Here is a 69,457-nt window from a genome sequence, read left to right as displayed (position 1 = left end):
CAGTGCACAGAGGGAGCTGGAAGGTCACCATAGGATCTGCCCTTTCCCCAAGGATTCCAAGGCAGGGTAGGGGCTCTGAGCAGTATCAGCATCAAGGCTTTGGCTGCAATCGGGGTGTTAGCACTGAAGGCAGCTCCAGCTCCCTTCATAAAGGAGGAGCTCTCTGTCTTTCACTGGCAGTTCCTGACTTCCCCATTGCCTACCTCCAAGGGCCTCCCCTCGTCCCAGGAATGCAGATCTCACATTTCTCTTCTGTCCTTCTGCAACCCACTCAGTTTAGGACTATCAAGTCCAGCAGAGATCATCTTGTCTAATCTCCTCACTGAACAAAGAGGGAAAATGAGGCACAGAGAGGGCCAGGGACCTATTCAAGGTTACCCAGCATGACATCCACAACAGAGCTGAGGCTGGAAACTGGAAACTGGACCCAGATGTGGGCCTCTGCTCTGTCTCAGGAGTCCCTTGTAAACACTCAGAGTGACTTCTTCAAGGACAACCAAAATGCCCTTGATCACAGAGGGAGGAGGGATCTTGAGCCCTGCTGAGTGGTAGGAGACACAAGCCAAGTAGCCTCTGGACTTTCTCCATTCCAAACTCAGTGGGCCTCTCTGCCATGTAGTAGATTCCACAGCCCAGCCCCCATGTCCAGGTCAAGGCCACAGGGCCACTAACACATGGAGTGTCCTTTAAGACCACTGAGCTCAACTCATCTTGTACAGAAGAGGAAACTGGGGCCCAGAAAGGGCAAAGGACAGAACCCAAGCCACACAATGACTCCAATGCAGAACCAGGGCAAGAAATTGACTCACCTTGGCTCCCACTCTGGGTTCTATGGCAGATGCTTTCCGTTGCCTCCCCGATAGTCCTCACCCCGTTGCCTCCCTCTCCACTACTCCATCCCCACTCTCTTCAGATGGTAGGTGGAGATCCCTTGTTCTTAAGGAGGATAAGTTCCTCCCCCAGACTAGGGGGATGGATTATGATTGGTCTAAACTGGTCATAGCAATTTTGCTTCCTTTGGACAGTGATAAATTGGGGAGGGGGGCATTTGATGCAGTTTTGGCCATTGAGATGTAAGAGAGAATCTATTGGGGGGCTGTCCATCCCAAATAAAAAGACAATGCCTCACCAGGAGAAAGCATTTCTCCGGATTCCTTTTTCCTGCATTGGATATAGATGTCTAGAAGCACAACAACCATCTTGGGACCATAAGGCAATAAGCATGAAGACAAAAGTCAGCATGCTTAAAGATGGTCGAGACGAAAGAGGGAAGGAAACTTTGACCCTGCTTACAATATCACTGAGCCTAAGACTGGCAACCTCAAATTTTCTGGTAAGGGGAGGAAATAAACCCCTCTCACTTGAAGGAACTCGCATAGGGCTTTCTGTTACTTTCATGGAGAAGAATGCCTGAGAAAGACCCTTTTCACAGATTCTCTTTTTTTTTTTTTATAATTTTTATTTATTTATTTTTTCTCCCCAAAGCCCCAGTAGATAGTTGTATGTCATAGCTGCACATCCTTCTAGTTGCTGCATGTGGCACGCAGCCTCAGCATGGCCGGAGAAGCGGTGCGTCGGTGCGCGCCCGGGATCTGAACCTGGGCCACCAGCAGTGGAGCGCGCGCACTTAACCGCTAAGCCATGGGGCCGGCCCTTCACAGATTCTCTTAACTGCCCTTTGAGATGGCTAGGCTAGGTTCTAGCGTGCCCATTTTATAGACAGGGAAACTGAGCTACAGAGCCTATGTGGTTTAAATGTTTTCCCTCTAGTCCTCACAAACTCTAGAGCTGGTGGAAGAGCAGGCATTTTCTTTAAGGTAGAAATACACTCTCTAAACAGGCACTGTCCCAGCACATTGCATGGGCCTGTGATTGTAGGAACATCAAATGGTCCTGAAGGTGGCCATGGTTTGGGAAGCCCTGGCAGCTGCCCCACTGGTTCTTCTGGGGCTTTGTCCTGGGAGAAGTGCTGCGGCTGGTGGTGGACGAGGAGGAAGCATGGTGGGTCTCAGTTATGCAACAGAAAGTGCCTCCATTCTAAGTAGAAAGAGAAATCCGCTGTTGGAGACATCTAGTGAAATCAAAGCTATCTTTACTCCATCTATGGAAAGTTGTGCCTGAATTCTACCAACTTTAGATGCACCCTGAAGCCCATTATTAAAGCCAAGCCAAGCTACAGAGCACCAGAGCCTCATTCACCTCTGGGTCTCTGAAGAACAGGGTGCCACGTCCAGGGCCCCCTGCAGTGGAGCCAGTGTCCAGCTTGGAGGTGCAGATGCCCTCTCAACCCCTCACCCTAGCAGGAGATTTGTCTGCTGTAAAGGAAGGACACGCAGCTCCTAGGAGCCAGGAGGCGCTCCTGGAAGTAGGGTCCCCTATCCATGAGCTTCTCAGCTTGCAGAGCCCATCCCCACACAGGATTTGATCCACACAACAACACTGTGTATTCAGGAATTAATTCTCCTGCAGTAACAAACCAACCCCACAATGTCAGTGGTTTCACATCATAATAAAAGTTTATTTCTTGCTCTCATCACAGACTAATGTGGGTGTTCCTGGTTGACAGGTGGACTTCCGTGTGGTGGCTAAGGACCCCAGGCTCCTTGTACACTGTGGCTTCACCCTCCGGTGGGGCTCTAGACCTCCAAAAGATGGACAAAGAGCAAATGGACAAAGCACCACTGTTTCTTAAGGACACACCTCATTTGAGCTCAAGTTCCATTCATCAGGACTGGTCATATGGCCCCACCCAGGTGCAAGGGAGGGTGGGAATGGTTGTTTCCAGCTGTGCAGCCATTTTGCAATAGCTCAACTTTAGGGCAGACGAAGCATGATTTGGGGGGATAGCCAACCGTCACTGTGACACCCTGTCAGATGGGTGTTATCCTCAGGAACCTGAGGCTCAGTGCAGGCAGGTGACTTGCTCAAGGTTTAGTAGTTAGATCCATGATTACAAACTAGCTGTCCCCCCTCCCAGCTCCTTGCCCCATGCCACCTTGACCAGCCAGCTCATTGATTTGAATTTTAGGCAGAGTCTTAGGCCTGGTGCTTTATTTTACAAAGCAGTTTTAACTTAAAAACTTCAATTCATCCTCAAAATGTCCTGACAAAGGAGGGGGGAAACAAGTGATCCCCATTTCACAGATAAAGAAACTGAGTAAGACCAGCTCTGAAGAGAAGTTAGAAGCCCAAGGTCACAGGCACTGCAGACCTTCCAAGCAATAGATTACAGATGTTTCTCTTCCTCAGGTATCCATGAAAAGAATCAGTCTGTGCGTCTTATGTGGCGATTAAAAGTGAAGCCTACATTCTAGAGCCTGTCTGTCATGTGCATGGCTTAGGTGTGTTAAAAGATAAACTGAGGCATATTTAAGTTTTCAGAAGTTTATTTGAGCAAGTATCGATTAGGGTTGGGCAGCACCAAACTGGCAGTGGTCAGGAGTGCTCTGCTGACAGGAACTCGGGGCAAGGCTTTTCTAGGGCAAGGAGATTATTTGATTAGCTATAGCTGAAGAGGTTACTTATTTGGGAAAGCCTAGTGGGCTGTTTGTGATTGGTTGTTCTTAAATTTCAATTTCTCAGATACAAGTGCATTGACTCTGGCTTAGGTTTCAGTTTGCTGACATAGGCTACCAAGACATCAGAGCCACCTCAGTCTAATGGCCTCCTTGTTTACTTTAACAGGTGGTATTTGAACTTCCCCTTCTTAATTGGTGGTCTCCAAATGCATATCTCCAGCATCATTCCCTCCCCAATCTGTGTGACCCCAGAAGTGTCCTCTCCCCATTCAGTGTGACACCATGAGTATGGACACCACTGTGTGTGATGCCAGAGGTGTCCCCATCCCAGTGTGTGACTCCACGATTATCCAAACTCCAATCTGTGTGACCACAGTTGTGTCCAAATACCAGTATGTGTGACCTCAGGAGTGCCCACCCCCCAAACTGTGTCACACCAGCAGTGTCCACACCCCAGTCTGTGTGATCATGAGTGTTCAAATCCCCAAGTGAGTCACCCCAGGAGTGTTGACTCCCCAATCTATGACCCCACATGTGTCCAATCCCCAATGTGTGTGACCCCAGGGCCACCCACACTGTAGTTTGTGACCTTGGCAGTGTCCACACCCAAGTCTATACTGAGGAGTGTCCACACCTCAATCTCTGACCCCAGGGGTGCCAACTCATCATTTCTTTGACCACAAGAATGTCCAAATCCCTTTCACTGAGATCACAGGAGTGTGCACAACACAGTCTATGTGACCACAGGACTGTTCCCACCTCAGTCACTATGACCCCAGGAGTGCCTCCTCCTCTGTGTAACACCATGGATTTCACACCTCAGTCTGTGTGACACAAAGAGTGTCCAGTCCACAACATGTGTGATTTCAGGAGTGTCCACTCCCTATGGTGTGTAACTTCAAGAGTGTTCCAAACTCCTTCTGTGTGACCCCGGGAATGTTTACTATCCAGTATGTGTGAGCCTTGGAGTATTCACACCTCTGTCTGAGTGACCTCACGTCTGTCCACACTCCAGCTTGAGTGACTCCAGGAGTGTCCAAACTCCCATCTTTGTGACCCCATGTCTGTCGACACCCACTCTGTGTGACCTCACAGTTGCCCACACTTTACGCTGTCTGAGCCCAGGAGTGCCCACATCCCAGTCTGAGACCCCAAGAGACCCCAAGAGGCTCCACACTCCAATCCGTGTGAACTCAGGGGTGTCTACACTCCAGGCTGACTCCTGGGATGTCCACACTCCAGTATGTCTGACCTTATGAATGTCCACTCCCTAATGTGAGCCCAGAAGTATCCACATACAAATTTGTTTGACCCCAGGACTGCCTACACCTGTCTGACTATGAAAGTGTTGACATACTAGTCTATCTGACCCAGAGGTGTCTACACTCCGCTCTGTGTGACCCCAAGAGTGTGCAGTCTCGAGTGTGTGTGATTCCAAGAGTGTCCATTCCACAGTGTGTGTGACTTCTGGAATTCCCAGACCCCCATTTGAGTAATCCAAGGCTGTCTACACCCCAGTGTGTACTACCTCATGGGTGTATACCTCTGTCTATGTGGCCCCAGGAGTGTTCACACCCCACTCTGTGTGACTCCAGGATTATTCACACCCCTGTCTCTGCTACCCCAAGGACGTCCACACATCAGTCTGTGTGGCCTCAGGAATGTCCACACAACAATTGCACAATGGTATGTTCCGAGACAGTACTAGATTCCTCAGTGCCAGCGCTCCCACACACCCTCTGTGGGTGTGACCTGGGTGGGGCTGTTCATGCCTAATTCAGTGGATCATTTTGTCCCTCGCTCCCTCCAACACCATTAAGTGGTTTCTTCTATTCCTATTTCCCCTCACTCTCCCCAGTGGACCATTCAGTTTCCATATTCCTCTCCCCAACCACACATACACACACATGCACGCACAGACACACACACATCCATGTCCCCAAACAGACCAACCCAGCCCCAGCCCCTGCAGATCTTGTAGAGAGCAAAGGCCAAGGCAGCCTGCCTCCTGATACAGACCCCGCCCCGCAGAGAGTAGCAAAGAGGAAGCCAGGAAACGCACCACTGATGGGAGTAAAACCTTCCAGGACCTTGTGAAACATCTAAATAAAAATTGGACACCCTTCTCCTCCCCCACTAGAGTGCCAGCTCCACATGGGCAGGGACACTTGTCTGCCTTGTTCTCTGATGTCTCCCCAGCACCTAGAATAGTGTTGGGTACACAGAACACGTTCATTAGGTGTTTGTTGAATGTATGAACTCTGACTCAGCAATTCTACCACTAACTTGAACACTCAGACACACGTACAGAGCTGTGTGCACAAGGCTGCTAGGAGAAATCAACTGGAAAAACCTTGTAAATGTCCATTTATAGCCAATGACTGTTGCAGAGTGAAATGAATGGTGGTGCTTCACGTTACACCACAGAGCCCCCGCCAGGTGTGATACAGAATGAGTGGGACCTGTGTGTACCTGTGGGGATTGGGGGTGCCTTCCACAAGACATGCTGTTGACAAGGAAAAGCAGGTAGGAGCTGGTTATGGTGACCGTATGAGTGTGTGTGTGTGTGTGTGTGTGTCTGGAAGGAAACACCAGAAACTGACCTCAGTGGTCATTTTTGGAGAGTGGAGGTAGGGATGACCTGTGTAGTCCATATACTTGATGTACTGTTGGAACCTTTTATACAAACCTATATTCATGTATTATTTATGTAACTCTTCATAAAGGAAAATCATATACTAAAAACAACATACATAGCACAAAGCATTTGTGTGTGTGAGGGAGTTATCTGGGGTGTGTCTAGGTACAAGAATCTGAAACTCACATGCCCCATGGGCCAGTTAGGTAACCCACAAGAGAGAGGGGTCTCAGCTCAAGGTAAGGCGAACAGCAACGAGGCTGATGAATGTTCCCTGACTCTCAGCAGTGGAGGGTGAGGGTGGGGTGAAGGATGGGTGGGGATGGGGAAGACCCCAGAGCTCACATCCCAAAAGAATTCAGACAGATTGTACCCTGGGAGACAGAACACTTAACAGCTTAGAGATCTTGGCTCGGAAACACACCCATAATAAATCAGAGTGGTTATACTCTAACTCAGATAGCTCCCAACTTCACACCCTGGGCAGACACCCAAACAGATCAGAGATCTCACAGTCTGGAGATACACCCCTAAATAGATCAGAGGCCTCACACTCTAGAATAAAGTTCCCCCTAATACTTTGGGATGGGTGGTTTTCCTGTGTACTTACAAAGTAATCCCTTACACATATACACCTTGTTACGGATTGAATGTTTATGTCCCCCTCCCCAAATCCCCATGCTGAAGCCCTAACCTGGAAGACGGGGCCTTTGGGAGGTGATTAGGGCTCAATGAGGTCATGAGAGTGGGGTCCTCATGATGGAATTAGTGCCCTGACAAGAAGAGACCAGAAAGCTTGCTCTTTCTCTCCACCATGTGAGGACATGGTGAGAAGGTGGCTGTCTGTGAGCCAGGAAGAGAGCCATCACAAGAACCCGACCAATGTGGCACCCTGATCTTGGACTTCTGGCCTCCAGAAGTGTGAGAAAATAAATTTCTGTTATTTAAGCCATGCTGTCTACAGTACTTTATTATGGTGGTCCAAGCTGGCTAAGACACACCTTAAGCTTTTACTTTTAAGGCCCAGAATTTTATGTCAGAGTCCTTATACTTGCACCACCGACCTCTGTCACCACCAGCAGTCCTCGTCCATGGCCCTCCCATTCCTGCCCCTTGATCTCCAGGCACTGAGCCAGAGGGTTGTCTGGAGGCCCCAGGGCAAGGATACTAGTCTGCCATGCTGTGCCGTCTGACCTCCAGGCTGCCAGCCAGGATGTGGGGCAGGACTTCAGAGAAGCAGGTAAACGGGGTGGCCCCTGGGGGCCTGGGGCACGGGTATTAGCACCAAGGCTGGGGATCGCCCAGCCGGGGCCTGGTAACCTGTTTCCCTTCTGTGCAGGCTATCCTAGTGTGCTGACATCCATTTTGCTGTCCTTCTCTCTCTATCTTCCTCTTTCAAAGACAAGCAGAGGGCAGCAGAGGGACACGGAAAATCCCTGTGCTAACACACGGTCAGCTGTCAACATGTCTGCAGGAGTAGGCCTGGGCTGAGGGCTGGCTGCTCTGCTCCCTCACGGTGGCTCAGGGGAGCCAGTTCAGCCAGGGACATCAGGATGAGGCCGTGTGGGGAGAGGCCAGGAAACAAAGTGCTGACCTGGAGGTTTGCCAGGAGAATTCCAGGGGCCCCTGGCACCTTGAAGAGGACTTTGTAGAAAGATAGAAGCCTTCCCTGTGAAGGAGGCAGGAGGGAGGGCATTGTGTTTTGGGTACTCTATTATATATATAGGGTAGGAATAAAATGGATTATATTTTATATAGTGCTTAGAACAGGGCTTGGCACACAGTAAGCCTTATATGATTACTATGTCTTGATCATCTTTTTGTAAACCAGCCTCCCTAACCTTGCCTCCACAACCCTGCACGATCTAGCCCTTGCCTTCCTCTCCTGCTCATGCCTCACTCACTGCTGGATTCTAAGTCACACTGGCCTTCTTCCTGTTCCTTAAGAAAGCCAGCCCTGCTCACCCTTGAATTTGCAAGGCCGGAGCTCCCCATCTGCAAAACAGGATCTGGGGAGTGAATCTGAGCTAGCAGGGCATTGGAAAATGGGAGGAATAGGCTGAGTTCGTTTCCAACAAACTATCAAAATTGGGGGATGCAAGTAAAGCAGTGCTTAGGGGAAATCTATAGCTCTAAAGGCATAGATCAGAAAAGCTGCAAGTCCATGACCCGAGCTTCCATATCAAGAAGCTGGAAAAGAAACAGCAAATTGAACCCTAAGAAAGCAGAAGGAAGGAAATTATAAAGATAAGAGCAGAAACTGGTGAAAGAGAGCAAACATACATTGGAGAAAATCGACAATGTCAAAAATTGGTTCTTTGAGCAGATTAATAAAATATTAATTTCCTCTCAAGCAATTAAGAGAAAAATATACATTGCCAATACCAGGAATGAAAAGGTGGTGCTATTACAGATCCTACAGATGTTAAAAGGTTAATAAGATTTTTTTAACAAACGACTTTATTTTCAATGGAGCCCAAATGTCAGTCATTTTCTCATTCTACTGCTTCTGTGTCCCTGTGGATCCTCTGTATCCATGAGGACAGCAGAACTCAGCAATTTTGCTAATGCCTCCTCCACTCATGAAAACAGAACAGCACAGTATTTTTTTTTTAACTGGGGCTCAGGGAAATCAGTTGTTTAAAATATAATGGCTTGAATGGAATTGGACACAGTGGAATGGAACAGAATAAAATAGCATAGGGTGGAATGGAACGCAATGGAACAGAAAGGAATGGAATGGAATGGAATAGAACAGAATAGAATAGAAGTTAGACTTTGTGGCAGGCACTGGGCCTAATTTTGTAGTAGATATCCACTAATCGAACAATTGTTGAACATCTGCTAGTTGTCTGGGATACAGTGGGGAACAAAACAGAGAGAAATCTCTACCCTTATAAAGCTTATATTCTAGTAAGGGAGACAGATATTAGCATGTGCATAAGGCCCTGAGGCTAAAGGTACGAGGATGGCCCTTATGAGGAATAGGCAAAAGGACAATGTGGCTTGGAGTTCAAGACCAATGGATGAGGCTGTAGAGACTGGAGGTCATGGTAGGGAGTCTGGATTTTAATAGGATGACCACAACATCATCATCATCATCATTAACTCTTATAGCACTTACTATGTGTCAGGCATTGTTCTAAGCCCTTAAAAATACAACTCTTTTTAAAACAATGTTCACAATAGTCCTATAAGATATGTATAAAATCATGCCCACTTTACAGAAGGGGAAACCAAGGCACAGAGAGATTAATTAAATGTCAGTCTGGCTCCAGAGTCTGTTCTTTTAACCACTCTGCTACTTACAGTGCCAGATAACAGGCACCTTATAATCCTGTGGCAGATGTAATGTAAATATACAAATTACTATAGAATGCAAATCAAGAGAAAGATCTGGTGGGAAGTGTGCTGAGGGCAGGAAGTGAGGGGGGGATGTGCCCTCCCACTGGGTGTCAAGGTGGATCCGTAAACATACATGCCCAGAAACATTTATTTCATCTCTTTCCTCTGCAGAGTGGGAAAGGAGGGAACTGGGTTAAATTGGCAAAGGAAGGCTTGTACTCATAGGGTTGAGACTCCTCTGTGTCTTGTCATTTCTTGCAAAAGAGATGAATTCCAGCTTAGGGAGGACAAAAGAGGGTTTGGTTTCGGTCTCCACTCCCCTTATCTTCACCTCTATCCCTCTGGAAGGAGAAATAGAACAAGACAGCAGTGGAGAGTGGTCATGGAAGGCATATGGACTCTTGTGAATCCACACATGGGCAATAAGACTCTACTGAAGATTCCTCCCAGAATTTTCCCTTTGAAATTGGGGTGAGGAGGAAGTATGGTCATTGAGGAGGCGAGGGGAGGTGATGAGAAGGAAACACAGGAAACATGGGTGTGACCAATGGCAATGTGATCTCTTCTAACTTTTTTTTCTTTTTTAGTCATGGAGGGACAACAGTCAGATGCCTTCCTCATGTCTTATCCATAGACTTGACCACATCGTGATGACAGTAAAGAGCATCAAAGATACAACTATGTTTTATTCCAAGATCCTGGGCATGGAGGTCATGACTTTCAAGGTAATCACTTCCCCAGATGCCAAACTGCAGGTGGAATAAAATTTGATTATAATCCTTTAAAAAATAACCTAACTCCAAAAAAAAAAAAAAAAAAAAAAAGGAAAAAAAACACACAGGAAATCTGTGAGAAAAATTAAAAGGATCAATGGAGGGGTTTCCAAACTCTGAATTTCAGAGAGAGAATGGAGAAAATGGAAGGGAGGAAATTACCATAGAAATAATGCAAGAGAACTTTCTAGTTTTTATATAGAAAGTGTTGACTCAGTATCTAGAACATTGATACTTAGATATGTTCTTATGAAATTATAAAACATCAAAGTGAAAACAAAGATCCTAAGAGCTTTCTGAGAAGTTAAAAAGAAAAGAAATGTAGTTCAACTACAAAGGGAAAAGAAATACACAGATATCAGATTTCCCAAGAGTCACCTCAGAGACTAGAAGACAATAGAAGAACACCTTCAAGATTCTGAGGAAAAATTTCAACCTACAATTCCATGCCCAAACAAACTATTAATCAAGGTGAGTGCAGAATAAAACATTCTTAGACATAAAAAGACTCATAAACTTTGCCCACTTGCTTTGAAAATTGAGAGTATGCTACATCAAAATGAGTGAGTAAGCCAGGAATAAGGAAGATATTGAAATTAAGACACAGTGGATCCCAAGAGGAAAATCCTAGAAAGATACCTAGGAAACAATCAGTCCAGTTTGGAACAAGAGAAAGAAAGATCCCAAGAAAGAGAGATCCAAGGAAAAAAGGAGTTTTCCAGAGATTAAATACTATCCTTAAGAACTCAGAATAACTTCAAAATTGGAAAATGCAGAGACATTTAAATATGTCTTAAACTGAAAGGGCCCATGGAATGGCAATCAGGGTAAAAATTTAAAAACTAATATGGAATGCTATGCACAAAAATAGAACTATGCACTATCAGACTGGACGTATACACAGCAAGACGAACAGGTCTTAAAAAGATCATGCTGAGTGAAAAGTGAAGAAATAGAACAAGGTCTACAGTGTGGTACCATTTATAACATACGCACATAAAACAATAACACACTTTTTACAATAACTTATGAAAACCAAAGGATGTACATCATACACATGCCTAGGGAGGGGACAGGAATGGAGAATGGAGATAAAAAGAATAAATATACAAATAAAACTAGAGAGGGGCCTTGCATGGGCCAATGATGATAACGAGGCATATGATGCCTCAACTCCATGTCCCTGGACACACTGGAGTGAAATTTCAGTACATCTATGATCAAGAAAAGTCCTAAAAGCTGCAAGAGTAGAGGGTGGATGTATTATCTACAAAAGAATGAAAAACAGATTAACATTAGATTTCTTATCAGCAACACCAGATTCAGGAAGACAACAAAGCAACATATTTAAAAAGCTGAGGGAGATACATGCACCCCTGTGTTCATTGCAGCGTTATTCACAATAGCCAAGACTTGGAAGCAACCTAAGTGCCCATCAAGGGATGAATGGATAAAGAAAATGTGGTATATATACACAATGGAATACTACTCAGCCATAAGAAATGATGAAATCCAGCCATTTGTGACAACATGGATGGACATTGAGGGTATTATGCAAAGTGAAATGTGTGTGGTGATGGGTTGTAATTAGTATTTGCGTGGTGAACATGATGTAATCTATGCAGAAATAGAAGTATAATGATGTACACTTGAAAATTATACAATGTTATAAACCAATGTTACTGCAATAAACAAAAAATTTAAAAATAAATAAATAAATAAATAAATAAATAAATAGATAGCTGAGGGAAAATAACCTGCAGCCTCATATTCTATACTCAGTCCATCTATCATTCAAGTGAAATAAAGTCACTTTCTGATAGAATGGATGTGGTGTCAATCATGGTGATATAAAAGAAATATAAAAATGATAAAAGCAATCGCCGAAGTTGAGAGGCACAGGAGAGGGAGGCAACATGAAGAGAAGGAGAGTAGGGCCGATGAGATACTAGCTGTAGTTCATCTATCAAAACATAAAGATGTAAGTGGGTTATTTAAAAATTGTAAAGGAACCATGGGCCGGCTCCGTGGCTTAGCGGTTAAGTGCGCGCGCTCTGATGCTGGCGGCCCGGGTTCGGATCCCGGGAGCGCCCCGAGGCACCACTTCTCCGTCCAACGTGAGGCCGAGTCCCACGTACAGCAACTAGAAGGATGTGAACCTATGACATACAACTATCTACTGGGGCTTTGGGGGGAAAAAACTGAATAAATAAAAAAAAAAAAATAAAAATTGTAAAGGAACCAAATGAGGAACTAAAAACGATGTAGAATTCTATTGGGAGGGGTAGTCGTATGGATAAGCTAAATTCTCATTTATCATAGCAGGGAGAGGAGAGAAAATATCTAAAGTTGGTAAATCAACAAATAGTGGCACATCATTTAGGGACTGTGTCTGGAAGCACACAGGAGAAAGCTCAACTACCAGCGGGTTAAATAAGATAGTTTTCTTTTTCTCTCATTTATCAACCAGTACAGAGGAAGGCTGTCAGGGCTGGGGCAATGGCTGGGAAGAAGGAGGAAGTGAATAGGCAAAAAGTGCCAGCTCAATGGGGTGGGGAGGTTCCCAGAAGCCCCACCCACAACCTCTGCTGACATCTCATTGTCCAGTCAGTCTTACATGGCCTCCCAGCAAGGAATGCTGGGAAATGTAGGTTTTTAAAGCTGGGTGCACAACTGACCCCATTGAAATTTGGATTATGTTTTTAAGAAAAAAGGGAGAAATGTATATTAAGCAGACAAATTACTGTTTCTGCCATGGATAGTATAAACATATTCTTTGGAGATATGGAAATAATTTCCAGAAGAAATACACACACACACACACACACACACACACGCACGCACATACACACACGTTGAAAGCAGTTGCCTCTAGGGAATGAGACTGGGGTGGGGCAAGAGGCTGTTGTTTTTTCATCAAAAGCCTTGTTCTACTTTTTTTTTAACCTTGTTGGGGTAAGTTGGGGGGCTTTGCCTCACATTCATCTTGGAGGTTGAGTTCTAGGTTGTCTTCTCTCCCCAAATAGGGAGACTGAAAAGCACTGTGTTTTGGAGACCAGAAGTTTAACCTCCACGAGGTGGGAAAGGAATTTGAACCCAAAGCCGCTCACCCAGTTCCTGGCTCCCTGGACATATGTCTGATCACAGAGGCGCCCTTGGAGGGAGTGGTCCGGCACCTCCAGGTGAGCTGGACCTCCATTCTTTTGGAGACAGCTGCTGTAGACGCAGTGGAAACAGAAGCATGAGCCAGGGAGGTCTTCCTCAAACTTCAGACATAAGGGGAAATGCTTCATCACAGCCAGATAATGCCTATACATAATTGTTTACTCATTATTTTTATTGACATCATTTTTTATGTAAACAAATGTATTTTAAAAGGAAACTTTACATCACCCTTGTAAAAAAAATCATACCTAAATTCTTTTTACATAAATACACATATAAAAAGAAAATGTTCAACCAAGTAAATGAAACACCCATTATATCTTGGCACAAAGGGAAGGTAACTATAAAACAAACAGCTATAAAAGCATCACAATGTCATTAGATTCTAATCACTTCTGTTCTCTGAACTTTCTGGGCCAGACATTCCAAAGGGAGAGTTGGCAAGTGGTTAAGAGGGTGCTAAAGACTTGTTAGCATCCACCAGAGACTTTCTTCTTGGTATAATCAGAAGGATTGAAGAGGGAATAATTTCTGATTCACTGTTATTTAATTTGGTGTCTCTGTAACACAAAATGATTTCATGTAAAGGGGGTATCGGGTTTCCTTTTGGGGAACACAGATCGAGGTCTTGAATATATTCTGTAGAAATATCCTGGATTTCTTCCTTGGAAAGTATCAGTGAAAAAGTCTGGTTTAGAAGTAAAGTGGGGAAAGTATAGGGGTTAAGAGCATGGACTTTGGCCTAGACTACCTGGGTTTGAATTCTGATTCTGTCACTTACTAGATAATACTAGGTACTACTATTATCTCCATTTTACAGATGAGGAAACTGAGGTACAGAGCAGTTAGGTACTCTGCCCAAGGCATACAAGCTGGTAAGTGGCTGGAGCACAGTGAGGGTAAGGAGAATGGTAGATGAGGTCAGAAAGGTACAGGGGTCTTCTAGGCCACTATAAGGAATTAAATTTTGGTCTCACACATGGACTGTGATGAGTGACTTTTGCCTTCTCCTCCCACTTCAGGCTTGTGATGTCCCCATTGAGGAGGGTCCAGTCCCCAGGACGGGGGCTAAAGGGCCTATTATGTCCATCTACTTCCGAGACCCTGATAGAAACCTGATTGAAGTGTCCAACTATATCTCCTCGTGATTGAGGCTGGCCCTCCTCCATTCTGTTCCCTGCGATGTTGCCCTCTCCCTTCCTTCCTGCAAACCCTCGCCCAGGCCCAGAGACCTCCAAGGACTGAGGACTTAGGCATTTCATACATCCTTCTGGGGGGACCTGAGATGGGTTTGGGACCAAACCCACACGTCTGAATGTCCTCCATCCAAGCTGCCCCAATAAATTAATAACCTCTCAATATGAGCTCTTCGGTATTATTGTCTTGGCATTACATATGGGTGTTGGTCTAGGGCGTGAGGTCTCTGAGCTGTTTGGGGGTCAGTGACCAGAGTATGACACCTCTGAGAACCAAATCCAGAGTCATCCCCTTGGGATTCAAGGCCCTTGACAGATTTCTCCTTGTCAGTGAGCCCACCCTTTTTCATCTTTTTGGAACTCACCTCACTCTTTCCAAGTGCTGCCTGCTGTTTCCTCCACCCCATAGGTTTCACTGAACCCCAAGATCTCTATGATTCCTGTGGGACCTCCAAGGACTAGCCCAGATGATACTACCTCCTCCTGAAGCATCTTTTCTGGTCTCACCCCTAGGGTACTTTCTACCTTTGGATCCGGTAGATCCAGACTCATCTCAACTGAGGCTCAGCTCCTGACAGAGTAGACGGACAAGAAAGAATTTCCTCTGTCTCTGTCCTCCCCCCTGACCACACCATTCACTCATTCAGTCAACTAATAAACATATATTGAGCACCTACTGTGTGCTTGGCCCTGTTCCAGGCATTGGAGAGACAATGTTGAACAGAAGAGCTAAGCATATCTATGTTTGTGGAGCTGCCATTCTATGGGAGAGATACAAAATAAATAAAATTAAGTAAGGAAGACATTAAGTATGTCAGAGGATGATAAATGCTTTGGAGAAAAAGAAAACATGAAAAAGAGGGAACGCAGATAAAAATTGTTGGGGCAATTTCCAAGGTGTAATGGGATGGTCAGGGAAAACCTCACTGAGGAGGAGACATTTGAGCACAGATCTGAAGAGATGAGGGAGGGAGCCGCACTGATAGCGGGAGGAAGAGCATTCCAGGCCAAGAGAACAGCCAGCGCAAAGGCCCTGAAGTATGAATGTGCCTGGTGTGTGTGAGGAACAGCGAGGCCAGTGCTGTGGGAGCAGAGTGAGTGAGGGAGAGCAGGTGGAGGTGAGATCGGAGAGGTGGTGGGGACAGATTGCGTAGGGCCTCCTGGACCACGGAGAAGACTCTGGCTTTTACTCTGAGTGAGAGGGGAGCCACAGGAGGGTCGTGAATGGAGGAGGGCCGTGATCTGACTTAGGATTTAACAGGTTCCCTCTGGCTGCTGTAAGGAAAATAGACTGTAGGGGTGAGGGCGGAAGCAGGGGGACCGTGAGGAGGAGGCTACTGCAGTGGTCCAGGCCAGTGATGCCAGTGCTGCAGGCGAGGTGATAAAAAGTGGTTAGATTCTGGAGATACTTTGAAAACAGAGACTGGATGAGTTCACCATGAGAGAAAATGTCAACTAGAGAAGAGGCTCAAGGACATTTAGAGTTCTGAAACAAGAGGAGGAACCAGCAAATGAGGCAGGCAAAGAGGAAGGGAAGCATATGGCTTCCTGAGTGAATGAGTGATAGATGAAGGAGCATATGTGAGAGTCTCTCGGAGGTATGGGAGCCCCTAGCCTTATGGACTCTTGTCTCTAAACAGTCCCCAGATGGTAGTTCAGCCATGCCCTTTGAGTGAACCCCCAGGGAGCCCCAAAAACGCTGGGAATAGAGGATGTGTAAGGATGTGACTTTCAGCCTGTGAAAGGCTTTGCCAAAAGCTGTAGCAGGTTTTCTGCCTATTTTTAAAAGACATCTTGCCTTGGACCCAGATGTTAGATGCCTGGAAATAAATGATTTACAGAAGGAAGGAAGGGAGGGAGGGAGGGAGGAAGGGAGGAAAGGAGGAAAGGAGGAAGGAAGGGAGGGAGGGAGGGAGAAAGGAAGGGCAGCAGATGGGTGGATGAATGAATGGGCAGGTGGATGGGTGGATGGATAGATGGGTGAGTGGGTGGACAGATGGGTAGATGGACTGACATCCCCTGCCCCTGGAGAAACTCTTTCATATGTGTCACAGAGAGAGGAATATGAGTTTGTAAACTGCAGTTCTGCTGTAATAGGGAAAAGACTGGAAACAACCCAAATGTCCATCAGCAGATGAATGGTTAAACAAACTACAGTATATCCACTCCATGGAATACTACTCAACAATAAAAGGAATGAATCTATGAGGCCAGCACTACCTGATACCAAAACCAGACAAAGACATAACAAGAAAACTACAGACCAATATCTTTTATGAATATAGATGCAAAAACTTCAACAAAATACTAGTAAATAGAATTCAGCAACATATAAAAGGATTATACACCATGACCAAGTGGAATTTACCCTAGGAATGCAAGATTGGTTCAACATACAAAAATCAATCAACGTTAATACACCATATTAATAGAATAGAGGACAAAAACCACATGATCTCAAAAGATGCAGAAAAAGCATTTGACAAAATTCAACACCCTTTCATGATAAAAACACACAACAAACTAGAAATAGAAGAGAACTTCCTCAACCTGGTAAAGGGCATCTACAAAAAAACTACAGCTTACATCATATTTATTTATTTATTTATTTATTTTTATAATTTTATTTATTTATGTATTTATTTTTCCCCCAAAGCCCCAGTAGATAGTTGTATGTCATAGCTGCACATCCTTCTAGTTGCTGTATGTGGGACGCGGCCTCAGCATGGCCGGAGAAGCGGTGCGTCGGTGTGCGCCCGGGATCCAAACCCAGGCCACCAGCAGCGGAGCGCGTACACCTAACCGCTAAGCCACCGGGCCGGCCCTTACATCATATTTAATAGTAAAATACTGAAAACTTTCTCCTGAAGATCAGGAACAAGAGAAGGATGTCCTCTCTCAGCACTTCTATTCAACATTGTACTGGAGGTTCTAGCCAGCGTAACTAGGCAAGAAAAAGAAATAAAATGCATCCGTATTGGAAAGAAAGAAGGAAAACTATCCCCATTTGCAGATGACATGATCTTGTACACAGAAAATCTTAAGGAACTCACAACAAAGTCATTATGTATAAGCTCAGCAAGGTTTCAAGATACAAGATCATAGAAAACTTAATCGTATTTCTATACACTAACAATGAACAATCCAAAAATGAAATTAAGAAAAAATTCCACTTAGCATCAAAAAGAATAAAATACTTAGTAATAAATTTAACAAAAGATGGGCAAGACTTCTACACTGAAAACTATAAAACATTGTTCAAAGAAATTAAAGACCGGGGCCGGCCTGGTGGCACAGCGGTTAAGTGTGCGTGCTCCGCTTCAGTGGCCTACGGTTCGCAGGCTTGGATCCCGGGTGCACACCGACGCACTGCTTGTCAAGCCACGCCGTGGCAGCGTCCCATATAAAGTAGAGGAAGATGGGCATGGATGTTAGCCTAGGGCCAATATTCCTCAGCAAAAAAGAGGAGGATTGGCATCAGATGTTAGCTCAGGGCTTATCTTCCTCACAAAAAAAAAGAAAGAAATTGAAGAACTAAATAAATGAAAAGACATCACGAGTTCACGGACTGAGGACTTTATAGTGTTAAGACAGATTTAATGCAATCTCTATCAGAATCCTAGATTGCTTCCCTGCAGAAACTGACAAACTGTTGCTAAAATTCATATGGAAATGCTAGGGACCCAGAATAGTTATAACAATCTTGAAAAAGAAATACAGAGTTGGAGGACTCATACTTCCCAATTTAAAAACTTACTACATGGCTACAGTAATCAAGACTGTGTGGTGGCATAAAAACAGATATATAGATCAATGGAATAGAATTGAGAGTCCAGAAATAAACTCATACATTATGGGCAACTGATTTTTGACAACTGTGCCAAGACAATTCAACGGGGGAAAGAAGAGTCTTTTCAATAAATGGTGCTGAGACAGCTGGATATACACATGCAAAAGAATTAAATTGGATCTCTACTTCATACCATATACAAAAGTTAACGCAAAATGAATCAAAAACCTAAATGTAAGAGCTAACACATGCAAAAAATTAAATTGGATCTCTACTTCATACCACATACAAAGGTTAACTCAAAATGAATCCAAGACCTAAACATAAGAGCTAAAACTATAAAACTTTCAGAAGAAAATATAGGCATAAATCTTCATGACCTTGGATTAGGCAATGGTTTCTTAGATATGACACCTAAAACATAAGCAACCAAAGAAAAAATAGATAAATTGGACTTTATCAAAACTAAAAGCTCCTGGGCCGGCCTGGTGGCTTAGCGGTTAAGTGTGTGCGCTCCGATACTGGTGGCCCGGGTTCGGATCCCGGGCGTGCACCGATGCACCGCTTCTCCAGCCATGTTGAGGCTGCATCCCACATACAGCAACTAGAAGGATGTGCAACTATGACATACAACTATCTACTGGGGCTTTGGGGAAGAAAAAAAGGAGGAGGATTGGCAATAGATGTTAGCTCAGAGCGGGTCTTCCTCAGCAAAAAGAGGAGGATTAGCACGGATGTTAGCTCAGGGCCGATCTCCCTCACAAAACAAACAAACAAACAAACAAAAAACCTAAAAGCTCTTGTGCTTCAAAGGACATGCTCAACAAAATGAAAAGACAACCCACAAATAGGAGAAAAAATTTGCAAATCACATATCTATAAGGGCCTAGCATCCAGTATATACAAAGAACTCTTACTACTCAACAATAAAAAGACAAATAATCCAACTAAAAATGGGCAAATGACTTGAATATACATTTCTCTAAAGAAGATATACAAATGGCCAAACAAGCACATGAAAAGATGCTCAACATCATTAGTCATTAGAGAAATGCAAATCAAAACCACAATGAGCTACCACATCACATCCACTAGGATGGCTAGAATCAAAAAGAGGGACAATATCAAGTGTTGGAGAGGATGTAGATAAATTGGAAGCATTGTCTAACTGCTGTGGAGAACACTTTTGCAGTTCCTCAAAAAGTTAAATACACTATGGCAAACAGTATGAAGATTCCTCAAAAAATTAAAAACAGAAATACCTTATGATCCAGCTATCCCACTACTGGGTATCTACCCAACAAACCTGAAATCAACAATCCAAAGAGGCTTATGCACCCCTATGTTCATCGCAGCATTATTCACTGTAGCCAAGACATGGAAGCAACCCAACTGTCCCTCGACTGATGATTGGATAAAGAAGATGTGGTATATATATATACCATGGAATACCACTCAGCCATAAAAAAAAGACAAAATCGTCCCATTTGCAACAATGTGGATGGACATGGACGATATTATGTTAAGCAAAATAAGCCAGAAAGAAAAACACACACAGTGCATGATTTCACTCATATGGGGAAGATAAACCAACACATAGACAGATAGAACTGTTTGATGGTTACCAGGGGCAAGGGTGGTGGGGGTGGGGCACAAGGGGTGGAGGGATGCATTTATATGGTGACTGACAAACAATAATGTACAACAAAAATTTCACACACACAAAAAAAGTTAAATACAGAATTACCATATGACTCCACAATTTCATTCCCAAATATATACCCAAGAGAATTGAAAACATATGTCCACACAAGAACTTTTACATGGGGGCCGGCCCGGTGGTGCAGCGGTTAAGTGTGTGTGCTCCGCTGCGGCAGCCCGGGGTTCGCAGATTCAGATCCTGGGCGCACACCGACGCACTGCTTGCTAAGCCATGCTGTGGCGGCATCCCATACAAAGTAGAGGAGGATGGGCATGGATGTTAGCCCAGGGCCAATCTCCCTCATGAAAAAAGGGGAGGATTGGCATCGGATGTTAGCTCAGGGCTAGTCCTCCTCACAAAAAAAAAAAAAAAAAAAACTTTTACATGAATGTTCATAGCAGCATTATTCATGATAGCCAAAAATGTTCATTAATTGAATGAATGGACAAGCATAATGTAGAATGTTCATACAACGGAATACTATTCAGCCATAAAAAGGAATAAAGTACTTAGATCCATACTACAACATGAATGAACTTTAAAAACTTTATGTAAGGTGAAAGATGCCAGTCACAAAAGGCCACATATTGTATGATTCCATTTATGTGAAATGTCCAGAATAGGCAAATCCATGAGACAGAAAGTAGACTAGTGGTTGCCAGGGTTTTGGGAGAGGCAGAAATGGAATGAGGAATGACTATTAATGGGTACAGGGCTTCTTTTAGGGGTGATGAAAATGTTCTAGAATTGGATAGTGGTAATGGTTGTACAACCTTGAGAATATACTAACCACTGAAATGTACACTTTAAAAAGGTAAATTTTATAGTATGTGAATTACATCTCAATAAAAAAGAATGAACTATTGAACACACAACAACCTGGTTGAATGTCACAGACATTATGCCAAGCAAAAGAGGCACATACTATCTGATTCCATTTATATGAAGTTCAAAAACAGGCCAAAAAAACACAGTATCATATGTTCTTTTTGGGTACATACATACGTAGTAATGAAATAAAAATACTCATGAGAAAGATAAACACCAAACTCAAGGTAGTGGAAGGAGAGAGGGGAATGGAATTGGTGCAAGGACTTCAATCGTATTTGTAATATATTTCTTTTTTTTTTTTTTTTTTTTTTCCTTTTTCCTTTTAAAAAGGATCTGAAGTAAATAAGGCAAAATATTAGTGTTTGACAAAGGGGATGCTTGTTAGAGTGTCCTTTACACATTTCTCTTAAAAAACAAAGCAATTTGGTTCTGAGGTAAATGTTTGACTCTTTAGCAGGCTTTCGTTGATGCTTCTTGCAGGGCTATTGACAGTGAGGGAAGCCGGGCTCCTTCCCAGCCCTGGTGGACTCCACACTCCGGAAGAGGCACAAACAGTCCAAATGCCACGGGCTTGGACCAAGCTCCGGAACCCCAGAAGATGCCCAGAGGGAGGGAACCAGTCAGGGAAGGCTTCCGGGAAGAGAGGACGTTTGGGCTGATTCTCAAATGGAGGCCTGACAGAGAGGACGCTTGGGCCAGACACCCCACCCCCACCCCCACCCTCGTCGGTCTCCCCCAAAGCCTGGCCTGGCCTTGCCGATTCCCTTATCTGCCCACTCCCAGCTGCCTCCCTGCTGGCTGAACTGTCGCCGCAGACTTCTGGGCCTATGCCCCCTCCATGGGGATGGGGGAGGGAATAGGGTGAGGCCCAGCCTCAGGGTTTTTGCTCTTGATGGAGGCAGGGCTCTGAGGCCCCCACTCCCCACCCTTTACTTCCCTTCCTGAGCCCTTTCTCCGCTCCAGTTATGAAGAAATGGCCTGTGAGTCCAGCGGCCAACCCCTTGTCTGAGATATGCCTCCAGCCTGCCCTGGTGGAGGAGGACAGATTTCCCTACCCTGCTCCGACATCGCACCCGTGGTTTCTAATAATAACAACAATGAGGAGGGTTACCATTACAGAGCTCACCATTTATGGTACACCAGGCAGGCCCTGTGTTGAGTGGCTGCTCAACAACATTTGATGCGGGTTCTGTGATTGTACCCATTTTCCAGGCAAAGAAACTGAGGTTCAGAGGGTGGCTTGCCCAGGAATCATGCAGCAAATCAGTGTCAGAGCTGAGACAAGAACCCGGGGCCTTGGATGAACATCTTCATTTCTCTGCGCCTACTCTCAGTCTGGAAGATGGGGGCAATTACTCGCACTTACATCACAAGGACCTGGTGAGAATGGGATAAAATCCCATAAAATGCGTGGAGAGCACTTAGCACAGTGCCTGGGGTGGCTCGGCAAACAATGCTGCTGTTGTTATTAATATTATATTAGTGCTAGGAAAAGGATTAGCATCAGAATTAGTATTAGTACTGTCATGATTATTGTTGTTGATACAATTAAAATGAATAATTCTTAGAATTAGTATTAGCATTAATAATAGTACTGGTCTTAGATTAGAATTAGTATTAGCATTACCATCACTACTAAAATAGTATTAGTGATAGTATCAATATTAGAATTAATATTAGTGTCAGTAACTAGACTTAGTATTGGTATTGGTGTCAGCGTGTTATTAGCATTAGTACTAGAATTAGTAGTAGTGCTAGTAAAAAAGGGCCAAGTACTATCCCTTGTATACAGTAGGCACTCAATAAATAAATAAGAATACATAACATTTATTGAGATTTCAGATTCGAGTTAAAATCACTTACTGGATTAAATCTCTTTTAGTCACGCCAATCACCCTATGGAGTAGCCACTATTATTACCCTATCTTTACAGATGAGGAACTGAGGTCCAGAGGGGATAGTAACTCGCCCAAGGCCACACGGTCAGTTGGTGGTTAAGGCAGTCTATACATGAGAGTGGCCTGGCTCCAGAGTGGATGTCCTGAAACCATTGCCACTTAAGTCAGAGGAGTCTTTGTCCTTCTTCTTACTGATGAGAGCTTGGCACAGGGCGTGGCACACAGCAGGAGCTCAATAATTGCAAAGTCATGGCCTTGCACTCTTTCCTCCTCAAATATCCCATTCTGTATATAAGGACACTGAGGCCCAGAGAGGTAAGATGAGGACGATAAACTCCCTCTGGGGTGTGCCAGTGGGCGAGCAGACCCCACTGACTCAGGGCTCCCTCCTTGCCCTCTGCCCTAGGTGGGTCTCCATCTGTAGAATGGGTGGTCAGGAGAGCTTCCTGTCCCATGGAGTCCTGGGGCCATGACAGGGTAGTCTTACCCCTGCCCTATGGGGACCCAAGTTGGACACCTACTGTGTGTGCCTACATCCAATGATTTCACACAGAGAAAGTGCTCAGAACAGGCCAGGCATGGTCTATGTCAGCATGAGACACTGGTTGTTGTCACTGTTGTTACTAATTGGGGGAGGCAGGAGGAGGTGCAGAGCCCCAGAAACTCTCTGGAGGTCCCTCTCAGCAGCTTGAGGGCAGAGTCACAGGCCACATGGGTCCACATCAATCTACATCCCCGTCCCACCCACTCCAGCACCACCTGCCCAGGGCATACCCGAGGCTGCCACCTGGGGTCTCATGGACTTCCTCTCAGACTCTTTGACTGTCTCTGTCCCCTCTCTACAGCATCGTCTTTGTCTCCCTTCTCAGTTTCTCCACCTGTGTCCTTGGCCTCTGTCATTTTCAGGCTTTATCTTTCTCCTTCTGTCCATCTGTCTGTCTCTCATTCTCTTTGTCTCTCTCTATATCTGTCTTTAACAGTGTCTCTCCCCATCTCTGTCTCTTTCTTTCTGTGCCTTCTCTCTGCCTCCTTCCAGTTCTGTGTCTCTCTCTCTGTTTATCTCTGTCTTCCCATTTCTATCTCTCTCTCTCTGTTTCTGTCGCTGTCTCTCTGTCTCTCTCCCTTCTCTATCCCTTCAATTCTCCTTCCCTTCCCCCACTCTATCCCACTCCTCAAGGACCCAGAGGAACCAACCCCTGTTCCCATCTGTTTCCCGCCTCCAAAGCAGCATGGCGGGCAAGCAGTTGAGGCCGCTGTCCCTGGGTGGCCCCCCCAGCCCCGCCCCCCATCCCAAGACAGCCTGTTACCACGGAGCCAACAGCCACCGTGGCCTCCATCTGATAAGACTTATCTGCTGCCCCAGGGTAGGCCGGAGCTGGCGTAAGCCCCAGTGGGGTGCTGAGTGTGTGTGCCCCTGCCATTCGCACCAGCCCTGGCCTGGCCCCCGGGCTGAGCCTGGGACTTCAAGATGTCCCATGGGCTCTAGTTCAATTCTCACCCAACCTCTCTGAGCCTCATTCTTCTCGCCTGCAAAATGGGTACAGTCACATCCGTCCTCTCCCTGTGGCCAGGAAGACTCACATACATGAGGGCCCAGCCTGCACCTGGCCCGGCACACAGTAGGGGCTTTACAAGCACTCACTGAAAAGCGCAGCAGAGTCATGAAATCATATCTGCTATTTTCATGTTATCTTGGCCTCAACCCATATTTTTTGGCTGGACACTGAAGTCCACAGGAGCCCAAGTCAAACAGGGTCCAAGAATCTAGAGGGTGGGCAGGTGGGTTGGGGGAAGGCCTCCCACTGCCCAACAGGTGCCCCACCAGCAGGGGGCCCGCCCGCTCCCCTAGCCCGCCCCACCCACTGGGGCACCAGCCACTCCCTGGGGAGGAGGGAGGAGGGAGAGGGGAGGGAGGGAGGGAAGGAGGAAGGGAGCCTCAAAGGCCAAGGCCAGCCAGGACACCCCCTGGGATCACACTGAGCTCGCCACAAACCCAAAGCAGCTGAACCCTCTGCACCAACCAGCCCAGGTCAGTCTCAGCCCCCCAAGAGCCCCCAGCAAGGCAAACTCTGGGCCTGCTACCCCTTACCTTAAAGCTATTCCCCCAGCCTGCTCCAGCTCCCCAACCCACCTTTGGTCTCCAAAGTGTCTACGACCCCTGAACTCCTTGACAGCTCCTCCAGACCACCTCTGTCTTTCTAATCCTCATCTCTAGCCCGAATCTATACCCCAAACCCCACCTCTCTCTGCCCTGACTCTCATCGACTCCTTCCAAGATATCCATGTTCCCTTGATCCCTTAACTCTGCTCCCCATACCCCATCTCTGCCCCCTAAACATGCCTTCATCCCCCCAAGTCCTATCTTTGCTCCAAATTTGATTTTCACTCACCCAAAGTTGTCTGTCTCCAAGTTCTCCCCAAAAGCTCACTTTTGCTCCCCCACACCTATTTCTGCTCCCCAAGCCCTTGTCTGCTGCACAACATCCTTATCTCTGCCCCAAATCCTCTGACCCCTAAACCTGTCTTTGGCCTGCCAAACCGTAGCTCCATCCTCTTACTCCCTCTCTGCCTCTCAAATCCCATGTTTGTTCCCTGTGACTTCTCTCTGATCCCCCAAAACCATTTCTCTCCTTCAACCCCTTTTCTGCACACCAAAATGTCTGTCACTCCAAACACCAAGTCTACTCCCCCATATCTGTTCTGCCAAATGAATCCTCATGTCTGCCTTCCCTAAACCCCATCTCAGCCCCAAAATGTCTCTGTCCCCCCAAATTTCCTCTCTGGCTCCAAATATTTCTAATCATCAGACACATTACCGCCTGTCCAAATCCATCTTTGATCCCTAAACTCCATCTCTGTTCCAGCAAAACCCTTGGGCCCTCAAACTTTTCCATGACCTTCAGAATCTGTCTCTGACCCCCAAACTACACCTCCAAGTTCTCAACTTTATCTCTGACCCTCAAATTTTCACCTCTGATCCCCAACCTTGTCTCTGTTTTCCCAACCTATTTTTTATCTCAAAATGTGAACTTTCAAGGTTGTCTCTGCTCCTCAAACCCTGTATCTGCTTCCCCCAAACTCCATAGCTATAGCCCAAACCTCTCTCTGACTTTTCAACCCCATATCTGACCCTCAAACTCCACCTCGAACCCTCCTAAGACTCATCTGCCCCAGACCCCATCTGTGCTCCCTTTGGTCCTGAGGGATCCCCCCTTGAGGGCTGGGATAGGGACGTTACCTGGGGTGAGGGGCTGGGTCGAGGGAGAGTTGAGGGTGCCAGCCTGCTGCTTGCCACCGTTGGGGCAGCACTTACTCTAGTGGGGCAGCTGATAAGAAGCTTTCATATCCCCCAGCCTCGAGATAAACTTTATCTCTGTCCGGAGAGTGATAACTGGGGGTGGGGGGGCTGGGCCCCCGCCACGGGAGGGGTGGGCAGCCCTGGACCTGGCAAGGTGAAAGGTGCAGGGAGAGGGGGTGAGGGGGGGCAGTGGGGCTGGAGGGAGATTATGAGGGGTGAGGTGAGGACGAGGGGATAAAGGAACAGGGGTGATAGCAACAAAAAGAGCAAGACACACACAAGGAGACAGAGACGGGGAGAAAAAGAGATAGGGACATGAAGAGAGAGAAAAGAGAAAGGGAAAGAGACGCAAAGAAAGAGTAAGAGAGACAGAGAGACAGCAGGAGAGAGAGGGAGACCCAGGAACAGAAAAGGAGAATGAGACAGGAACACAGAGAGAGAGAGATACTCACAGACAGAAAGAATCATGGAGAGACAGAGAAGGGAGAGATGGAGGCTGAGAGGAGAAGCTAAGACATCCTCCCCAAGGAAAGACAGTGGGGACCCTGGGGCCTAGAGGAGACTGGTGATGGACATGTCCACAGGCCCATCTCTTTCTCAGCACAACCCCCAACACCAGGCCCAACACTTGGTGTGTTTCCACAGGGGGTCACGTATGCAGGGGATTTCAAGATGGCCTTCTACTCTATCTCCGTCACTCAACCCTACAGACAGGGAAACTGAGGCCTTCAGATTCACAGGGCAAGCCAGGGGCAGGGGTAGGTTTCCTGGCTCCTCATCTGGGACTGTGTGCAGTGGGGTATGGTCAGGGATACGGGAATGGTAAGAGAGACAGGGAAATAAGGCCAAAGGGCCGAGAGAGAGAGAGAGAGAGAGAGAGAGAGAGAGAGAGAAGAGATAAACAAGCAGAAAGAGACAAGAGTGGGACAGATGTAGAGACGTTCGGACGTTCGGAGAGATATAAGTGGAGAGGGAGAGAAAAGAGAAACAGAAAGAGATAAAAAGATAGATAAAGATAGAGAGAGACAATCAGAGAGAGATAGAGACATGGAAAGACAGAGAAATGGAGAGAAAAAAACATTATTCATTCAAAAAAGCACAGAAAGAGAGAAAGGGCAAGATATATCATGGTAGCATAGAAAGATGGGAGAGAAATACAGAGAGCCAGACTTGAGAAAAAACAGAGTGTCAGGGTAAAAGAGACAGGGAGACAGAGAGGTAGAGACAAAGATACACACAGGGAAGGACAGAAGCAAAAAGGCAGAGACCAAGCTGCCCTCTCACAGGTCTTAGCTTGGCCCGTCACCACCTCCTATCTGGCAGATGAGGAAACTGAGGTCTGGGGATGGTGGGAACTCAAGGAACCCAAAAGCAGAACTATGGCAGACCTCCCCAGGGGAGAGGGTATGGGTAGAGGGAACACCTCCCACCTGTTACCCTCCTCAGAGGAAGCCAGTGGCCTTTGGGTGATTTCAAAAGTTGGGCGGGGATGGCAGAGATAAGCAGTGGGAGGTACTGACCCCCCCAGACAGCAGAGAGGAACTCAGGAGGCCCTCTGTCTGCAGACCCAACGGAGGGGGTTGGGGGGGAGTCAAGCCGGAAACCATGGGGTTTCTTAGAGTCAGAAGTCAAGATGCAACAGATAGGGATGAAGTTGGGGAGCACACAGGAGGGTGAACCCCAAGGTCCTGATGGGTGACTAAGGGGTTCAAGGGACTCTGGTTCTGCACCCCAGCCCACCCCAACCAGACTCCTCTAGAGGGAGAGGGGAGGGAGGATGGGGGCAGGAGGAGGAGAAAATGAGAGGGAGAAAGAGATGAGCAGAAAGGAAGGGAGAAGGGAAGGGGAAAGGATAAGAGGGGAAGAGAAGAAGAGGAGGCGGAGGAAAGAGGAGTGGAACAGGAAATGTAGAAAAGGGAAGAGGGAGAAAATGTGGCTGAGAAAGAGGAGGAGAGAGGAGCAGAAGGGGACCAAGGAAAGAGGATGAGAAGGAGAGAAAGAGGAAGAGGAGGAGGGGAAGAAGAGGGAGGAAAGAGAGGAGAAAGGAGTAGGAAGGGGAGTGGAAAGACAAGGAAGAGAGGGGAAGAGGAGAGGAGGAGACAGAAGGAAGCTGAGTGAGAGAAGGAAGAAGAGATGGAAGGGAGGGAGGAGGGAGAAGAGGGAGGGAGGAGAGAAGAAAGACAAATGGGGCAAGAAGGGGAGGAGAGTAGGGAAGAAGGAAGGAGGGGGAGGATGGGGAGTGAGAGGATACAGAGAGGGAAGAGGAGGGAGAGATGAGGGAGGAGTGGGAAGGGAGGAGAGAGAGAAAGAGGAAGGGAGAGGAGAGAAGGAGGAGGAGGCTACCAGGGAGGTGGAAAGGAGAGATATGGAGACTGAAGGATGGAGCCAGAGGAGGGAGAAAGGAGGGAAGGTGGAGAGGGGAGCAGAGGCGGGTTTCTGTGCCTGAGTACCCATCTTGTCCTCACAGGTCAAACCCCAGAGGCCCCATGGAGTTCCCTGGCCTGGGGCCCCTGGGGACCTCTGAGCCCCTGCCTCAGTTTGTAGACCCTGCCCTGGTGTCCTCGCCACCAGAGTCGGGGGTCTTCTTCCCTCCTGGGCCCGAGGGCTTGGATGCAGCAGCCTCCTCCACTGCCCCCAGCACTGCCACAGCTGCAGCTGCAGCACTGGCCTACTACAGGGATGCTGAGGCCTACAGACATTCCCCAGGTAACTCCTTTGGGTGGCTGTCTTGGCACTGGCTCCATGCTGTTGGAGTTGCCATGGTGACCCTTAGCTAGGGCAGAATCCCACTAGGAGGTCATCTTGAAAATGGCCACAAGCCTTCACATGGCTGTGCTGACTACTTCCCCTAGTTAAGTCTAGACCTGGCAATGCCAACCTGCCGTATTGGGGTGGCCATATTGGGAAGTAATGTTGGAAGAAGGTGGTGGTAGCTCTAGCTGTCAAGTGATCCATGGGGCTCCAAATCCCAACAGTTATCCTCAAAGCCCATTTGGAAACGGGTGGAGGTTACTGCTGTTGCCCGAGTGACCAGTGGAGCTCAGGATCCAAGAGTCACCCAATGGCCAGCAGCCGTTCAGGTCACTTGTTCTGGAAACTTGGCCACTATGTTGGAGCTGCTGGGCACCATGGCACCCTGAAAGCAGGATGGCTTTCGACTGTTCTCCTTCCTTCCCATACCCAAACCCCAATAGTCTTTCAGGTCTACCCACTGCTCAACTGTATGGAGGGGATCCCAGGGAGCTCACCATATGCCAGCTGGGCCTATGGCAAGACCGGGCTCTACCCTGCCTCTACTGTGTGCCCCACCCGTGAAGACTCCCCACCCCAGGCCCCAGAAGATCCAGATGGGAAAGGTGGCAGCAGCTTCCTGGAGACCTTAAAGACAGAGCGGCTGAGTCCAGACCTCTTGACGCTGGGGCCTGCACTGCCTTCATCAATCCCTGTCTCCAGCGGCGCCTATGGAGGCCCTGACTTTTCCAGTACCTACTTTTCTCCCACTGGGAGCCCCCTCAATCCAGCGGCCTATCCCTCCCCCAAACTTCGTGGAACCCTGCCCCTGGCCCCCTGTGGTGAGGTTCTCAAAAAGGGTCTGGGAGGTTGAGGTTGGGGCAGGGGGAGTCCAAGACAAAGCTGAGCTGAGCCTGGCTCCCCCTTCCCTTCTGTCCACCCTACCAGAGGCCAGGGAGTGTGTGAACTGCGGAGCAACAGCCACTCCGCTGTGGCGGCGGGACAGGACAGGCCACTATCTGTGCAATGCCTGTGGCCTCTATCACAAGATGAATGGGCAGAACAGGCCCCTCATCCGGCCCAAGAAGCGCCTGGTAAGACCCCAGACCTGCATCCCCTTACCCAGGAGCTGCTGTTCTCACTCTGTGCAGGGAGCCCTGTCCTCAAAACACATACACAAGCCCTGTCCTCATGCTCTACAGGAACTCCCATCCCCATCCCTTCGCCATCCCTACAGGAACCCGGCTTTGTACAGGAACACCTATCCTCAGCCTGCTCTCATAGGCTGCAAGCGGCAACCCGGTCCTCTCCCTGCACAGCAGTTTTCATCCTTGGCTTCACACTGGGATGCCCTTGGGGCACTTCAAAACAACTGGGGCCTGGGGCCCTCTCCTAGATGTGTTCATTTAATAGCTCTGGGGTGCTGCTTGGGCATCAGGATTGTTTTTAACACCCCAAGTGATTCCAAGGTATGGAAAAAGTTGGGAACCACTGATGTAGTCCCCCACACAATACCCAAAACCCCTATCCCAGCCAGGAGGCCCTGTCCTTGTCCCATACAGAACCCACAGTTCTCACCCTGTACAGGAAGCCCTGCCTTCAACCTGACCCTCACCTCTTGGGTCCTCCACCTCCTGATGCGCCGATCCTCACATTCTCTTCCCCCAGATTGTTAGCAAACGGGCAGGTACCCAGTGCACCAACTGCCAGACAACCACCACGACCCTGTGGCGGAGAAATGCGAGTGGGGACCCTGTGTGCAATGCCTGCGGCCTCTACTACAAACTACACCAGGTGTGCCCTGCTGCCTCCTCCCCTCCCCAGTCCCACACCATGCTTCCCTCCTCCCCATGCTCCTGTCCTACCCCAAACTTTACTTCCCCTCATCACCCTCCCTCTTTTCTCCTCCCTCCCTTCTCCATGTTATTCTCCCTCCTTCCTCTTCCACCTTCCCCATCCCTCCCTCCTCCAATCCTTCATCTCCTTTCTCCCTTTCACTCCCTCCTCTCTTATCCCTCTTTCTTGCTCCTCTCCCTCCTCCATCTCTATCTCCTTCCTCCTCTCCTCCAGCCATCAGCTAACTTCCACTCCCCTGCCCTAGACAGGGGACAGCTCCTATCAGCCTCGGAGGCTTTCTCAAGATCAGGGCCTCATGACCTTGGGATTCCTTAGGACAATACCTGTGCCACACCCTGGGCATGCTCCCCTAGTCCTTGAACCAATTCCCTATTCTTAGGAAGCAGGGTGGAGAGGGTGTCTGTCCCTGGTCAAGACATAGAGGCAAAGGTCTGGAGCTGGGAAACACCCATGGCTTCCCTTTTGGCAGGTGAACCGACCACTGACCATGCGGAAGGATGGTATTCAGACTCGAAACCGCAAGGCATCTGGAAAAGGGAAAAAGAAACGGGGATCGAGTCTGGGAGGTACAGGAGCAGCTGAAGGACCAGCTGGCGGCTTCATGGTGGTGGCTGGGGGCAGCGGTAGCGGGAATTGTGGGGAGGTGGCCTCAGGCTTGACATTGGGCCCCCCTGGCACTGCCCATCTCTACCAAGGCCTCGGCCCCGTGGTGCTGTCAGGGCCCGTTAGCCACCTCATGCCTTTCCCGGGACCCCTGTTGGGTTCACCCGCAGGCTCCTTCCCCACAGGCCCCATGCCTCCCACCACCACCACCACTGTGGTGGCTCCACTCAGCTCATGAGGGCATAGAGCATGGCCTCAGGGCAGGGGTGGTGTCCCTCTCCTCTTGTAGCCAGCTATCTGTACAACCCACCCTCTGGGCCCCAGACACTCCCTGGCCTGGACTTTCAAAGCTTTTGTAAAATAAAACCACCAAAGTCCTGAAATTAGGGGTGTGAGTCTGTGTGGGACTGAATAAAGAGCAGTGGTAGGTGGGGTGTCTATCAGTGTCTGTGACTCTTTGAGGACAGTGTATGGCAGCAATGTATGACTGCGTGACACTGAGTGAGATGGCATATGCGGCACTTCACAACTGTGGGTTATGACATGTGATTGTAGCAGTATATGTGAAACTACATGTGACAGCATCCAGGTTGTATGAGATGGCATGCATATCCACACATCACGGTGAGAGACAGTGTGGGACTGGCCAATTGCACTGCATGGTTGTGACCATGGGGGTGAGGCTGTGTGAGATGGGGTGCATGACACTAGGTGACAGAGAGAGAGAGGGCATGGGTGACTGTGAGAGGGTGTGGAAGTGTGTGTGCGACAGCGTGTGCTGAGGAAATGTGTGGGGTTGTATTCGTGTGATTGTGCACCACTCAGGGCAATCTTTGAGACAGTATGACAGCATATGTACTGGGCACAGAATTTGATCCATAAACATTTTTGGAATGTTGAAAAAGAACTGTGTATGACAGTGTGTGAAACGTAACAGTGTGACCATGAGGGTCTGCATGTCAGGATGTTTTTGTGGGTCTAGTAACAGCAGTATTTCTATGCAAATCTGTGTGTGTGTGAGCATATCATGTGGCACGTCCCATGTCAGGATGGCTCTGAGTGGCTGACAACGTGAGCACCTCTGCATACACTTGTTTGTGGAGGCATCAACATGTATAGTTTCAGTTGCTGTAAGTTAGGGACCTTCTTCCAAGGGACAAAAGATATGTTCAGGCCAGGAAGAGGGGGAAGGGGTGGGGCTGGAATGGTAGCCATCCAGAAGGTCAGAAGATCAGTGCGGGACTGTGGGGTTGTCCGTGGGCCTTCCTGTCACTCATCTCTTATCTCTCTCAGCCCAGCTCAGCCTATAGCCCTGTGGGAAATGGTAGAGAACCAGAGGGGGAGATTAGGAGGACAAAATAACCTCGGGGGGTGATATTTAGAGCCCGTAGGTGGGGGAGCTCCCCACAGTGCCAACTCCCTCCCCAACACACCTACTCACCCAGATGAACTGCTCCCCACAAAGCAGAATCTGTTCTTCCATTTAACAAACACTTACAGAGGAGCATGCACTGAGTCAGGTGATGTCCTAAACCAGACAGGTTAAATGGCTCAGCTTCGTAGCTGGTGGCACTGGCCAAGTCAGGCTCCATGGCTTAGCCTCCACACTACCCAGCAGCTCCTAACAGCAAGCAGCACCATTTATCCAGTGCTCACTGTGGGTCAGCAACAGCTGGGAGGCTTCAGTTGCTTCAGTTCATGAACACCTGGAAAAAAAAGACCAAAGAAAGTATACTCACACTCACTTTCCTAATGAAAAAGTGAGGTTCAGAACTGATGGGTAACTTGCCCTGACCACACTGAGTTTAAGCAGTAGGTTTTGGATGTGTGACACCCCCGCAAAGTGAGTCTTGCTCATACTTAATTGGGCTGCTTCTCTTTATGGCTTCTCCCCTAGAGCCCCAGAGATGGGGACTGCGGGCCCACACATCCTGAGTATAGTATGGGTAAGGAGCTGTCCTCAACAGAAAAGCACTCTTTCAGCTAGTCGCCACACTAGCCCACTGCAGAATCATAGTAGGCCGTGCTCATTACAGGGATTGTCCAGAACTGCCCTGGCCCTGTAAAAGCCTCCTGCCTGGCTGCCCCACAAAACCCCAGCCCCCTCACTCTGTAGGAGCCCTTGTCCTCATCTTGAACAGGAACCCCTCTCAGAACCTGAGCTGGAAATGTACCTGGCCCCACCTTGTTCAGGAACCCTGGTCCTCACTCCTAGAAGAACAGCTGCCCTAGCCTGGTACAGAAACCTTGTGCTGGAACTCTTAAGGGAACCCTTTCTCTAATTACCAACAGAAAACCCATCCTGACCCTGGACAGGAACAGCAGCCCTCACCTTGGATAGGAGGAACCCCTGTCCTCCCACAGCACAGGAACCTCTGCCTTACCCTGGTTAGGAATCTCTGAACTCATGCTGTAAGGAAGCCCCTGCACCACCCCTTACAGAAACGCCTGTCTTCACCCTCTTCCTAAGTCTCAATCTCTCTATAGAAACCCTGTCTTGACCTTGGACAGGACATCTCTGTCCTCACACTGTACTGGAGCCCTGTCCTCCAGATAGCATTTTAGAAACACTTCACTCACAATAAAATCTAGTTCTGAACCACTGACCTGGCTCTCTCCGCAGAAATCCCTGTCCTCAACCTCTTCAGGAACCCTGATTGAGTGTAGAAGCTCTTGCCTCCGTTGTTGACAATGACCCCCAACATCACTCTGCACAACAATCCTGATCTCACCCTACCCCATAGAGTCCACAGGAACTCACGATCTAACTCTCAACATAAAGCTCAGTCTTGAAATTAGATAGAAAACCCTTTCCTGACCTTGCATCAGGGATGCCTGTCCTGACTCTCGGCTTTAAGCCCTGACCTCCTCCTATACAGGCACCTACAGCCTCATCTGGCACAGGATCCCCCGCCCAGACACAGTACAGGGCTCCCAGCCCTCACCCTATGTTAGCTCCATGGCCCTGACCCCTACAGGAAGCCTTGCCTACAACCATACTGCAACCTCTGATGGGAGTCTCCACAGAAAACCTTTTCCTGACTCACAACAGAAATCCTTAACTTGACTCATTTACAGCAATCTCTGACCTGATCCTTTATAGGAACTCCTAACCTTGCTCTCTGGAAACACTCTCATGACCCTGCATGGGAAGCCCTGATGTGACTCTCTGTGACAGCCCTTGCCCTGGCCTTGTCCCAGAGCCCCACCCTTTCCATGTGAAGGAGCCACAGTCTTGACCCAACAGAAGAAACACTAACCTGAATCTCTGAAGCTAAGTGTCCTACCTCTGCACAAGATCTTTGTCCTGACCCTGCATGAGACCACCCTCTGAGTCCCAGCAGGAACTTGTGTCCTGAGCTGGTACAGAAAACCCTCACACTCAATGGAAACCTTTGACTCTTGAGAGGCATCCAGGATAAAAACACCTGCACTCTATAGGAACCTCTGCTCTGACATTGTTAAATAACTCATAAGCTGAATCACCATGATTACCTGTCCTGAACCTGTACATGAACCCCTGACCTAACCCCTAACAGGGTCACTTGACCTGTCTGTCTCCAGGAACCTAGCTCTGATCCTATACAGAAACACCTGGCCTGAGTGATCCTCTGGCCTGACCTTCTACAGAAAACCACCCTCCTGGCCTCTAAGGAACACCTAATCTTAATCTGCACAGGAAAAATTGCCTTCATACCCTTCCCTCTCCCTCTACAATGTCTCCAACCCTCATATTTTCCTATGAACCAGCCTGACCAAGTAATAGAATCATTATCCTGACTCCAGACAAGAAACACTAACTTGACCATATAAAGAAACCCCTACACCTACACAAGCATCCCGTCTCGATACTTTAAAGAGAATTCTCTACAGCAGTGCTGTCCAACAGAAATATAAAGCAAGTCACATATGTCATTCTAAATTTTCATGTAGCCACATTAAAGAGATAAAAAAGAGATGAAACTAATTTTAATAATATATTTTAGTTTACCCAATATATTCAAATATTTCATTTCAATATGTAATCAATATAAAAATTATTGAGATATTTAAATTTTTCCCCATACTAATTTTCTGAAATCCAGGGTGTATTCTACACCTATAGCACATCTCAAGTTGGACTAGCCACATTTCAAGGGCTCAGTAGCCCCATGTGGCCAGTGGCTACCACACTGGACAGCATAGTTCTGTGGAGTCTATAGAATCCTGTAGCAGGAACTGCTATAGGCTCTTCAAACCTGTTCCCTTTCTTCCCGAGCTCACTCACATTTTACAATTAGATGTGGACATGTGACAGAGTTCTGACCAATGGAGTGTGGGGAGTGACATACCACACTTCCAGGCCTGGCCCATAAAAAACTCTCACACAATCCTCCACTCTCTCTCTTTCCCTATCTACCAGCTGAATAGTGAGAACTCCAAGGATTCAGAGGGGAGCAGAGCCACAAAATAGAAGATCCTGGGTCCATGAATGACCAGTAATAAAAATTCACATTGGATTTTGTATGAGCAAGCTATAAACATTTATTTATTAAGACCCTGAGATTCTGGGTTTGTTTGTTACAGCAGCTAGCATAATTTAGCCCAATAACAATCTCTTGACTGAATCTGGACACGAACACCTGATCTTAATGTCTATATGAACACAGCTCTGAATCTATACAGAAACACCTGTGCTGACCCTGAACTGGACCACCTGATCTCTTTGTATGAACATGTCATAATGCAGTCTAGGGAGCCCCACCCTGAATTTGTACGGGAACCTCTAGTCTGGAGCTCTCTAGAAACAACTCTCTTGTCCTGTATAGAAACGCCTGCTTGGTTCAGTAGAGGAACAGCACCATAGACACTACAGGAATTCCCATCCTCACTCTGTCCAGGAACATTTGCTTGACGCAATAGAAAAACACCAGAAGTGACCTGACCCCTGTCCATGAATCCCTGTCCTCACACCTCACACAAAAGGAATACCTCTCCTCAGGAAGCATGGAACCTCTGCACTCATCCTGTAAAAGAATCCCAGCCAGATAAAGGAAACCAAAGACTGACACTCTACAGCAGGGATCAGCAAACTATGGCCTTCAGGCCAAAGCCAGACTGCAGCCTGTTTTTACATTTTTAAAGGGAAAGAAGGAAAGATAGAAAAATATGCCACAGAGGCCCTATGTGGCCTGCAAAGCCTAAAATATTTACTATCCGGCTCTTTATAGAAAGTTTTCTGACCTCTGCTCTACAGGATGCTCTGACCATACAGAAAAATGGCCTTGGCCCTTACAAGACTATCTACTCTATTCCTTTGCAGGCATCACAACTCCAGAATGTTCCTCAGTGTGTATATATGTTTTCTTTGGTGTATGTGGAGGTTTAAGGGTCTTAGGGCTGTGACTCTCTTCTACTGGGACAAAAGTCACGTTCAGTAGGAAAGGAGTGGAAAGGAAGAGAAGGCTGGAGCTAGAGTTTTCAAGAGGGTTCAGAGGGCCCGGCTACTGGGCAGTGGGGCTGTCAATCAGTTTGTTAGTCAGCGATGCTGAACCCCAGGCCGCTTATCTCTCTGGCCCCAGCCTACAGCCCGGTAGGAAATGGTGAAGAATGAGAGAGGCAGATTAGGAGGACAAACCGGCCTCCTGCGGGGCTGATATTTAGACATTTAGACATGAGGTGGGAGGCAGTTGGGGGGGCGCGCAAGGGGGCAACTCCCCCTACCCCCCAGGCACATACTTTCTATTACAGCTTGAGAGCAGAGGTTACCCGGTGGAGGGGGCTGGCAGGGAGAGCTACTGCCCAAGAAATACTCCCCTCCTGGAGTCCATTCTGGCCCCGGGCACTATTATTATCACAATTTTCCAGATGAGGAAACTGAAGCAGAGATGTTCAGTAACTTGCCCAAGGTCACATGGCTAAGTCGCGGAACCTCAGTTTCCTTATCTGCAAAGCAGCCTTAATAATGGGAACTACCTCACAGAATTGTGGCTTACGACAACGCCTACCACACAACACTTTCTATCATTACAATTACTCGCCCCTACTAAGACTCCTTCCGCCTCACTATCCATTTTCGCGGTAGAATATTAATAACTAACACTTGGTGAGTGCTTCCTGTGTACTACCTTAAAGAATATATTAACTCAGAAAATCCTCACAACATTTATGATCATCACCAATCCCATTTTGGCTGCCAATAGCCATTGTCCAGTTTCAACCGCGCTCCCGGCCAAGAGGCCGGCCCGCCCGCGCTACGTCATCACGGCGCGCCGCGCGGGAAGCCGCGGGGAGGAGAAAAGACGCCTCTTCCTAACTCTCCCGCTTGCTTGCTTTCTCTCCTGACTCATTGCACGGCAGGTGGCGCGGGCCCGGAGGACTCCTCAGGTGGCTGGACAGGCACAGACAGACGGCGGCCACAACAGCCAGGACAACAGCTGAGGTGGTTGGGGGAGGGGCAAGCTTGAGCCTGAGCGCGGCGTTGAACGGCCGGCGCGCGCTTCACGCAGGCGCAGCACGGCCCGCGTCGCGCGCTGACGTACTGACCCGCTGTTTGTGAGCCCGCGAAAGGTGCGGCCCACACGAGGGACACGGCCCTGTGGCACGAACACTGGTGTGGGCGGGATCAGGGCGGGCAGTAGAGAGACCCGGCCCAATGGAAAAGAGGACCTCAGGCACCCGCGGCCCCACAGGTCGCCGGGAATTTGGCGGCGGGAGCCAAGGGCGGAGTTTGAGAAAGGGGCTGCGCCCAGTAAGTGGAGCCGAGGCGATTGGTCAGCGTCGACGGCGGGGGCTGGAAGGGGGAGGGGGCTGGCGGGAGGCGGCTCCGAAATGGCTGAAGGGGCTTGGTGACGCGTTAGGGGTAGGGTTTGGGCAAGGGGGTGGGGCCTGCTGGAAGGAAAGGGGAAGTCCCCTGAGGAGTAGGGCTTGTTGAAACGTTAGGGGCGGGATCTGGCCAAGTGAAAGGTGCCGGTCCGGCCAGATAAGGGGTGGAGTTAAGTGGATCGTTAAGGGTGGAGTCGCGGCCGGGCCTGGGTCTGGCTGAGTGAAAGGGTGGGTGATTATCCCGGGAGATTGACTGGAAAGGGCAGGTTTGTGAAGGGGTGGGGTATGGGCGAGGCTTAGAGGAATGAAAGTGTCTGGGAATGGGGCTTGGTAGAGCGGAAGGGGCCGTGATTAGCTGGAAAGTACAGGCCCTAGAACGGACTGAGCCTGGGCGTTAATTGCTCAGTGAAATGGCAAGACTTTGAAAGGGGAAAGAATTAGAGGGGTGGAGCCTAGTGGAATGGGCGGGACCAGGTGGAATGGACACCTCAGTGGAGGAAGAGGGCCTTGAGAGAGGCAGAGTTTAGAAGGCGGTGGGGCATAGGATAGCCTAAGAGATGGAAACTGGTATAGGGGGCGGGGCCTGGGAATGGGCTGGGATATGGGGTCCTCAGGGCACTCTAGCCCCTTCACAGTCACCTCCACCCCACCCCCCAGAAACTCGTCAGGGGCGAAGTCCCCCCGACCATGACCTCCACCGGCCAGGATTCCACCACAACCAGGCAGCGAAGGAGTAGGCACAGTCCCCACTCGCCACCCCATGACTCCGGCGTCACCTCGGTGAGGCCCCAGACGTGCCCTGATGAGGGAGAGGGGAAGCAGTGGGCCGTGCACTGGACTCTGACCCTTTTCTCTGTTTGGCAGAAGAGAGGTGTTAAGAAGGGTGCCACACTCCGCTCCAGCCCCAATCTAGCGGAGGTAAAGAAGAAAGGCAGAATGAAGAAGCTCAGCCAAGCAGCCGAGCAAGACCTAATCATGGGGCTACAAGGGCTGGTGAGAGGGGCCTGGCCGCAATTTAGCCTCCTGTGACCATCAAAACCCTGAGGTTCTCCATCCTGGACAGTATGGGATGTTCCCTCTGACTTAGGGTGTAAATCCATCGGTGTCTCCCATTTTTTTCCCTGCAGGATCTGAACCTTGAGGCCAAGACACTGTCTGGCACTGGCTTGGTGTTCGATGAGCAGCTAAATGATTTTCACTGCCTCTGGGATGACAGGTGAGGCTGGCTTCTCCAGGCTGTCCCCAAACCACACAGATATACACGCTTAGAGCCTGTTAGCAAGAATTAATCCTTTCTTACACTAGCCTAGAGACTGGAAGCAGGTGATTTAGGGAGATGGGGCTCAGGCTTGAAAAGGTTCTTTTCCTTTAGCCAACAAACATTTATTGAGTGCCTACTGTGTGCCAGGAGTTGGTGATACAAACATGTCAGACAAGACGGAGTCCCTTCTCAAGGAGCTGACAGGGGAATGGGAGAGCAGATCATTAAACAGCCTACAGCAGTGTGAGGTATTTAATGAAGGAGGACTTAAGACCAGAGGATTTGGGAGTGTTTAATAGAGGACCCTAAACTAGCATCCAGGGTTCCCAGAGGCTTCCATGAAGAAGGGACGTTTGTGCTGAAACAGAAGAATATACCTCCTATTTGCTCACACATGTTGAAATCCATCAGAAATTCTTTGGGCTCTGTGTTTGAAATGTATTCAGTATCTGATGTCTCCTCACCACCTCCACTGCCACCATCACCATCACTCACCTAGACTTGCAAAGGCTTCCTCACTGGTCCCCTGCTTCCAGCCTCACCCCTGCTGTCTGTTCTCCACACAACAGCCTAAAAAAATATGTACTATGTGATGTTTTCTTTCTTAAAATCCTTCAAGGGCAGACCATTCCCCTGAAGGTAAAGTCCAAATTCTTCATCCTGGCCTCTAAGGTTCCATGTGATCTGGCTCCACATCATCTTGGTGACCTCATCAGCCAGTCCTCCCTGTCATTTGCTTCCCTTCCCTTCACTTCACTTCACCCACACTGGTCCCCTTGCTGTTCTTCCAACATGCTAGGCACTCTCCCATCTCAGGTCCTTACCCTGGCCGATCCCTTTTCCAGAGATTCCTTTCCACCTTCTCCTTGCCCGGTTAACATTCACATCTCAAGGAGACTTTCTCGGAGAGGCCTTTGCCTGGCCACTCTCCTTCCTGCACACCTGATCTTTGTTTTTTATTGTGAATTTTTTTTTTGTGAGGAAGATCAGCCCTGAGCTAACATCCATGCTAATCGTCCTCTCTTTTTGCTGAGGGAGACCGGCTCTGAGCTAACATCTATTGCCAATCCTCCTCCTTTTTTTCCCCCCCAAAGCCCCAGTAGATAGTTGTATGTCATAGCTGCACATCCTTCTAGTTGCTGTATGTGGGACGCAGCCTCAACATGGCTGGAGAAGCGGTGCGTCGGTGCGTGCCCAGGATCCAAACCCGGGCCGCCAGCAGCGGAGTGCACGCACTTAACCGCTATGCCACAGGGCTGGCCCAATTGTGAAATTTTTGTTGTACATTATTGTTTATCAGTCACCATATAAGTGCATCCCTCCACCCCTTGTGCCCCCATCCCACCCCCCCTAGCCCAAGGTAACCACCAAACAGTTCTATCTGTCCGTGTGTTTGTTTATCTTCCACATAAGAGTGAAATCATGCACTGTTTGTCTTTCTCTTTTTGGCTTATTTCGCTTAACATAATACCTTCCAGATCCATCCATGTTGTTGCAAATGGGACGATTTTGTCTTATTTAATGGCTGAGTAGTATTCCATGGTATATATATATCACATCTTCTTTATCCAATCATCAGTCGGGGGACAGTTGGGTTGCTTCCATGTCTTGGCTACAGTGAATAATGCTGCGATGAACATAGGGGTGCATAAGCCTCTTTGGATTGTTGATTTCAGGTTCGTTGGATAGATACCCAGTAGTGGGATAGCTGGATCATAAGGTATTTCTATTTTTAATTTTTTGAGGAATCTCCATACTGTTTTCCATAGAGGCTGCACCAGTTTGCATTCCCACCAGCAGCCGCACACCTGATCTTTGAGATATTCCTAGCCTATGTCATTGTTTGTTAATTATTATACTAATGTGTTTACCAGTTTAGTATCTGTCTCCTCTCTCCCAACAGAAGACTCATGATGGCAAAAGACTTCATTTATTGATACATTTCTACCGTCTTCTGAGGAGCTAGGGACACGGCAGTAAACAAACAAACAAAACCCCTGCCTTCATGGAGATTACATTTTAGGGGGGGAACAGTAAACAGACAAAAAGGAAATGATATAGTGTGTTAGAAAGAGAAGTGCTATGGAGAAACACTGAAGTGGGAGGGAGAGTAGCAGAAAGTACAGTGGAGGGGACTCTTCAGTTTTAAATAGGATGGTCACGGAAGTCCTCACTGATAATTGATCAGGGATCTGAAGGAGTTGAGGAAGTGAGCCGTGGAAACATCTGGGAGAAGAGTGTTCCAGGCAGGCAGATTAGCTAGCTGAAAAGAACTTGGTTTGATTGAGGAGCAGGGAGGAGACCAGCGTAGGAGAAGCAGAGTGAATGAGGGGGAGAGCGGTAGGAGATGGGGTCAGAGAGGTGATGGGGCAGATTGTAAAGGGCCTTCTGGGGCATGGGGAGGACTTTGGCTTTTACTCTGAATGAGATGAGAGCCACAAGGAGGTTTTGAGTAGAGGAGGGACATGATCCGATTTAGGTTTTAACCAGTGTCTGGCTTCTGCACAGAGAAAGGACCATTGGGAGAGTGAGGGCAGAAGCAGGGAGGCCAGTGAGGAGCTGAGTGCAATAGCCCAGGCAGGAGGGTATGGTAGCAGCAGGGGAGGTGATGAGGAGAGGGGCAGGCTCTGAATAAGTTGTGAGAACAGAGCCAGCAAGCACCAGGGATGCCTCCAAAGTTTCTGTCGGAAGCAGCCTTGGAAGGGTAGATGGAGATGTGGCAGGAGCAGATGTGGTGCTCACCAGTGTCCCCATATATATCCATGTGTGTGTGTGACTGTATCTCTGTCACCCCAGCTTCCCTGAAGGCCCTGAGCGGCTCCATGCCATCAAGGAGCAGCTGATCCAGGAGAGCCTCATGGACCGCTGTGTGTCCTTTCAGGTGAGTCCCCCCAGCCAACACCCTGGGTGGAGGGCAGGAGCTGGCAGGACCTGGGTGTGGCCAGTGCCTTAGCCCTTTATTCCTTGTGTCTCCCCAGGCCCGGTTCGCTGAAAAGGAGGAGCTGATGTTGGTTCACAGGTGAAGGCTTGGGAGCCTTGTAGGGATGGGGAGGAGGCTGCCCTGGGCCAAGCAGGACAGGCTAGATGCTTTAGGAAGGAATGTCATGGGTTCTGTGGCCTTGGGCAAGCTGCTGAGCCTCTCTGAATCTCAGTGTTGTCTCCTGTAACATGGGGGCTAGTAAACATAAGTTCCTCAGGAGGGTTCAGTATGTGTCAGGTGCTTAGAATGGTACCTGACATATCATCAGCCCATGATGAGCTATTCTTGTTATTATAACCTGGTGTGTAAACACATGGTGGATGTGTGGGCAGAGTAATCAAGGAGTTTCCCTGGGGGGGCTGCAGGAACCCACAGTAAGAGGCCTGGGGCAGTGTGGCTCAAGGAAAGTTAGTTTGGCAGAGGGGGTATCTGAGCTGAGCTTTAAGAGAAGAAAAAGTAAGTCAGATGAAGAGGAGGGCTGAGGGAAGGGAGTTACAGACAGCTGGAACAGTCTGGCCAAAGGCCTGGAGATAGGATTTGGTGTGGCTAGAGCAGAGGGCAAGGGATATTACTGGAAATGAATCGGGCTAGGAAAGAAGCAGGGAATGTGTCCTATATCCCAGCTGTTCCCCCACATTGACAGTTGAGGGAGCCTGACATGTCCAGGAGTCCTGTGCATGGAGGGCTCAGCTAGGGAGGGGACAGGGCCCTGGTTCAGGGCCAAGGAGGGAAGTGGACCCTTGAATCTCATCCCCCGTCTGTGTCCCCAGCCTAGAATACATTGACCTGATGGAGACAACCCAGTACATGAATGAGGGGGAACTCCGCATCCTAGCAGACACCTATGACTCAGTTTATCTGCATCCGGTATAGATGAGAACTGTGAGGGCAGAGGGTGGTGGCAATCCTGGGATCCCCCATGCTCGTGCCCACCCACCTGGGGAAAGCAGCTGAGTGGACAGGGCTGCTCTCTCCCTCACTCCCTCTCTGCCTCCCCACTGTCTCTCCAGAACTCATACACCTGCGCCTGCCTGGCCTCAGGCTCTGTCCTTAGGCTGGTAGATGCCGTCCTGGGGGCCGAGATCCGGAATGGCATGGCCATCATCAGGTAGGATGCACCAGCATTTGTCTTTTTACATTTTAAAAAATTCCTTCCTTCAAATGTAAAATATATTGGTATGGACAGTATATTCACATGCTTCAAGAGTCAAAAGGTAAAAACGGGGGTATAAGAAAAAGTCTCCCCCTTCCACTCTTGTACCCCAGACATCTGCTTCCTCTCCTGGAGGTAGTCACTTCAACCAATGACTCATGTGTCTTCCCAGAAACATTCCGTGCCTATTGATGGAGTAAATACCATATTTCGTTGACTCTAAGATGCATAATTTTTCATATTTGTAGCATCTTGAAATCCAGATGCATCTTACAAACAATGGCGTCTCAGAATTCAGTTAGCAGCATTTTCTGCTTTGTTGTTGACATATAAAATCATGCTACATCTTATCATTGTTGGCGTCCTAGAATTGATGAAATGTACAGGATACAGCCTTTCTCCTCCCTCCCCTTTTTTAGCCACAAATGGTGGTAGCACTTGACATGCTCCCTTCCATACCATGCATTTTTCATTTATACATCTTGGAAAGCTTTTCTCTAACAGTGTATAGCTTACACCCATGTAGAACACCATTGTGCAAATGCACAGTAAGTTAACTAGCCCCCTACCATTGGGCATTTTCGTTCTCCCCAATCATTTGCTGTCTCCGAAAAATGCCACAGCAAATATCATTGTACATTTATAAACATGTTATTTGACCCTTTTTGTTATATAGGTTGTGGGCTAAGTCCCCAGGAGCAGAATGACTGGGTGTGAGGGTGTGTGCATTAATAATGTTAATGAACATTATCAAATTTCCTTTGGAGAGAGAGCAGTAGACTGGAGGTGAGGGTCTGAGGGCCCCATTTACTCAGTTCCTGGCAGATTTGCAGGCATCAGCAGTCGGGGGGAGTTGGCGGTCTAAGATTAGAGAGCAGGGGAGAGTCCATCTCTGCAGAGGAGGACTCCCCCAGTCTGTGGCCTTCCCTGTCCTGCCCAGGCCTCCTGGACACCATGCCCAGCACAGTCTTATGGATGGGTATTGCATGTTCAACCATGTGGCTGTGGCTGCCCGCTACGCTCAACAGAAGCATGACATTCAGAGGTCAGCAGCAAGCAGCAGAGTGGGTGTGATGGGGATGGCACGAGGTGGGGTATTCTGGTCTGGGCACTTTCCCCAGCTGTACCTTGATCCTTTTACAGAGTGCCCCCCCTCTCTCCTGCTCACAGGGTCCTTATCGTGGATTGGGATGTGCACCATGGTCAAGGAACACAGTTCACCTTTGACCAGGACCCCAGGTATGCCCCAAGTGCCACCCTAGATGCTAGACTCCCAGCACCCCCCCCTTACAGGCCCAGCCAGAAGGGGCCCAGGAGGGAAGGGAAGGCATTCACATTCATTGGGACCAGGCTCTGTGCTGCTCTCTGCTTGTCTGCTCTCTCTTAATTTCACTCTCAGGCGGGGATTGTTGGGTTCCCCATTTTACAGATGGGGAAACTGAGGCTTACAAGTTACAGGGTCACACAGAGAAGAAGTGGAAGAGATGAGATTTGAGCCCACAAATATTTGGAGGTCTTGTTTATCAATTTACTCTGGAGCTGGAGTGAACCTCAAATTACTACTTTATTTTTTCTGATTATGACTACTGCAAAGTTTTTGTTTAAAAAAATTAAATAATACAGAAATGTCTAAAGCAGTCAGTCTCCTGTGATTCCCATCACCTGAAAAATAACCGTTGATAGTTTAGGTTATATCCTTATAGAATTTTTCCTATAGATGTATAAATATTCATTATCATCATTATTATTATTAACTCACTGCCTAATGGGACAGTCCTCTACATGTCCTTCAGCAACTTGCTTTTTGCATTTAACAGCATGTTGTGGACACTTCTCCACATTAGTGCCTCTACAAAAAGGTACCACCTCAGTCTTTGTAAGGGCTGTACAGTGTTCCATTGTATGGCTGTACCTCTGGTCATTCAACCCCCGGACGTTTATGATGCTTCCCAGTTTTTGCTATTACAGACAGTTCTACAGTGAATAGTCTGGTCAATATATAATTTTACACTTCTCTGAGTATATCTGTAGGATGAATTTCCAATAGTGGATTGCTAGGTCAGAGAGTCAGCATGCTTTCAAGTCTGGGATCTACTGCCAGACTTCCCTCCAGAAGGGTGGTACCAGCTTACCCTTCCTGCAGAAAGTGATTGAGCGAGTCCTTGTCAGTAGGGGACACTACTAAGGAGTTTTATCCAGTCTATTGAACCGACTGCATGAAATCCACTTTTTCCCCATAGAGCCTGAGCTCCTGTGGCCCATTATCTGGGTTGGCTGTTTTCTAGACAATGCTTTATTATTTTCCAGTATTCATTGTTGCTGACAGATGTCTGATGTCAGTCTGATTGTCATTCCTTTCTGAGTAATCTGTTTTCCTCTCTGAAGGTTTTAGGTTATTCTTTTTATCCCTGGTGTTCTGAACTTTCACCCTGGCCCCCTCATTCTGCTTAGCCGTGGGTAGACATTTTATATGAATGAAGACTCATGCCTTTCTTAAATCCTTGGAAGTTTTCTTCTATTAGATCTTTGATGATTTCTTCTACTGTATTCTCTCTGGTCTTTTCCTGTTAGTCAGATGTTAGACCTCCTGGGTTGATCCTCTGTGTCTCTTACTTTTTATTTCAGGTTTTCTGTCTCCTTTTACTTTTGCTCTGTATGCTGGGAGATTTCCTCAACTTTACCTTCAAGCCCTTCTGTTTAATTATGTATTTAGACATTCTTCTAATCTCCAAAAGCACTTTCTTCCTCTCTGTTTCTATGCCCTCTCATTCCTGATCTTGTTTTTGTAGAGTACTAACTGGGAGTGCTTTAAGTTTTCTTCAGTTTTCCTCAAATGCCAAGTGATCCTTATTCTGCCATTTATACCTAAGAATGAGCATTGTTGCAGGTGGCTGTCCTGGGACTGCTCTGCTGTGGTGCATGTGGGTCTGTTTCCTGAAAGGCATTTCCCTGGGACCAGGGCAGGAAATGTCCATTGACAGGTCTCAACTTCAGGGGGTGTGGACAAGGAGCCAGGCGTTAGATTGGATCCTGCCAAATGCCAGAAAAAATGGGGTCTCTGGGCTGGCCCCGTGGCTTAGTGGTTAAGTGCGCGTGCTCTGCTATTGGCGGCCCGGGTTTGGATCCTGGGCGCGCACCAATGCACCACTTGTCCGGCCATGCTGAGGCCGCATCCCACATACAGCAACTAGAAGGATGTGCAAATATGTCATACAACTATCTACTGGGGCTTTGGGGAAAAAAAAGGAGGAGGATTGGTAATAGATGTTAGCTCAGAGCCAGTCTTCTTCAGCAAAAAGAGGAGGATTAGCATGGATGTTAGCTCAGGGCTGATCTTCCTCACAAAAAAAAAAATGGGGTCTCTTCTTTGGGTGACATCTCTTTTTTTACCCTCAGCTTTGCCAAAGGCTTGTCAATTTTACTTATCTTTTCAAATCTAGCTTTTGGCTTTTCTGGCCATCTCCACTGTTTCATTGTTTAATTTTTTATACTTCGTTATTTTTTCTGTTTTTATCTTCATTAATTTCTTCCTCCTGTGTTCTTTATTTTGTTCATTTCTGGCTTCTTGAATTGAGTGCTTCAACATTTATCAACTCATTGGCCAATCTCATTTTATCTATACCTGCCCTCACTGCTGACCTTCTGTATTATTTTGAAGCTAATCCCAGATACTATATCATTTCTTCTATAAATATTCCAGAATATATATCTAAGACATAGGACATGTTTTATAAAAAAGCATAACCATAGTATCATCTCTAAGCAAATTAACAAGAATTCCTAAATATCATTAATCATTCTTTTTGTTTTAATAAATGCATTGGAAGCTATAGCTATGTTCTTTTGTGGATATATTATTGACTATGTGCATGGATATGAAGAATTGTGAATATATTCATTGCATTTTTCCTCATGAATAAGAAGGTACAAATGAAAAAACATTTATCCATGCCCTTCAGTCTCCCAGTTCCCAATCTCTCAGTCTCTTCACTCCATCAGCAGGGGCCTGGGGTAGAGACAAATCGGTCAGTCCTTCAAATACTATTATGAAGACAAGGAAACAGGTAAACTAAAGCTAAGTGGTTAAAAGAAACCAGTAAATTTAGTGAATTGGTCATGCAGGGAATTAGCTATTCAGAATTGATTTTGTTGGATCTGTGTATGACGTGGATCTGTGCTTGATTTCTTCAGAAGCGAAACCTTAGGTCATCTTAGGTGCCCTCCCCGACCTGCTCAGTGTGGGAGAGGGCCCCCTGGGGCCCCTGGAACCTCAAAGACTACTTTCCAGAGATTTGTTGAAGTCTCTTATTGTCTGACATCCTTTCTCTCATTCTCGGTCTTTCTGGGTTGATGCTTGTTGACAATTCCTTTACTGTCTTTTGACTGGGATCGTAGGAGAGCGAGAAGGTAGATCTGTGCTTTCAGTCCATCATCCTTTCACTGGAAGTCAGTGAAACTTATTTTAAAATCGCCTTCTGTTTGTTTTATAAACTCAGTTTCCTTGAGTGTTAGTTCTTTTGTTTGTTGACTTCGGTGGCTCTCTTGTGAGATGAGCTTTCTTCAAATCTTTTCTTTTTTCCTTTCTTCTTCCTGATGATAATCTTTATGTTCTACTGTGTATTTATCTATCAGAGTCAAAAGTAAAACAATCATCCCCCATCTACTGAAGACCAGAGCTTTCACATGCATTTCATTCCCCAATTTCAAGATATTTTTATTCAATTTCAAAAATCCTTTTATACCAGTTGCATTCAATTTCACAACTACATGGTCACCATTTATTAAAATGTGACTATTAAGTCTGTCTAGATTCAAGGCTTACCACTATTTCTTGGATTTCCCTAAAAAAAGAAAAGAATGCTGCCTTAAAGCCTTTCTAGAACAAGGCAGGGGGTGGATGAACAGATAGATGGATGAGAGATTATTCATTTTGATTGCCTCAGTCAGAATTAAGCCCTGCCACAGCCTCCTGCCGGGCTTTCTTTCAGAACATGTACCGTCGTGTCTTTTCAGTATCTGCTCTGTGTATCAGTCCCCCTCACTGCTCTGAGTGCTCAGTTTCTCACCTCTAGAATAGAAGTAGTAGAGGTGGCCTGTAAGGTCTTGAGAAGAAGGAATTGCCCCTTCACTGGCCTCATGGAGCCCCAGCCAGCACCCAACTGCTGCTCCACACACACAACCAAGTCCCACCCGTCCTGACCTTCCCACTGAGTCTTCCCCTGAGTCTCCCCACTTCCTTCAGGGAAAACACCAAGCTCCCCAGCCTGGCCTGATGCTCTTTTCAGCCTTAGCTGGCTCCTGCCAACTAAGAGCCCCATGCTCCCTGTGGGTTTGTTCTGCTGTTACCACCTTGGTCACAGGGGCAGGTGGGTGGACAGGCATGATCTAGAGTCCTCCACAGAGTCAGGGGTCCTCGAGGGCTGAGATAGACCCAATAGCTCTCAGTGTCTCAGAGCTGGAACCGGGTGGGGCAGCAGTGTGTGCCAAGGGAGGAGTTCTGGTAAGAGATCAAATTAATGAGTGAGTGAGGTAATGAATAAATAAATAGAAAAATTAATGAATAGGAGGATGAATAAATTAGCAGCTGAATAGAAGGGTAAATTAATGGAAGAATGAATGAATGTATGAATTAAAGAATTAATGGGGAAAATAGTAAGAGAATGGATGAGGGGTTGAGTCAACTGTGGTAACTCTGGGTTAGGGGTGTCTGCAGGATTGACTCAACCCCCCGACCTCTTTTTTTCTCTGCCCCCAGTGTCCTCTATTTCTCCATCCACCGCTATGAACAGGGTCGATTCTGGCCCCACCTTAAGACCTCTGACTGGTCCACCACAGGTTTTGGCCAAGGCCAGGGATACACCATCAATGTGCCTTGGAACCAGGTCAGTGTCTGCCCACTCTTTGCCCCTAAAGTGAGCCCCCCGCTTCAGCCGGTTTGGGGCAGAGGGCAGAATGTCCCCATCCTGCCTCTCTCTCTACAGGTGGGGATGCGAGATGCTGACTACATTGCTGCTTTCCTGCACATCCTGCTGCCAGTCGCCTTGGAGGTCCTGGGGGTCTGGGGTGTGTTGGGGCAGGGGCGATGTCAAGGGATGGGCCGTAAGGGCATGTGGCCTCATGTAGTCCCTTCCCCGCTCAGTTCCAGCCCCAGCTGGTCCTGGTGGCTGCTGGATTTGATGCCCTCCAAGGGGACCCCAAGGTAAGGCAGGCTCCCTGGGATGGCAGGCGGGCAGGAGGGGGCTACCCAGACCCACACTGACCCTCCACGTCCCCCCAGGGCGAGATGGCTGCCACTCCAGCAGGGTTTGCCCAGCTAACCCACCTGCTCATGGGTCTGGCAGGAGGCAAGTTGATCCTGTCTCTGGAGGTGAGTGACTCACTTCGTCTCAGCCTATGGATCCTGGAGGACGTAAGAATAAAGCTTTCAAGTCCAGCAGGAGTTCCTGTCCCAGCATTTCCACTTACTACCTGGACAACCTCACCTAAGTCACTGAACTTCCTTGTGCCTCTGCTGTCCTTCTGTAAAGTGGGCATAATAATAGTAGTGATCACCTCATAACACAGCACTCTAGTATTATTATTATTACTGTTCCCTGATAACGGCTGGTTCTTTCCTGACCCCCCTTACACTCCTTCTCCCAGGGTGGCTACAACCTCCGCTCCCTGGCTGAGGGTGTCAGCGCTTCGCTCCACACCCTTCTGGGAGACCCTTGCCCCATGCTGGAATCCCCTGGTGCCCCCTGCCCGAGGTGAGCCCAGGTGGAGGAGGGGAGAAGCGGGACCCTCACTGCCTTCCCAGGGGCCATTTGATCACATTTTCCCCTCTTCTGCCTTCCAGTGCTCAGGCATCACTCTCCTGCACTCTGGAAGCCCTGGAGCCCTTCTGGGAGGTCCTTGTGAGATCAGGTAGGAGGCAGGAAGTGGGCTTGGTGGGGGGTCGAGCCTGGAATGAGCTGTGGGGGAGACTGTCTTCCAGACTCTCCTCTTTGACTTTCCTGGGCTGCCTTGGTGGGGGAGGGTCAGGCCCTCTCTCTCACTGGGCTCTGGTTTCAGGCCTCCTACTCCTTTTTACCTTCCGGTAAACTGAGTTCCAGAGTATTATGGGGATTCAGGGTGGGGGAGTAGGGTGAATGTGGCCTCCCTTTGCAGTTGAGACCGTGGAGGAGGACGATGTGGAGGGGGACAATGTGGAGGAGAAAGAGGAGGAACCAGGGCAGCCCCCTGCACTCCCAGTCCTGACGTGGCCGGTGCTGCAGGCTCGCACAGGGCTGGTCTACGACCAACGGATGATGGGTCACTACAACTTGTGGGACAGGTATGCAGTCAGAGGGCCAGGCTCAGTGGCAGGGCGGTCCCTCCCCCTCCTCAGGCACTAAGCCCTGCCTCTGGTTTCCCACTCCTAGCCACCACCCCGAGATGCCTCAGCGCATCTCACGTATCATGCGCCGTCTGGAGGAGCTGGGCCTTGCCGAGCGCTGCCTCACCCTGCCCGCACGTCCCGCCACAGATGCTGAGCTGCTCACGTGCCACAGGTCAGACCCCATGCCTGGGGTGGGATTGGGCCTCAGTGCACACATGCCGCCCTGGGCACTGGAGCCTGGGCTCTCCCTCCCCAGTACCTGGAGCTGCCGTGGGACACGGGAGGGGACAGAACCGCCTGACTGTCCCCGGTGCCCTGTCTGTGCCTCCAGTGCTGAGTACGTGGGTCGTCTCCGGGCCACGGAGAAGATGAAAACCCGGGAGCTGCACCGTGAGGGCGCCAACTTTGACTCCATCTACATCTGCCCCAGCACCTTCACCTGCGCGCAGCTGGCCACTGGCGCTGTGTGCCGCCTAGTGGAGGCTGTGCTGGCGGGAGAGGTGCATCCACTTTGGGGTGGGGGGCTCCGGAGAAGAGGTCCTGGGGGGATGGACAGAGGCGGCTCTGAGAGAGTTGGGCAGGGCCTGCGGAAAGGTGGCATGGAGAGGAGTCCACAGCAGGGGGGAGCCCCAGCTCACCTGAGGCCTTGCTCACTGGGAAGTGCAGCCATGGGCATGGGGGCTTCAGGGCTGGGGGCCCCTAGCAGCTGGTGGAGTAGTGGAAGAGGCAGGAGAGAGGGAAGAGCAGAAAGGGGAGGGAAAGCCATGAGGGTGAGTGGTCTAATCTTCGCTCCCTACTCCTCCTCCAGGTTTTGAATGGTATTGCTGTGGTGCGTCCCCCGGGACACCACGCAGAGCAGGATGCCGCTTGTGGTTTCTGCTTTTTCAACTCTGTAGCTGTGGCTGCTCGCCATGCCCAGACCATCAGTGGGCATGCGCTGCGGTAAGGGCTCCCTGGGGCCTGCCAGCCCAGTGCTTACTCAGCAGGCCCCATGGTGCAGTCTCTAGGACTTACCCAGAAACACCCAAGGGTCCAATTGCTCAGCACTTCCCCAGAAAAAGACCAAGGATCTAGCTTCTCAGTGCTTACTCAGATAGGATCCCCAGGTTGTGGCACCCAGGTGCTTATAAAACAGGATCCAGGGTCCCCCTCAGCATTTCTGGCCCCTGATGGCTATCCTGACAGAACCTAGGGCCAAGACCCCAGGTGCTTACTTCCAAAGATCTAGGATCCAGTCCCTGACACTTACCCACACAGGGCCCGGGTCCAGCCCTGAGAAATTGCTGGGGCCCACAGTGAAGCTCTCAGGACCCAGGCTCTGGCTTTCATCCTTACTCTGATAGGACCCACAAGCCTGCCACCTAGCACTTTCCCCAGGGACCCAGGGTCCTGCAGACAGACCCCAGGGGTCTAGCCCCTGTCCTCTCCCAGGGAACTAGTGTCCCAGGTAACTGAGGAGCTGTCCCCTCCCCAGGATCCTGATTGTGGACTGGGACGTCCATCACGGTAATGGAACTCAGCACATATTTGAGGAGGACCCCAGGTGAGAGGCTGGGGCAGGGGGCAGAGTATGGTCAGGGAGGTGGGCAGGCCATGCCTTGGGGTGCCAGAGGCTGCTAACCAGCCATGGCCCCCCTTCCCACCCCATCCCTGGCAGTGTGCTGTACATTTCCCTGCACCGCTATGATCATGGCACCTTCTTTCCCATGGGGGATGAGGGCACCAGCAGCCAGATGGGCCGGGCTGCAGGCACAGGCTTCACTGTCAACGTGACCTGGAATGGGCCCCGCATGGGTGACGCTGATTACTTGGCTGCTTGGCATCGCCTGGTGCTTCCCATTGCTTACGAGGTATGGCTCAGGATGTATGTGACACGACTGTGTGGGTGGCAGCGGGTGTGCATGTGTCTGACTTCCGGGTGACTGATCCTGTGAGATGGCCTGTGGGTGGCTGTAGTGACGGCTGTGGGGGGGATGTGACTCGGTGATGGCCTTTGCATATGTCTGACTGTGTACAGTGGCTATACGTGACTGCCTTCCTTGTGTGTAACTGTGAGGGACTTCTGGGTGTGCAGGGGTGGTCTGCCTGTGCCTGGTTGTATATGTGTCCTGTGCATACACCATCATCAGTGCCTGTCTGTGTGTGATAGTGGCCCCGTGTGAGTGCTGTCTCTGTGGAACTGAGTGTGCAACACGGGGAGGGATTTGAGTATGTGTGTGAGACACTGCACAGGTGGCTATTTGTCACTACTATTTCTGTGTGTGATGGGTTTAATACTATATGTCACTGCATGTTGCTCTCTGTGATAGCCGGTGGTGACTTTCTGCATGTGGGAGGCTATGTGTGACAGTCACCTCTCTGTCTGCCATTGCTGTTTGTGTGTCTCTCTCTGGATGGGGGTGGCCTGTATATATTTGCCTGACTCTGCATGAGTGGGTGTAGGTGACCACCTTCTCTGTGTGTACATTGCATGTGTGTATGGTGGATTGTATGTGTGTGACTGACTCTGAGGACAGATGAATGGGAGCACCATCTCTGTGATCTCCGTGCAGGTATGCATGTTCAGATGTGTACGTGTGTCTGACTATACACGGTGGCTGTGACTACCTTCTGTGTGTAGGTAAATGTGTGACTGTGTGTGCAGGCAACCACCTCCTGTGGGCACAACAGTGTGTATGTGACTGTGTGATGATGGCATGTGTGTGATTGTGTCTGTGCAGGGGTGGCTGTGTGTTACCGTCCCCTCTGTGAGAAACTGTGTATGTGTGTGTGACTAGTACAATGTGTAGTCTGGTCTGTATGGTACTGTCTGATTGTGTGTGGGTACGTGTGGCTATATGTGACCATCTTCTGTGTGTGGCACTTGCATTGTACACGTGTCCCATGTCACCATCTCTTGACATCTGAGTCGCCACATCTCATGTCTCTGTGTCTCATATGTTGTCTCATGACTCTGCTTCGTATCCCCATCCATCCATTTCTAGAAATGTCTCTGTGTCTCATGTCTCTTAAGTCCGTGTCTGGTATGTTTACATCTCTGTCGGTCTGTCTCCATGTCTCTGTGTCTCTGAGTTTTGCTGTCTTGTGTCTCCATATCCTCCCCTTTCTATTTTTAGGGCTCTTCTTGTGTCTCCTGGTCTCCAGGTCCCATGTCTCCATCTCTCTGAGTTACGTCTTCATATCTTCATTTATCCTTGTCTCCATGTCTCTGGGTCTCCCTCACATACTGCCTACCCAGGCCCCCATCCTCATGCCCATGTGTCTTTTCTCCCCTTGCCTTAGTTTAACCCAGAACTGGTGCTAGTCTCAGCTGGCTTTGACGCTGCACGGGGTGACCCGCTGGGGGGCTGCCAGGTGTCGCCTGAGGGCTATGCCCACCTCACCCACTTGCTGATGGGCCTTGCCAATGGCCGCATTATCCTAATCCTGGAGGTAACTCTCTCGGGCCCTCTTCCCATGGTGGGGAGGGTGGTTTGGAAGACCCGAAGTCCCGCCCTTTCTGCTGGCTGCCTGCGACACTTGGGGCAATTTCTTAAAATCTCCTTTGACTGTCCCCACCTGGGATTGTTGGCACATACTGGCCATTAATAATAACACCAGCATTAACAACTTTAATTGAGTGCTCACTATGTGCAAAACACTCTTCTTGGCACTTTATATGGATTATTAATTCGTTTACTTGACAAAGCAGCCTTCTGAGGTAGTCTGCTGACCTCATCATTTTCCTCTTTTAAGATCAGGGAAACTGAGGCACAGGGAGGTGTAGTGACTAGCCCGAGGTCACACATTTAATAATGGTAGAGCCAGGGCTTGAAAACCCAGGCAGCTTGGCTCTAGAGTCTATGCTTTTACCACTCCTTGAACTGCCTCCAACAAGTTCCTGAGACAAAGTAAATTCACTGACCTTTTGTAAATTACTCAGTGCCCCCGCCCCCATGCCTCAGTTTCCTCATCTGTAAGATAAGACTGGCTAACCATGGGAGAGTGCCTGCATATGGTAAGCACCGTATGAGCTCTGTAGCTTACTATTATTATGTGTTATTCATACACTAGTTTAGCCCTCTCAGCAAGCTTACGTGCTGTTATTTTTACTACTTTACAGATGTAACAATAAGTTACAGTGAGATTAATGGGCTGGGAAAAAGTCCCACAGTGTGCCCAGGACTGCTTGGGGTGGGGCAGCGTGGTGGTTAAGAACATGGACTCTTTCATCAGATGGCCCAGGTTCCAACCCCAGTGCCACCTCTTCCCAGCTGTTATGACCTCAGACAGTCGCCCAACCACTCTGAGCCTCCTTTTCCTATCTGTAAAAAGAGCAGAATCTGGGGTTCCAATAGAGTGTGAGAAAGAGTGTGACCGGTACCAGGTCAGGACAGCGGTTCATGTAGAGGGAGAGACCAGTTGTTCCTGTACCAGGTCGGGGCAGGGTCTTCTGTGTAGGTGCAGCCAGGGGTTTCCATACTGTGAAGACAGGTTCCTGTACAGATTGAGCAAACGTGGTTGTGAGGAGTAAGTGAATTACTATACATAAAGTGCTTAGAATAGGATCTGGCACACAGCAAGCACTTAATGAATGTCAGCTGTTATTAATGTTACCGTCAGTATTGTTGTTACTGTTATTATCTTGCGCTACACATCACAATTTATCTCTCTTAACAACCCCTTCATACAATGGGTGCTGCCCATCTGACAGATGTGGGTTCTACTCACTTGTCCCCAGTACCCACCCTCCAGACTTGCAGGGCCCCGAAGGGGGATTGGGAGGCAAAACATCTTGCCTCCCAAATTCCCAGAGGATCCCCCTCATGCCTTTGCCTCCCCTTTTCCTTAACAAAGGGCGGCTATAACCTGACATCCATCTCGGAGTCCATGGCTGCCTGCACCCGCTCCCTCCTTGGGGACCCACCACCCCTCCTGACCCTGCCACGGCCCCCACTGGCAGGGGCCCTGGCCTCCATCACTGAGACCATCCAAGTCCATCGCAGATATTGGCGCAGCTTACGGATCACAAGTGAGTAGGCATGGGGAATTGAGGACAATGAGGGGCTCCGGGGAGGGCAGGGATTAGAGGCAGGAGAGGGGATAGTACCCACAATCAAGGATCTCCCTCCCATGGTTCCAGAGGTTGAAGACAAGGAGGGACCCTCCAGTTCTAAGTCAATCACCAAGAAGGCACCCCAACCAGCCAATCCTGGGTCAGCCAAGGAGATGACCACATCAGAAGGGAACATTCTGGATGCAGGCACAGAGAAGGCCACCTCAGTATCATCTGTTGAAGAGTCTACTCCAGGAGAGACAAAGTCAGAGACAGCTATGGTGGAGCTCACTCAGGACAAGTCCTTGGAGGCAGCCACAGGGAAAGCCACACTGGGCCAGACCATCTCAGAGACAGCCACAGGGAAAGGCACGCTGGACCAGACCACCTCAGAGACAGCCACGGGGGAAGCCACGCTGGACCAGACCACTTCAGAGACAGCCATGGGAAAAGGCACGCTGGACCAGACCACCTCAGAGACAGCCACAGGGGAAGCCACACTGGACCAGAGCACCTCAGAGACAGCCACCAAGGAAGGCACGCTGGACCAGACCACCTCAGAGACAGCCATAGGGGAAGCCACGCTGGACCAGACCACCTCAGAGATAGCCACCAAGGAAGGCACGCTGGGCCAGACCACCTCAGAGACAGCCACAGGGGAAGCCATGCTGGACCAGACCACCTCAGAAGGAGCCATGCTGGCCCAGACCACCTCAGAGGCTGCCACAGGAGGAGCCACACTAGACCAGACCACCTCAGAGGCAGCCACAGGGGGAGCCACGCTGGACCAGACCACCTCAGAGATAGCCATGGTGGGAGCCAAGCTAGACCAGGCCACCTCAGAGATAGCCATGAGGGGAGCCATGCTGGACCAGACCACCTTGGGAGCAACCACAGGAGGAGCTACGCTGGACGAGACCAGCTCAGAGATAGCCACGGGGGGAGCCATGCTGGACCAGACCACCTTGGGAGCAGCCAGAGGGGGAGCCACGCTGGATCAGACCACCTCAGAGGCTGTCAGGGGAGCTGAGCTGATCCAAATTCCTCCAGCCTCATACACTGACAACCAGACTTCCCCAGCCTCACCTGTGGAAGGAGCGACACCCCAGATATCCCCTAGTAAGCTGATTGGGAATCTCAGGACCTTGGAACTAGACAACGAGGCTCAGGTAATGCCCACCACGCCCAGGTAGGGGGAAGAAGGGGCAAGAATTGGGCCTTTCAGATACATCTCTTGCCTCTGTGTGTCCAGGAGGCACCAGTATCTCAGATCCCTGAAGAGGAGAGACTACTAGGAGAGGCAGCTGGAGGTCAGGACATGGATGATTCAGTGCTGATGCAGAGCTTTGGGGTTACTGACCAGGTGAGCTCAGGGAGGGGCTGGGACTGTGGCTTCCTTCTCTTGCCCATTTGTACCTCTAGGTAGAAGCATGTGATGTAGGAACATATAATGGGGAGTTGGAGTCCCTAGCTTACTCAGTTTCACCCACCCCAGGCCATGTTTTATGCCGTGACACCACTGCCCTGGTGTCCGCATTTGGTGGCAGTAAGCCCCATACCTGAAGCAGGCCTGGACGTGACCCAACCTTGTCAGGACTGTGGAGCACTCCAGGAGAACTGGGTGTGTCTGTCTTGCTATCAGGTATGCTGCAGAGGAAGGGGATGGGGTGGAAGTTGGCCCAGGAGTAAACCGCAGATGGGTGCTGATCCCTGCCCAACACTCATTCCCCAACCTCAGGTCTACTGTGGTCGTTACATCAATGCCCATATGCTCCAACACCACAAAGGCTCGGGACACCCGCTGGTCCTCAGCTACGTCGACCTGTCTACCTGGTGTTACTACTGTCAGGCCTATGTTCACCACCAGGTGGGCCCTGGGCAGACCCTCTAATGCATGCACGTTCACCCCCCCCATACACACATACCTTCTATGATTGGGTAAGGGGAGAATGGAGACCCTTCTGCATGTGGGATAGTCCAGGAGACAGGGTGGTTGAGAGCTGGATTGGGGGCAGCCTCCTGGCTGAGGTAGAGGGGTCCTCACTCTCTCTTACCTACCCTCTCTTGCCTCCTCTTCAGGCTCTCCTAGAGGCGAAGAACGTGGCCCACCAGAATAAGTTTGGGGAGGGCATGCCCCCCCACTCACACTAAATCCCATAATGTGCTCCTCTTCTCCACCGTCTGAGGTCCAGGATAGACTGGCCCTAGTTCATTCCAAGCTGTACGTTGGATGTGGGGCAGCCTCACTCCATCCCATCCTGGGACCCTCTACAACTCCCCAAGCGTGCTGATTTAAGTGTAAATACTTATAAGAGGGCTGTGATCATCAGTTGTAGATCTCCCCCTGCCCACTGCCTGCTCAAGGGACTCCATCTACTCTGCCCCAGAAGGACGGGGGCAGCTCAGTGGCCGCAAGAGGTACTTTGGAGAGAGGGGGGATCGACTGGCAGGTATGGCGGGGTTGCGTATGTAATAAAGTACAAGCTGTTACAAAACCTGGAGAGAGCCTTCTAATTTTGCATGGGTGGAGAACCCCATACCCCTGGCCAACAGGGATGACAAGTAATGAATGAAGGGATGAGGGCATGGATCTTTATCAGGTCAACCCCCTGCCCATCCAGTGCTTAAAAACCTAATTGGAAATAGAGCAGGCAGCTTGACTGGCTCCACTATAGATTAAATAGTGGAGTCTGTGAGAAAATGAGTGCCTGCCTTAGAAATAGGGACCTCACAGCTGGTCCCAGCTACACCCTGGGCTGAGAAGGCAAAACTATCAGGAAGTATCCTCACGAAGCCTCAGTCTCCCTATCTGTCTTTTGTCTTGATTGGTGAGGGGGAGGTCCAGGTTTAACAGACTCAGATTTGGTCCTCATAGGTAGCTTCCTGGGGGAAGGAGTGCCTACCATTGACAAGGGGTGAGGAATTGGAGGATCATTTGGGGGTTTTATTTCTCCCACATAACGAGAATTGCTTTGGCAACTCAAAGGAGTCAGGGCTGAGGTTTTCTGGACTTTTCTTCAAGGCCACTTTATGACCCCAAGATGACCACCAGAGCCTCACCCAGTCAAGAAGAAGGGGAATGGAGAAGGGAAGGGGTCTGCAGCCAGCTCAGTCATCTCCCTTTTAAGGAGCATTTTGGATGGATGCCCCACTCAATAATTCCTGCTTACATCTCATTGGTCCAACGGTGTCACATGACTGCCATAGCTGCAAGGGAGTCTGGGAAATGTTTTAATTTGACACACACACACCTCAAATCAGGTTCTTACTACCCTAGCAGAGTAACCCTTCTCCTGCAACTCTTTCCCTTCAGGACCAGATACAACCCTATCCCAGGCTACCAAAAGGCCTGCTTGAGGCAGCACAGGCTCCATGGCTTCAAAGAGGCCCTCACAAAACATGTCCCAAAGTCTGGCCACTCAGGTCAAAAATCTGACACCCTCCACACACTAAAAACACTCAGTCACATCCCAGATGGGGGCAAGGTAAGGGAGGGGTGCGGCAGGACTCAGGGCACACAGGGAGGTCTGGACGCGTGCAGCGCACCCCAAGAACACCTCCTTCGTGCACCCCAAGAACACCTCCTTCGTGCGCACTCGTCGGCTGGGCCTGACCCTGCACTCACGCCTGGGCGGGCCGGCGGGCGGGGGGACGGGAGGCGGGGGTGCGCCGGAGGGGCTTGAGGGCGGGCCTCTGTGCGCATGCGTCCTCCCTCCCCTTCCCCCACCGCTGGGGCCGGTTGGGAGCATCTCCTCTGTCGGTCCTGTCAGAGCTGCGGCGGGTTCGGGTCCCAGCGCAACTGCCTTTCCCCGGACAGAGGTGAGCGGGCCGGCCGGGCCCCCAGCCCCGACCTGGGAGGGCTTTCCACGTAGAGTTTGGGGATGCGGCCGAGGTCGGTTTGGAGGGGCCCCTTCCCCTACCGCCTCCCATTCTCAGGGGCCCGCCAGCCCCTCCCAGCCCCTCACTCTGCCGGCTTTGTGGAGACAGAGCTGGGTGAGAGTGTCCGCGCCGGGCGGGAAGCGGGGCTGCGGGACCAAGACTGGGGAGTGGGGTCTTCCCTTCCCCACTCCGTCCCCCTCAGAAAGAACTGGGCGAGATTGTCCGGACTGGGTGCAGGGGCACAGTTTTCGGGTGAGACTCGGGGGTCACCCCTCCCCCCCCCAAGCTTTACACCTCACCTGGCTTGGTCAAGGGAAGTGTGACACGGTGAGGTTGTCCGGGGCAGCCCAGAGAGGGGTATTGTAAGCGCTCACTTTGGGGGTGGTCCGCCCCTGTCCCCTCCCGCTCCCCCGAGTCTGTGCTCACCTCCCTAGGTCAGTGAGACCAACACAGGCGACGTGCTCCAGGCAGCCTGAAGCCGGGTGGGGGGATTGCTGGGGGAGCTGGGGAGTGGGGAGGGTGTCTCAGGGACTCAAGGACCCTCTGATGGCGCTCCGATAGCACTTTCCACAGCAAGTGGTTCGGTATTACTTGAGGAGAAGGGTGAGACCTCTTTGCTGATCTCTCGTGGCTGTGTGACCTCACTGCTCTGCCCCTTGCTGCTCCTCATTGATCAGGTGGCCTGGGGATGATAGCCCAGGGGGTCAGGAAGGTTGTGTGGGCCTGTCAGGTGGGTCATCTGGCCCGTGTTAAGCGCTACCTACTGCTCTTATGGTCATTATCATAGTCATGGTGACCTTTGCCAAGAGGGAAGAGCCCTTCTCACACGTCCCCTACCTCAGGTCATGGCACCCTCAGGTCTCCAGCGGCCCAGGCCCAAAACTTAGGAGTCATCCTTGCCCCCTCCCCCGCCTTTTACTCTCTCAGCAAATCCTGTCAGTTAGTTCTACCTTCAGAATACACGAGAATCCGAGACTCGGTCTTCTCCTCTCCATGCCCACCGCCATCAGTGGCCTGAACTACTGCAGTGGCCTCCTCACTGCTTCCGCCCTCACCCCCTGCCCTCAGTTTGCCCTCACAGCTAGATCTTCTCCCTCTTCCTGTCCCCCAAGAGTTTGGGGACCCCTAGAGCTCTGTCCTCTGCTTACCTCTCTCCTCATCATGGCCCCCTTCCTTCAGGGTGAGCACATCCGATAACTATTTTCAGGGATTTCTCTGGGCAGAGGGCCCCATACCTGGATCTCCATCTGGGACCTTGCCCCACCCCCCACCCCTGACCGCCATATCCCAAACTCAACAGAACCCCCCATGGACACCTCGAACCCACCACTGCCCCCAAACTGCCTCTGCTCCCGGGTTTCCAGGGAGACTTGTGGTAGCGGCCATTATGATGCATTTCCTGAGACCACACACTGAACTAAGACCAGGATGTGTATTGAATGAATTAATGGTGATTTTCTATTAATAGCTCACACTGAGCACCTGCTGTGTGCCCATCCTCTGTAACTGCATGATCATTTACTTGCTTATCTTGTTTTTTATCTCTTACTTCCAGAATCTAATCCCCTCAAGGGCAGGAACTTCAGTCTATTTTGTTCACTGCCATATCCCCACCCCCACACTTCCCACCCCTCACTCCCCACCCCCCCATCCCTACACCCATTACAATGCCTGGCATGCAGGAAGATTCTCGAATTGATGAATGAAAATTAAATTATAATAAAAATGCCTAACATTAACAAAGCACCTTCTGCGTGCTTACCACCTATTGTGGAAATATATTTTACTGATTTATCCTTGTTGTTGTCTGTCTTCCTGACTAGAATATCCTGTTCCTGAGGGCCAGAGTTTGTTATCCACTTCTTTCCCCGCCTTTATGTCCTTTCCACACAATAGGTTCTCAATAGCTGTATGTTGAGTAAGTAATAAAGACTAGATTCAAATGATAATGGCTAAGAGACCTCAATTTGCTTATTTGTTTCATTTGTTATCTCCCCCTTTTGGAACATAAACTCCCTGGGGGCAGGAATGTTGCTCAGCACACAATGTGACAGGCCCTGTGCTGGGCTGGGGTTCAACCGAGATACAATCCGAAATCAAAACCGACAGATTCCCTGCCCTCCCTCCAGAACGTGGAGGGACCGCTAGTGGGCGGGGGGTTCTTTTGGGGTGAAGAAAATGTTCTAAAATTAGATTATGGTGATGGTTGCACAACTCTGTGAATATGCTAAAAAAAAACATTGAATTGTACACTAGGCCAACTTTATGGTATATAAATTATATCTCAGTAAAGCTGTTTAAAAATCCTGCCTTTGCAGAGTTTATGTCGTAGAAGGGAATGAGAGTGACAGAATAAACAGCATAAATAATGCAGATAGCATATCAGAAGGTGATTAGCACACACTAGGCACTCAATAAATGTTGATTCAATGACACCCGGCTGTCCCGTTGCCCCCAAATGGTCTCGCCTAACCTCCCCCCATTCCGCCCCCCCCCCCCCCCGGCCCCATTGTCTTTCTTCTCTTCCCCCTTGCAGGGCCTGCTGTCTCCATCTCTTCCCTGAGCTTGCCTGCTGGGGCCATGGCGCAGCCAACAAAGCCTAGCAAGTTTGATCTGGGCCTGGGCACGTGGAGCCTTAGCTCCCAGGAGAAGAGCCACAGGGCTCAGACCCCCCCCAGGGCTGTTGGCAAGCAGCTGCCCGAGTACAAGGCGGTGGTGGTGGGTGCGAGCGGCGTGGGCAAGAGTGCGCTGACCATCCAGCTGAACCACGAGTGCTTCGTAGAAGACTATGACCCCACGATCCAGGATTCCTACTGGAAGGAGATGGCCCTGGGCCAAGGGAGCTGCATTCTGAATGTGCTGGACACGGCAGGGCAGCCCATTCATAAGGCCCTGCGTGACCAGTGTGTGGCTGTTGGGGATGGTGTGCTGGGTGTCTTCGCCCTTGATGACCCTTCGTCTCTAACCCAGCTGCAGCAGATGCGGGCCACCTGGGGCCCTCACCACACTCGGCCCCTCGTCCTTGTGGGCAACAAGTGTGACCTCGTGACCACCTCCGGAGATGCTCGTGCAGCTGCTGCAGCCCTCGCGAAGAGCTGGGGGGCCCCCTTCGTGGAGACCTCAGCCAAAACACGGCAAGGTGTAGAGGAGGCCTTTACCCTGCTCATCCATGAGATCCAAAGGGTCCAGGAGGCCATGGCAAAGGAGGCCATGGCACGGCCAAGGGGGGTGAAGGCCCGGCACCAAAAGGCCAAGTGCCACTGTGGCTGCTGTGTGGCCTGAGGGGTTTGGTCAAAGAAAAGTGGACCCTCCCCCAGGCCAGGGTGGTGGTTCCTTAACATGAGACGAATGGCACAACTAGCTGTTTGGGACACTGTTGGTGTACTAGGATAGATGGATCCCTCTCAGGGAAGTTTTCATTCGGTGATGGGCTTTTTGTCAATGTGGGACGTGGTGTTGGTTATGTTTGGGACGTGGTGTTGGTTATGTTATGTCAAATTGAGAGATTTTGTGCAAAATTAAATAAATGGTGTTTTCAGGTTTCAAAGCTGCCTCCATGACAAGTGTTAATGTGGGTGGGAGTGAGACTAGGGAGAATGTTACTTGAATTGTGAGAATTCTTTCATTCAAGAAATGTGGGGGAGCCCACTGTGTGCCAGGCCCTGCTTTGGGTGCAAAGGATATAGAGGCAAACAAGACACTTAAAAAACCCTGCCCTTGTAGATATGACATAAGGCTATGTATTAAAGGCAGGTGAAGGAATAAAGAGTGACAGGGAGGTCAAGGAAAGCCTTATTCCGCAGGTGACATTTGAGGAAAAACTTGTGGATAACTAGGGGCAAAGGGATTAGCCAGCACAAAGGCTGTGACCACAAACCAGCTCCCACCACACCAACTCCCAGGGTCTTCAGGGCTGGCGTCAGAGTGCCTGTGCTAGAGCAGCCTCTGTACTATATAACTAAATAGTGAAACGTTACAAATCCAGCTAACAAGCGTAAACAAAATACATCCTATCCTCCTACCTTGTCAAGTCCATTTTCTTAATGACCGGAAGGCCCAGGTTCTAATTTCTCAGACTGCTTAGTGTTCCATGCCAGGATGTGAGGGTGTCAGGAGGGCTGACCCTGGCCTGCAGCCCCCTACCTTTCTCTTCTGGCAGGCAGCCCCTCACCTTAGGAGGTACTTGTGTGTCCGGTGCCAGCCAGCTCAGCCCAAGCTCTAGTCACACCTCACAAATAGCCACCCCTTGGTCCTCTGGAGGATGCACCCCCAGAAGATGCTGCTGCAGGTCTTGAAAGTGGCCTCAAAGCCTTCAGGGCTGCCCATACCCCAGTGAGGCCCACCCAGAAGTGGGGCACAGGATCGGGGTGGGCACTGCCATTGTCCATATGGATGCCTCCCTCAATGAGGAGAGGCATAGACTGAGGGAGGAGGGGATGAATTAATGAGGGCCATAAAGTGTGGGACCCAGCGCAGGGGCCCCTCTGCCCTTGTCTAAGAGTGGCTATCACCACTCAATCCATCAGCTCCCTAGAAACTGCCACTCACAGACAAGTACATAGCTGCTTCAGATCGTATTTATTGTGGGTCCAGGGGTGGGTATCTTGGGGTTCAAGGGCAGCAACTGCGGCTGGCGGCTGGCGGGGAGGAGTCGGGGTGTTGGGGGAGGGATGGTTCTGGGCGCGCAGAATTCAGGTGGTGTTCAGGGCGGCAAAATGCGGCGCGCCTGGGGCACGGGGGTCTCCAGACGCTTCACGCGCAGCAGGGCCCCCAGCACGCCCTCAGGGGGCACCTCAGGGCCTAGATCCTGGTCGGCGGCGCGGCGGAGGCGGCGCGGGGCAGCCACAGCCTCAGGGTCTGGGCTTCCTGCAAGGATCCGCCCCAACAAATACCTGCAAGGGAGCCAGAGCAGAACGCAGTGTGGATGTGTCTGCGAGTCTACGCCCGGGCCCTAGGACCCAGACGGCCCTGCCTCCCCATACTGCCTGGGGACCTGGCCGTCTCTAGCCTCCCCCCAACCCAGGCGTCCCCAGCCACCTGCTGTCAGGAGACAGAAGTCCCCGCCTCCCATCCCATCCCCGCCTACAGAAACTGCAGTTTCCCCGTCTCCCACTCCTGCCCCCAGAAATGCGGCATCCCAGCCTCCTCCCCGGGACCGAGAGTCCAGGTCCCCCACTGTTCCCCCAGCCAGGAATCTCTGCCCCCACACCCCGGGGCCAGGACCTCCCTCCCTCCTAGGGTCCCAGGACCTAGGTGGTCGCACTTCCATCTGGTGAGGCAGGCCCCCGCAGCCCCTCGCCCTCCTCCTCCCGGGATGCAGGCGCCCGCCCCCTTCCCACTCCAGGCCCGGGTACCTCAAGAGCTCAGGGTCCACGTCGGGCGTCTCGTCGCCGGCGTCTTCAGCGTCAGGGCCCATGGGGCCGTCGTCGTAGACTGGAGGCCGGGGTCTGAGCGGAGCGGCGGGGACAGGAGCGGGGACAAGCTGGGCTGCGAGGGCGGCAGGGTCGAGGCGCGCGCGGAGCAGGGCACGGGCGAGCTGCGCGGCGGGCGCGTCGGGGTCGTCCTCCAGGCCCAGGGCCGGGTCGTTGGTGCGGGTTGCGCTCCAGACGCGCAGCAGCTGCGCCAGGACGCGCGCCTGCTGATCCTCGGCCTCCTGCGCCTCGGCCCGCGCCCGCTCCTGCCTTTCGGCCTCCAGCAGGTGCGCCAGCGCCCGCGCCAGCTCCTGCACGGTCCCCGCCGCCTCTCCCCGGGGCACTGCCCGCCGGAAGCGGCGGGGAGCGCCAGCCTCAGCCATGGGCGGCGAGGCTGCGCCCAGGCCGCGGGGCTCCTGCGGGAAGACGAGGTGGAAAGGAAGATGTCGTCAGCGTCCGTCAGAGACCTCCCAACGCGGAGGGCTCCATGGACCTCATCAAATATCCCCAGATGCCACCAAAGGCACCGTGGCCCCTCAGATATACCCAGACACCCTTAAGGCCTCTGGAGACCCCCAAATGTCTCCAGACACACTTAAGACCACCAAAGACTCCTACACCCCGACCCCCCCTCCAACGATTTCCTAGTGACTCAGAACTTGCCCTGGGACTGCTGGAGACCAGGTTTCTTTATAGGAGTGGCCATAGTAGATATGACAGCTATAGATTGTTAAATTTGTGAACAATAGGAACCTACATTCGCATTTTATAGGTTCCTATTGTCCACTTGTTTTACCCAAAAGGTAGCGGACTCTTCCGCACCTTGCTTTTTGGAATCTATATCCTGCTCAGTACCTTAAGAGCATCCTTTCTCTCTCCCTTTTTCTTTCTTTCTTCTGCACTGAATCCCTTTTGTATGGATGTACAATCGTTTATGTAACCAGTCTTCAATTGATGAACATTTAGGGTACTTCCAATCTTTTGCTATTCTTATAATGTTGGAATGAATAACCTTGTTCATATACCATTTGGCATTTGTGCAAGTCTATCTGTAGAATAAATTACCCAATGACTAATTTTCAGTTCAGACGGTTTTGAAACAATTTCAGTAAGTTTAAAGAAATAACAGAGAGTATCAAAAGTGTGAGCAAGGAACAAAAGACCATAAAAATGACCATGAAGATTTGAAAAAGAAACAGAGAACATCTAGAAATATATTTTAAATGAAATTAAAAATTAAACGGGCAAATCAAACAGCAGATTCAATACAGCAGAAGAAGTAATAGGATTGAACAGAGCTTAGAAAGAGATCCACACATACTGACACTTGCCACGTGACAGAGGGGGCACTGCAGAGCAGTGGAGACAGGATCAACTCCTGCAATAAATCATGCGGGAACAAGTGATCCAAATTTGGGAACAATGGAAAGGAAAAGACAAATAAATTTAACTACACTACAATTAAGAATTTCTTTTTATCCCAAGACACCATAAAAAGAATGAAATTAAAACTAGAGTTGGGCCGGCTCTGTGGCTTAGCGGTTAAGTGCGCGCGCTCTGATGCTGGCGGCCCGGGTTCGGATCCCGGGAGTGCCCGGAGGCACCACTTCTCCGTCCAACGCGAGGCCGAGTCCCGCGTACAGCAACTAGAAGGATGTGAACCTATGACATACAACTATCTACTGGGGCTTTGGGGGGAAAAAGCTGAATAAATAAAATCTTTAAAAAAAAAAAAAAAAAAAAAACTAGAGTTGATGAAGGTGCCTGCAAACCAAGCAGTCAGGAACGGATTAGCATCCAATGTATGAAGAAGGCCTATAAAGCAATAAGAGAAAACGAAACTCATATAAAAATGGGCAAAATTGACAACCAAGTGCTTCACAAAAAAGGAAACAAAAACAGTTACTAAACATACAAAAAATAGTGAACCTCATTAGTAATCAGTGAAATGCAAATTAAAGTGCCAGTGAGATAGTCTGCATTATAGGTCCAAAAGATTGCCCCAAATCAGAAAGTCTAATAATGTCCAGTGTTGACATGGATGTGGAAAAAAATAGAAATTGTTATACATCACTGGTGGGAATTCAATTGCCAAAATAACTTTGAAGGACAATTTGGCAAAGTCTAAAATGATGTGTATATTTTATGACCCACTCCTGGGGTGTTACACCCTAGAGTAGCTTTTGTACATACACTATTGGACACAGTTCATAAAAAATTACAGCAGCACCGTTTGTAACAGCATAAAAGTGGAGAGAGGGGAAAAAGAGAAAGAAAAGCCTGGAAACAACCCAAATGTCTATCGACATATTGAGAATGCATCTACGAACCATGACATACTCAAATACTCGCGATATACTCATAGGATATAATATGCAGCAATAAAAATAAATGAATTACAGCCACACATTTCAATGTAGATGACTCTCACATCCAACGAAGAGAAAAAAAAAATACGCAAGTTGCAGAATTCCACTGCAGATTGCCTGAGACTACCAGACACCCCGATGACTTCCTAGTGACCCCTAGTGACTACCAGGAGCCAGATGTCTGGTTTGATTCCATTTCTGTGAGGAAAAACTAAACAAGATATTGTTTAGACATACACAGATATGTGATAAGCTACAGACAAAAGTAAGGGATCAATGAACAGGAAATACAGGATAATGATTATGGAGGAGAGGAGCTGCTGTGGGGAGGGGCACCCGGGGGCTTCCAACTATTGGTCATGCTCTGTTTCTTAAACTGAGTGGTGGGTACACATGGGAGGTATTTTATCATCATTCCTTACATTGTACATGTATGTTAAATATATTATGTCATGTATATAAAATATTTAATAATTTTAAAAATCCCCCATCCTTGATGCAGAGCACCCTGAAGAGTTAGAGGAGGATGTGCTCCAAGTGCCCTTGATGCCCACCACCCCTCAGCCCCAAGGGAATCAGACTCATCAGCAATCACGGCCTCACACACACTCACATGGACTGACAGGCCTTGAGATGTCACATGCAACCCAACCCAGACACATTCACACACAAGGAACTGCACATCCACGGCTGCTCATGCAGTTACAATTGCCAAGCTCCCCAGATGCCAGGACACGCATCACGCTTAAAGACAATGCAGCACAGAGACATCATGGCTCCTCTCCCCACAATGACACAGCTCCACAAAGAAACAGGGAGAAACAGCTTCAAGAACACATACAAAATCCTAGTCACTCAGTCCAACCGAACAAAAATGGGATGTGCACACGGAGATGCAAAGACCACTTCTTCCCAAACAAAAACAAAATCACACAGACACACACAAACACACAGAAAGACACGCCCATAGGTCATGCCATCACCATAGGATTCACAAACACTCACATGGGTGTCACTGAGAAAAGTCACACACAGAAGCATCCTCAGCATCACACACACTGCACACCCGGACCCACAATGGCACCTTTGTATGGACCCTAGGAAGCGCTCACACCAAAGGACACACACTTACAAGGACACCAAGACCCTCACGCCCCTGTCATCACGTCTTGCGCACACATACCGATGCGCGCACTCCCTTGATGCGCGCTAGTCCCGTGGACAGCGCCACAGGCGGCGGGTGGGGCGAGGCCAAGCCCAGCGCCGGGTGCGGAGAGAGGGGCAGGGCGCGGCTGCTGGCCGAGCCCCGGACACTGCCACCCGCACACGCAGAGACCCAACCCAGCATGGCCTGGACGTGGACTGGAGACTGGACCCCGGGCCACCCTGTCGGTCTCTCTGCATGTCCCGGGAGCTGGGGCCAGCGAGGATGAGGGGCCAGCAGCAGAACACGGACCTTCGCCTGTAGCATCTTCCCCACCAACTCCCACCCCGTGCCCGACCGGGGTCGCACCTTTACCGGCCTAGCGCAGAGCGCGGGGGGCGGCCGAAGTAAGCCCAACAGCAGCAGCACCAAAAGGCCGACGCCCCCGGCCCGCGGCCCGCGGAGCAGTGGCGACCCCGCCATGCTGCCCCAGCGAGCCGGGCTCCGGACGGGCGGACTGGCTGGCAAATGCGCAGTTGCCCGGGCTAGCGGGCAAGGTTGTGGTGCTCTGCGGCTGCGCACATCGGGGAACCCTGTCCTCTCCGGCCCACCCCCTCCCGCCACTCTACGCAGGCGCAGCCTCGGAGCTCCTGCTGCCCCTCCATCCCGCCCGTCGCCATGGAGATGTCCAAGGGGCAAGGTAGACAGCAGGATCCT

General features: G+C 49.7%; 5 protein-coding genes across 16 annotated transcripts; 4 read left to right on the top strand and 1 right to left on the bottom strand.

Moving 5' to 3' along the window:
* Positions 1-7,333: 7,333 nt before the first annotated feature.
* Positions 7,334-14,587, top strand: GLOD5 (glyoxalase domain containing 5). Its single transcript, XM_004434956.3, is given in 4 exon segments — positions 7,334-7,396; positions 10,089-10,226; positions 13,301-13,456; positions 14,462-14,587. Coding segments are annotated over 4 exon segments (483 nt in total).
* Positions 14,588-24,811: 10,224 nt separating this feature from the next.
* On the top strand, positions 24,812-31,762 carry GATA1 (GATA binding protein 1). 2 transcript variants are annotated; one of them, XM_004434955.3, is made up of 6 exons: positions 24,812-24,885; positions 28,622-28,860; positions 29,349-29,726; positions 29,833-29,978; positions 30,553-30,678; positions 31,211-31,762. In XM_004434955.3, the coding sequence occupies exons 2-6, from the start codon at positions 28,641-28,643 to the stop codon at positions 31,580-31,582; spliced, it is 1,242 nt and encodes a 413-aa protein (XP_004435012.1). In that variant the 5' UTR covers positions 24,812-24,885; positions 28,622-28,640; the 3' UTR covers positions 31,583-31,762. The 2 variants fall into 2 exon arrangements, with proteins under 2 accessions (XP_004435012.1, XP_087283845.1); XM_087427719.1 differs by lacking the exon at positions 24,812-24,885 and having other exon boundaries at positions 28,611-28,860.
* A 5,838-nt stretch (positions 31,763-37,600) lies between these two features.
* HDAC6 (histone deacetylase 6) lies at positions 37,601-62,437 on the top strand. 11 transcript variants are annotated; one of them, XM_087426537.1, is made up of 29 exons: positions 37,601-37,765; positions 38,806-38,928; positions 39,013-39,141; positions 39,276-39,364; positions 42,206-42,290; positions 42,388-42,428; positions 43,160-43,256; positions 43,400-43,497; positions 44,483-44,587; positions 44,713-44,781; positions 49,298-49,424; positions 49,524-49,589; positions 49,682-49,741; positions 49,820-49,909; positions 50,185-50,291; positions 50,381-50,448; positions 50,692-50,857; positions 50,946-51,074; positions 51,234-51,402; positions 51,711-51,844; positions 52,377-52,445; positions 52,560-52,752; positions 54,185-54,334; positions 55,739-55,913; positions 56,025-57,106; positions 57,190-57,300; positions 57,433-57,579; positions 57,676-57,804; positions 58,017-58,109. In XM_087426537.1, the coding sequence occupies exons 2-29, from the start codon at positions 38,836-38,838 to the stop codon at positions 58,086-58,088; spliced, it is 4,050 nt and encodes a 1,349-aa protein (XP_087282663.1). In that variant the 5' UTR covers positions 37,601-37,765; positions 38,806-38,835; the 3' UTR covers positions 58,089-58,109. The 11 variants fall into 11 exon arrangements, with proteins under 11 accessions (XP_087282663.1, XP_087282665.1, XP_087282660.1 ...); XM_087426539.1 differs by lacking the exon at positions 37,601-37,765 and adding an exon at positions 37,795-37,893; XM_087426534.1 differs by lacking the exon at positions 37,601-37,765 and adding an exon at positions 37,960-38,074 and having other exon boundaries at positions 39,016-39,066.
* Positions 62,397-63,386, top strand: ERAS (ES cell expressed Ras). The gene has a single exon (XM_014790993.2). It carries the CDS (start codon positions 62,397-62,399, stop codon positions 63,096-63,098), a length of 702 nt encoding a protein of 233 aa, XP_014646479.2. The 3' UTR covers positions 63,099-63,386.
* A 991-nt stretch (positions 63,387-64,377) lies between these two features.
* On the bottom strand, positions 64,378-69,248 carry PCSK1N (proprotein convertase subtilisin/kexin type 1 inhibitor). The gene is made up of 3 exons (XM_004434953.3): positions 69,110-69,248; positions 65,171-65,643; positions 64,378-64,708 (listed from the first exon to the last, which is right to left on the bottom strand). The coding sequence occupies exons 1-3, from the start codon at positions 69,221-69,223 to the stop codon at positions 64,519-64,521; spliced, it is 777 nt and encodes a 258-aa protein (XP_004435010.1). The 5' UTR covers positions 69,224-69,248; the 3' UTR covers positions 64,378-64,518.
* Positions 69,249-69,457: the final 209 nt, after the last annotated feature.

Source organism: Ceratotherium simum, chromosome X (genome assembly GCF_057802395.1).
Source record: "Ceratotherium simum simum isolate JZ-2026a chromosome X, ASM5780239v1, whole genome shotgun sequence".
Lineage (NCBI taxonomy): Eukaryota > Metazoa > Chordata > Mammalia > Perissodactyla > Rhinocerotidae > Ceratotherium > Ceratotherium simum.
This window is presented reverse-complemented; position numbering and strand designations above follow the sequence as displayed.

Excerpts from the sequence above, each read along its gene's own strand:
- GATA1 (XM_004434955.3), top strand. The coding sequence starts at position 28,641 with ATGGAGTTCCCTGGCCTGGGGCCCCTGGGGACCTCTGAGCCCCTGCCT. Across the intron at positions 29,979-30,552 it reads TCCGGCCCAAGAAGCGCCTG|ATTGTTAGCAAACGGGCAGG; the intron begins GTAAGACCCCAG and ends CTCTTCCCCCAG. Across the intron at positions 30,679-31,210 it reads TCTACTACAAACTACACCAG|GTGAACCGACCACTGACCAT; the intron begins GTGTGCCCTGCT and ends CCCTTTTGGCAG.
- HDAC6 (XM_087426543.1), top strand. The coding sequence starts at position 37,979 with ATGGAAAAGAGGACCTCAGGCACCCGCGGCCCCACAGGTCGCCGGGAA. Across the intron at positions 42,429-43,159 it reads GAGCTGATGTTGGTTCACAG|CCTAGAATACATTGACCTGA; the intron begins GTGAAGGCTTGG and ends CTGTGTCCCCAG. Across the intron at positions 50,858-50,945 it reads CACTACAACTTGTGGGACAG|CCACCACCCCGAGATGCCTC; the intron begins GTATGCAGTCAG and ends TCCCACTCCTAG.
- ERAS (XM_014790993.2), top strand. The coding sequence starts at position 62,397 with ATGGCGCAGCCAACAAAGCCTAGCAAGTTTGATCTGGGCCTGGGCACG.
- PCSK1N (XM_004434953.3), bottom strand. The coding sequence starts at position 69,223 with ATGGCGGGGTCGCCACTGCTCCGCGGGCCGCGGGCCGGGGGCGTCGGC. Across the intron at positions 65,644-69,109 it reads TCTGCGCTAGGCCGGTAAAG|GAGCCCCGCGGCCTGGGCGC; the intron begins GTGCGACCCCGG and ends GTCTTCCCGCAG. Across the intron at positions 64,709-65,170 it reads GTGGACCCTGAGCTCTTGAG|GTATTTGTTGGGGCGGATCC; the intron begins GTACCCGGGCCT and ends GCTCCCTTGCAG.